Source organism: Malaclemys terrapin, chromosome 1 (genome assembly GCF_027887155.1).
Source record: "Malaclemys terrapin pileata isolate rMalTer1 chromosome 1, rMalTer1.hap1, whole genome shotgun sequence".
Classification (NCBI taxonomy): domain Eukaryota; kingdom Metazoa; phylum Chordata; order Testudines; family Emydidae; genus Malaclemys; species Malaclemys terrapin.
The window spans coordinates 268,171,266-268,243,354 of record NC_071505.1 but is presented as its reverse complement, the minus strand read 5'-3'; the positions used below and the strand labels follow the sequence as shown (position 1 = coordinate 268,243,354).

At 42.2% G+C, this 72,089-nt stretch overlaps 1 long non-coding RNA gene across 1 annotated transcript; it reads left to right on the top strand.

The window, feature by feature from the left end:
- The first annotated feature begins 33,323 nt into the window (after nt 1-33,323).
- Nucleotides 33,324-67,945, top strand: LOC128828366 (uncharacterized). Its single transcript, XR_008443183.1, has 4 exons — nt 33,324-33,705; nt 54,748-54,804; nt 55,659-55,737; nt 63,774-67,945. It is a non-coding gene; the product is annotated as an uncharacterized LOC128828366 (long non-coding RNA).
- The last annotated feature ends 4,144 nt before the right edge of the window (nt 67,946-72,089 follow it).

Here is a 72,089-nt window from a genome sequence, read left to right as displayed (position 1 = left end):
CCCTGATGGGAGCTTCTTACCCATTGCACCCCATGTAAACGGGCTGTTGCAGTCACATGCTGGCTCTGGGGGTGTTCGCAGGGATCCCAGTCTAGCTCTTTCTCCCTCCTCAAACACATTACAGCTCCACCAGGTCCCAGGCATTCACAGTGTTGCTGCTGCTGCTGCTGCTTTAGTGGCAGCATGATCCTGGTACTTTGGAACATTTGTGTGTTCGGTTATTATTGTGGCATGATACCAACAATTTTCCTGAAGAACACAAACAAAAGAAGAGAAATGGGGATTTTCCAAAGTTTCAGCAAAACCTATACAGAACTTCAAGGAACAATAAAAAAAGGCACATCTCTAGCTCAACTTTCCCTTTGCCAAGTTTCAAAGACCTGCTGCAAAGCATGGAAATATTAGAGCTACTCATGTAAAGGCTATGAGAATCCTTTGTAATGAAACATATTAGGCTACTTAAATATAGGGGGTAACTATTATCTCCCTATAATACAACTATGAACAGAATGTACAGCCCTGTTAGGTGGATCTATTTCTGTACCTCATTCATAACCAGTAAATTGTGTTATTTGATTTTAGATATTCAAATTATTTTAACTGGAGATAGTTTATTTCCTTATTGTATGAGTATAACTCCAATAATTATGTTTCGTCTGAGCATTGCTATTTTGGCTATTAATTGATTACAAATTCAAAATCCACTTTCCACAAACATCCTGCAAAATGCCCTAAAATGTGCTGTTTCTGCAAAGAGTCCTATCAAACTCATTGGCTAGAATATTATGGAAAGCAAATACAAACAAAGCAATTTATTACAAATTTGAATGAATATTCACAGAATTTTTTCACTCTTTCTTTTTACACTCAGCTCCTGCAATTTCGTTGAGTGCAAAACATGAAAATTTAAAATTCTTTGGCTCTATACAAAGGATAAAACACAGTTTGGATTCCTCAAGTCTCTTTCAGAGAAGCATTCCAAGACAAAAGTCCTTCCTTCTATTTGGGGTATTACATTATGAGTAGTTATCTCTTATCCACAGCTAAGTAAGCAGGAAGGGTGGGTATTTCAGTACCCAACTACATAGATGTGTTCTTAGTAAGATAATTTTGGAATACAGAAACAAAGTGTTCAGCTGTGGCTACTTGAATCATCAATAGAGATGTTTCACAGTCCCTTATTTGAAATTGAAAAGTGTAACTAGAGCTGGATTGAACAAATACATTTATAATGTCTTTGTTCATTTCATTTCTATGGAGACTTTTTCCACACAAGTCTTATAAATTCAGCAGTGTTCAAAGTGACCTAATATGTACTAAGTGGGTGGACTTTTTGTCCATGAACTACCAAACTGTGACTTTAAGTAATAACAATGAGTGTTTGTTTTTGTAATGTGTTACTGTCCGTGAAATGCAACTCACAATAAGAGCTCAAGTAAATTTGTACATACAATAGGGAAATGACTGTTGTGCACAACAAATATAAGAACATAAGAATGGCCATACTGGGTCAGATTAAAGGTCCATCTAGCCCAGTATCTTGTCTTCTGAATGTGGCCAATACCAGGTGCCCCAGAGAGAATGAACAGAACAGGTAATCATCAAAAGCAACAGAGGGTCCGGTGGCACCTTTAAGACTAACAGAAGTATTGGAGCATAAGTTTTCGTGGGTGAATGCCCACTTCATCAAGGCGTCTGATGAAGTGAACATTCACCCACGAAAGCTTATGCTCCAATACTTCTGTTAGTCTTAAAGGTGCCACAGGACCCTCTGTTGCTTTTTACAGATTCAGACTAACACGGCTACCCCTCTGATAGGTAATCATCAAGTGATCCATTCCCTGTTGCCCATTCCCAGCTTCTGGCAAACAGAGGCTAGGGACACCATCCCTGCCCATCCTGGCTAATAGCTGTTGATGGACCTATCCTCCATGAATTTATCTAGTTCTTTTTTGAATCTTGTTATAGTCTTGGCCTTCACAACATCCCCTGGGAAAAGAGTTCCACAGACTGACTGTACGTTGTGTGAAAAAATACTTCCTTTTGTTTTTTCTAAATCTGCTACCTATTAATTTCATTTGGTGAACCCTCGTTCTTGTGTTATGAGAAGGAGTAAATAACACTTCCTTATTTACTTTCTCCACACCAGTCATGATTTTATAAACCTCTATCGTATCCCCCCTTAGTCATCTCTTTTCCAAGGTGAAAAGTCGCAGTCTTATTAATCTCTCCTCATACGGTAGCCATTCCTTACCCCCTCATCATTTTCTGAACCTTTTCTAATTCCAATATATCTTTTTTGAGATGGGGCAACCACATATGCATGCAGCATTCAAGATGTGGACATACCATGGATTTATATAGAGGCAATATGATATTTTCTGTCTTATTATCTATCCCTTTCTTAATGATTCCCAACATTCTGTTTGCTTTTTTGACTGCCGTTGCACATTTAGTGGATGTTTTCAGAGAACAATCCACAATGATTCCAAGTTCTCTTTCTTGAGTGGTAACAGCTAATTTAGACCCCATCATTTTATATGTATAGTTGGGATTATGTTTTCCAATGTGCATTACTTTCCATTTATCAACATTGAATTTCATCTGCCATTTTGTTGCCCAGTCACCCAGTTTTGAGAGATCCTTTTGTAGCTCTTCGCAGTCTGCCTGGGACTTAACTATCTTGAGTAGTTTTGTATCATTTGCAAATTTTGCCACCTCAATGTTTACCCTTTTTCCAGATCATTTATGAATATATTGAATAGGACTGGGCCCAGTACAGACCCCAAGGGGACACCACTATTTATGTCTCTCCATTCTGAAAACTGACCATTTATTGCTACCCTTTGTTTCCTATCTTTTAACCAGTTACCAAGCCATAAGAGGATTCCCTGTTATCCACAGGAATAAGTAATACAAACATTAGTCCTGGAACAAGTAATTCGTTTCTTGAAAAAGCAATTTAAGACAAAATTTCAATTTCCCTGCTTGCTTTATCAGAGAACATAAAATAATATCCCTGATTTCTCCACACCAGCTTAGTGTGTTATGGAATACATTTTCACAGTAGATGACCGCTGGATCATGTCTATATTTAAAGCACACACTCTTCTAGAAGCATATTTGTCAAAATAAAAGTGTCAAGAGAATCCTGTATTTTCATTTACATTCACAAACGTTACTAAACAATCGGGGGAATGACGTACAAGCCGGTCAAATTTTCTAAAATCTTTTCCTTCAATTTCTGAAGCATGTACGCCTGGCCAGAGTTACTTAAAATACATATCAAATGAGATTCTGAAAGTGGCAAATTGGTTTCATTTACTATTTTTACATAATAGCAAAGAAATTTCGGTCTACTTTCCTATGACTAACACTGTCTCAAAAGTCTTGCCCAACAGCTTACTACTTTCCTTCTGGATTCTGTTTTTCATCTCACCTCATTTGCTTTTTGGCCTGGTCTACATTAGGACATTTGACCATAGTTGTCAGCAGTCATGTTTACTGACTGGATGATGAAGATGGTTTAGCAGTCAGTGAAGACCAGATCAAACTGTGTCCGGTGTCATATCAGCTAACTGTGATTAAGTTTATATATTTTTACAGTCATTACTATAGATATTTATTACATTTCTATACAAGCCTATAGCTTTATTTCCTGTTATTGAAATCCCACTGTGGTCACTGAGGTTGAGGAAATAAAGCATGGTGTGAAACATGTGTATACCTTGCGTTTACTAGCTTAAGAGAAGTAGAACTGATAGTCATGTTTCCCCTAAGTGGCTGACTTTGCTCCTACTTTTCCCATGGTGCTGCTCGGTTTCAGTGCACTAGGCCCTGTATTCTGAGACATGCACATTCTTTCCAGCTATCCACCGTACTCTGTTTCTCTGGTGTCTCTTTTCAGCCTTCCCTTCTGCTAGATACTCATTGCTGAAGTGTGGAAATCTCTATCATGGGCTCCTCCTTGAGGCTGCTGTTCTGCTCTGAGTTTTGTGTCATCCTTGCCAGTTGTGGTGTGGTGTTGTGTTTTATATCACGGCCTACACTAATTACTTACCATTATTTCCTCTGCACACAGGGGAATGAGCAAACCTGATGTGCATGAGAGACTTTGTGGAACCTGTAAAGCATGACTGTGGGAACGCTGTATACTCCACCCTTTTAAAGAGACAGAATAGTAACATATTGTTACAATTTGTGATATCACAATGTATAATCACACTTATATTCATTAAGGAAGCATTTTCCTGGGGCCTAGACAAAGAGAGCAAACTACATCACTATTTCTTTTTGTGAAACTGATCAACATAAAGCCAGATCTGCCAAGATCACAGAAAACTGCCTTTGAATAGTTTTCCTGTATAATTTCTCTTAAAAATTATATAAACAGTGGAAATAAGAAGATTTTCGATCAAAAGCATAAATAATTATTCACATTTTCAAAAAGCAACATGTGGTACAGCAAAACATACAAATCTCATCTGTTCTCCTCCTCCCACACTATCTACATTAGCAGCAACAACAGCTATTTGTTTTTTCTTGTAGCAGCCCAAGTGAAACAGGACTGTAAAAAGAAATCTCAGCACATTTTAGATCGTGTGCTTGATAAAGCTGTTTTCTTAGACAGACAAAGTGTGAAATTCTTTTCATGGTTCTTAGTCTAAGTAATTTGAGTAGGTCACCATTCAGCATGTTGCCCAGAGCGGAACACTTACTGTAGCGCTACACAGAAAATGTTTCCTCCTGTCCAACATTTTTCCCCTGATGAAGCAAGAAGATTAATAGGATTAAGTGTCTCTCCATTTGGATCAGTTTCTTTGGCTGCATTATGCTGCTTTTTTGTAGCTTGTCAAAATTGTGCTGTTTTTAAATGGTTCTTCTTTTATTATTTCACCTTTGATCAGCTTTCGACCTTCTCATCCTGCAGTGTATGGCCTTGTTTTAAAAGTACCTAAAGGAATTCTACAAATGTTTAAATCTCAGGCTGTCTACTACCTTAGGGCAAAGGATTAAATACATACCCAACCTTTTTCTGCAATACAAGACTGTTTCTTAACACAGTTTCTCAACAAAGGCACCATTTTGTTATGTTCTATATTTTCTGCCAAATAATGTTTACTTCCTTTTTAGTCTATGTTTTTTTGTGTGAAGATGTCTTTATTCTTCTGGGGCGATAAAATATAGTGGTTAAAGCATAAAACTAGTGTAACATTCACTTGCAGTACAGAAGAGGATTCTCCATTCAGGCTGATAGACACAGACAAAGTTTTGGCTGGCTCTCTAGCTCACAACCTGTAGTGCCTACTGTCACCCCAGGGGGGTCTCCCTAAGCCCTAGTCTGAATTAAGCAGTTACAGACTGCTGATTACAACAGAATCAGGAGACCTGGGTTCCATTCTTGACCCTATCATAGACCGACTGTGTAACCTTGGGCAAATTGTTTGACCAGACTCTCTACCTCCATTTCCTCATCTTCTTTTCCTTATTCCCTCCTGCCAACACCACCGTCAAATTGTGACTTATGTGTTAGTTGTATAAATTAAAGCAGTATTCCTCTTTGTGTTGATTCCCTGCTATTCCATCTGTATGGCAACACTGTTGCTAATATGAGTCTTGTCTTCATTGTACCTATGGCTTGAGCTTTTCTGGAAATCCACCGCCTCCTGTCACACTAGTTGGAGTACGATGACCAGGAGGATTCGAGAGCCCTACAGCTTTGCTAGGCAGAGAAATTTTCACAGCAAATTTCACTATTTTGAAATTTGACTTTGTTCCATTTTGGAAAACCAAAAATTTCATAATTCTCTGAGAAAATGAGAGAGAGAACAAAGCAGCACAGTCCACCTGACCGGTTGTCCTGGAGCCATGAACCATGGAACCTTCCTGGGGTCTCTGCCTCACAGGCAGTCCACCTAGTAAGCTGTGCCAAAGCTACAGGCCCAACTTCTGACCAAAAAAAACCCTGTTGAATTGGAATTTTTCCAACCAGCTCCACCCAGCAGTACTGATGATAGCTCCTGAGCTGTCTCTTCAATGTATGCATATGCATATGCAGTGTATAGTTGCAGTACAACAGTAATTAAAGCTGGTCAAAACTGGTCTTTTTTCCCTCCAAAAGACTTTGATTTTGTTTTCATATTTTGTTTTGAAATTTTTCATTTGTGAGAAATATCTCACTTTCTTTTCTTTTTAAAAATGTCTCTTTTTCCCACAAGGAAGAGGGAAAGGGCATACAAAAGTGAACAATGGGCAAAAATCCACGCTCCTTCTTACTTTAAAATTTTTCCACTAATAGGAAAGTCAAACTGTTACGTCCTCACTTAAAGCGAGAGAATGACAAGAAAAATGAGAAAAGTGTTAATTTTAAAAGTGAAATTGTTACCTCCTCTCATGTTGGGTTTGTTTCCTTTTCTTTTGGTTTGATTTTTTAACACTTTTTATACTACACACACACACACACACACATTTCTAATGGAAAAGATAGGAAGGGAAGTAAAACACTAACAGGAGATGGGGAGTTTTCCTCAGTTTCAAAAATTATTTCAACAATGCAAAAAAAATTCAGGGAGCAATGTTCTCAATTTTTTCCCAAAAAAACCCTCAAAAACTATTTTCCATGATAAATTTAATTTTCAACAAAACTTTATTTTTCATTTAAAAAAAAAAGGCATCTGTCTCTCATAACGTTTTGAAGGGTTCCATGAGGGGAGGGGAGGCTTTGGAGTTTTTTAAAAGCTTATTAGGAGTGAAACCTTTATATTTACAGCTTTGGAGTGTGGGGTAATGGGGGTCTACTTGATTGGATTAAGTTCCAGTTTATGAACATGGTGTGCTCGATCTTTCAGATATTCTGACACACAGCCCTGGAACTTTCATCAGCCAAATAGCTTTCAGGTGTTCTCAGGTATGCTGCTCTGATTATAACTGGGGAGGGAGGGGCTGCTTCTGGCTTATTCCAGAGATGTAGCTTTGATGCTTGACAAGCTGGTGCCTGGAGCCGGCCCTGAATGGGCCCTTGCATTCAAGCCACAGAAATAAGCTCCGGCATCAGCCTCAACTCTTGATCTCTTCCTTGGTTGTGCCACACATAGCACTACAGTCTAAGCTAGTAATCTAATCAACTGGGCTTTTGCTGTGAATGGACTCTCGCTGACAATGGATGTTGATGAAAACTCCAGCATATTGCCGGATATAACTTCCTGAATTACCAGTTACCCTACTTTCCTCACTGCCCTACCAGATCTCTAATTCCTCATCTCTTTGCGTTTCTGTTAACACAGTACAATCTAGCAGCAACCATTTATTTACCTTTAATATTATTGTTATTATGGGCCACTTTGAGCCACCTTTATTGCTCACCGGAGTCCCAATTAATTAAATTACTAGACCAAACATTTACTACTCTACAGGAATAAAGATGGCAGAATATTATTGTATATACAGGGTAGCAAACCATTGTACATATCTCTTTTACCAGTGAGGCACTGCAAAAAGCCACGGCCCATCCCACCTCTTCAAAGAGACAAAGAAAGGTACTTAGTTTTTCAGAAGATACCTTTGGCCCTGCATGAGGAACTGTTTCTGCTACATGGCAACGTGTGCTGCTCAGGAATGATCAGATCTTTGCCAAGTACCTGCTTGTTTGAAAAATTCCTTTAGCGTGCACAATTATTCAGCCCAAAGGATAACGTACAGTGTTTACGTTCACATTTGATTCTCCTAAACACTTTTTTGCCAGTACATTTAGTGTTCATAAAAGAGAATAAAATCACTAGCTTGTGGCAAAACCAGAAAAAACAGGTGCAGTGCAAGTTCTCCTGTGCAGCTCTGTCAATACAGTTTAATCTTGACCTGCAAGAGCTCTAGACCTCCTTGGAGCAGAGGCTTCCAGTAATGCACTGCTTTTTGTGATGTTTACAAATAAGGCATTGGACAAGACCACCAATCTTATTTAAGACCTCAGCCAGGACTTCACCTCAGACTCTTCAGAATAATTCACTCAGTTTAGGAGTGGTGTGACTGTGTGATGACATGAATTTTTTTTTCTTAGAGACACCACAGTGGCAAAAAGCTTTCCTGACAGACTATTTGGAAATTCTGCCCTAGCAATGCATTTCAAAGAAGATATGCAAAATGCATGGCTCCTACCTCCACTTTAACGTTGTGACATTCTTTGGTATTCAGATTTATGGGAACTGTCAGAATTTCCATAAGATTAATTAACCAAGAGTCTTAGGGGTTCTCCCTCTGCTTTCCCTTCAATGGATGTAGGAGTCAAATAAGACTAATGAAAAAGACAATGTTAACTTAAGCAGCTTTACATTATAAAAGTAATTTGATAGTAATGGAAGATTTCAATCATTTCTTCTGTTCCAGAAAAACAGGCAAATTCAGTTGAATTGATTAGAATTTGATCTCTTGTTGGGATTATAAATACACTAAAATAGCCTATAAAACAAAATAATAAATTCTGTATTTGTAGTCATGAAAAGGGAATCTACTAAGAAAAGTATTAATCAAGTGGACACAATTCTAGGGGAGAGAGAAAAGAAAAGAAAAATTTGTTCAGTCCAAAATAAGCATTCCCTGTAATAAAAAATAAAATAGCATATTTTATAGATGAAAATATGGATCTGATACATTTCTGGCAAAATACTGAATGTCCATAAAATATGGGAGGTAGTGTACATTTGTGGTTTAAATAAGGATTAATAAAACGTGCAAAGTCAGTATTTTTATAGTGCAATTTGAAATTTCAGCAATCGAAGTACGTTGCTTACAGTAGGCTCAATTTAGGAAAAAGTTTCCCATTTCATAGAGGGAGAAAGCAGGGGTGTTTTCCTTTTTTTTTAATCATTATTATCAAGAGTGACATGAAAAATAAAGAAGTACAATAAGAACCCACATGGTGCACATATGACGTACTGGTGGGAGAAAGAAAGTGCAAAAAAGTTTTAAACACACAAAACGATAAATCAAAGCAATGTAATTTTATGCAAGTCAGGAATTTATCACGTGTAGCCACCAAGAATACACACAAGAAGCTAATGTATATTTTAAGTTTCCAGGTTAGCAGCATTTTTGAAGGCTAATTAATCACTCTGTCCCTGGGGATGAATTAGGTGTTTAATAATCTCAGCAATCTCTAACTATACAGTGTATGTGGGGCACAAAGATACTGATAATGTCAAACGAGTCAGGACTCTCTCCAGGTTTCAAGTTTAAATCAACGATTCTAGGCAATCATCTATAGAAAAAAAGGACTGAATTGTTACCGAGCATTACATTGTAGTATCTGGCCAATGTTGTAGCAATATCAAATGTCTTTCAAGAAGTATTTGTCTGGAATAGTTTTTCCTCTCTAATTAAGGAGAAAATTTTTTTTTAAACGACAGTAGAGCAAAAATGCTTTTCCAGTACCTTACCAACTTCTGAAATCTTCCATTTCCATTGATAACTATTTGACTTTCATTATGCACCATTGAAACAAAAATAATTATGGATCACTGTGAAGATGTGGAATTTAGTAAGCACTCATGTTTCTCCTTCTGTGTTTGTAGCATAAATCCAGCTTTATCATATGCTACTGAACCAGACAACTCACACATTTTTTAAGAAGTTACAATCCTACAATCCTAATGTTTTTTGAGATATAGGTAACAAATAATCAAGTACTTTCAAACATTCACAGGGAACTCAAATGCCTATGATGAAAATGTTATATTTGTTGGGGTTTTGTGGGGGGGGGGGTTGGTATTTTTTTAAAAACAGCATCTTAAAATTAGGCTCATTGAAACAGTTACTCCTACTACATTTTGTCACAGTTAAACAAAAGAAGACCACCAGAGCAGATTTTTTTTTTAAATGACAAAGTCTCGAAGCGGAAGATGACAATTCTGTCTCCATCTAGGCTGACAATGATGGTACTGCACAGCTAATTTCCAGATGCTCCCCAAGCCTGATGGTCCAGCCCAAGGAGCTTTACTTATGTACATGCACCACAAGGGTGAGTTGTATTAATTTAGATGGAATATAGGGGTCCAAAGACGTTAGCATAACCAGTAGCTGTCCAATATTAAACAGCATTAAACAAGGCTCAGAACTTCATATACAGAGACCTCAGCCTACTTAGTACCATTGCAGACACCATTAAAAATCCTTTTAACCTTTTATTAAAGATAAAGAAAAAAACCCCACAACATTTACAGCATTTGAAATGTAAACTATTAAATAAGGCTTTCATTTTAACACCATCCTGTGTGCCCTTTCTCTTAGCTGGTGACAGCTTTTATAGAAGGAAAAAACCCATGTTTGACTCTTCGATGGTATCAAGATGGTAATAACTGTCCTTTTGGGAAAAAAGAAGTTACTTGAGATAGGCTGGAGCTGTTGTTACTGTTGTTGTTAAAGTCCGATCCCATTTCATCCCATGTGGTGTTTGGGATTCAGCTGGCATGGGTAGAGTGGCGAAGTCATCTGGGTCCCCCTCTCTGGCCCGGTCTGGTCAGGCATCTCTCAGGATCAGGATGATGAAGTCCTGGGGTGCCAGGAGATGGTGTGGGGTGGCAGCCATGATGGTAAAACTCACACCAGTAGCCAACTTTTCTCCCAAAGTCTCTTTCTTTAAGAATAGCAAAGGGAGTGGTGGGCAGAATAGCCCAGCCCCTCATCATTTTATCCACCAATTAGGCCTAGTTTCCAACACCCCAATTTTGGTTCACTGATTTATTTTTCCATACTTTTCTTGTTTGCCAAGTGTGATCTTAAACAGTCCTTGAGTTATATTAGCAGGCTTTTGGGTTTGGATTAATTCAGATTGTCTCCTTTTTGTACCCTTTCCCATCAGCAGTTTGTTGTTGTCGGTTATTGTGACATCTTATGAATTTGCACTCACATTTTACTGTTGATCTCACAGTTAGTGTAAATCTGTAGGTCCAAATTATTACAACAGTTGGATGGAAAGATTTGAAGCAGTAAATCCCACAGCCCTGCCCTCTCCCAGCCACTTTACTCTGCCTCTGCAAAAGGGCCACTCACAGTTGTGGAGGACGGGATTGGATTTCCCCATTATGAATAAATGCTTTTTTTTTAAATGTAACAAGGTAGGTGCCATGTGATACAGAATAATCACATTAGCACTGTTATTGCTTATTAGAGCTAGGTGTAAACTGAAAAACAAGCTTCCAGAAATTACTTGTTTCCAGTTTTTATACAAATTCAGCTAGCTGGAGTTTGTACCCTTTTCATTCACTTTCCCAACATAAGGCTGTGGCCAGCTGTCACAGTCCAATGATTCACATTTGCAACAGAAATCTTCTCAACTACATACATAGTAATAGTCCTAGATTTCTTGCAATCATACCAGTGACCGTACCATCCACAATGGAGGTTATTCCCAAGATTTTCATCTATTGCTTTTGGAATGACATTTTTTAAAATGAAAACTTGAAGTTTTTGAATTTAAGATATCAATTTATAGACAATATCACAAAGTCAATGTTGTAAACCAAGGATAAGGGTTAATACAAAGCTGATGCGGACTTATTAACCTTGAAGATCCAGAAATTTTACTCAGAATGAGCATAATAAAATTGGCAGGAAGTTTTCTGAGTCCTCTAAATAGCAATGTCTTCATTATAACATGCTTATTCCTAAACTATTGGTATTTTGAAAAAATACCAGCAAAATCTATCGTATTTAGGTGGACAGCTGGTTTTGCTCATAAGTGATCCTGCATCTGATTTCTTTCCTACCTAAAAGTTGTACTTAGGGTCTCATTTATAAAAAATATTGTGCAATCAGTTTTGCATGAAACGTATGCACATAGCTATTCACTTAGGATGTGATTCAAAAAAAGTACTAAAACAGGTGCTTAACTTTTCATAGATTCATAAATTCCAGGTCCAGAAAGGACCATTGTGATCATCTAGTATGATTTCCTCCATAACACAGGCCATAGAACTTCCCTAAAATAATCCTTAGACCATATATCATTCAACCTTTATTTAAAAGTAGTCAGAAATGGAGAATCCACCACAGTCCTTGTAAAAGTTGTTCCAGTGTTTAATTACCTTAACCGTTAAAAATTTATGCCTTTTTTTCCAGTCTGAATTTGTCTAACTTCAACTTTCAGCCATTGGATCATGTTATATCTTTCTCTGCTATATTGAAGGGCCCATATTAAATATTTTCTCCCCATGTAGGTAGTTACAGACTATCATCAGGTCACCTCTTAACCTTCTCTTTATTAAGCTAAATACACTTCTACCTCGATATAACACTGTCCTCGGGAGCCAAAAATTCTTACCACGTTATAGGTGAAACCGCGTTATATCGAACTTGCTTTGATCCGCCAGAGTGCACCCCTCTGCCGCCCCGGAGCACTGCTTTACCGTGTTATATCCGAATTCGTATTATATAGGGACATGTTATATCGGGGTAGAGGTGTATGTTGACCTCCTTGAGTCTATCGCTATAAAGCATGTTTTCTAATCCTTTAACCATTCTCATGGAACTTCACTGAACCTTCTCCAATTTATCAACATCCTTCTTGAATTGTGGACACCAGAAGTGGACACCATATTCCAGCAGTCGTTGCACCATTGCCAAATACAGAGGTAAAATAAACTCCCTACTCCTATTCTAGATTCTCCTGTTAGCCACGAGATTGCAATGGGAGCTAACAGTCAGCTGATTATCCAGAATGACTCCCAAATCTGTTTTAGAGTCACTGCTTCCCAGGATAGAATCCCCATCCTGTAAGTATGGCCTACATTCTTTGTTCCTAGATGTATATATTTACGTTTAGCCACATTAAGACACATATTGTTTGCTTGCACCTGGCTTACCAAGTGATCCAGATCTCTCTATCAGTGACCTAAATGATTCATTATGTAGCATGCCTTCATTTTTGTTTCATCTGCAAACTTTAGCATTGATGATTTAGTGGTTTCTTCCAGATCATTAAATAGATAGAGCCAAGAATCAATCTCTGTTGGACACCAGAAATACAGTTGTTTTAAATAAGCATTTAAACATGCAATTAAGCACGCTTAAGTTCCACATGCTTAAATGCTTAAGTAATTTCCTGAATTGGGATTATACTTTGTGAATTAATTTACCGCCGTTTTATACATAAATTTGATAACTATGTATGCCAGTCACCAATCAAATTTTAACCAGTCAGTTGAGTGCAAAATTTTCATCTTTGCCAACCTAAGCATTCAAAAATCATAAGTTAACCCCCCCAAACTCATGAGATAGGTGCAATAATCATGAGATTTTAGAAAATAATACAAATTCAGGGCCATTAAATTTATCTTCTAGGTTTTGGGCATTTAGAAACCATATTGTCAAGCTTTCCTCCACAATCACGAAAGCTAGAAATTTGTAATTAAAAAAAATATGCTGAGATTCTCAAGTAATCACAGGACTCCAGATACTGGGACTTTAAGGACACTACCAAATATCATCAATATCATGATAAAACCACAACAGAGCTACTGTTTAAAGCACTGGTTGTATGTTAGTTATTGATTAATTAGATAAGCCAATTAACACTCTATAGTTTGGCAAGGTTCTGTCCCAGGACCAGACTTAGAAGTATTAGTTATTGTAAGGACCCTGGTGTGCACAAGAAAGCCACTCATCCTTAGGGGAAGGTGGTTTGTCCTTGTAATATCTTTATTAACACAATTAGCAAAGTTACAAATACTCCAACACAGCAAAGAAGGTAGAGATAGTATTAAAATGAGCATCTGAGCATCCATATATTCCCACCCCCCAATTCCCTTGTAGAAAAACCTGAAGTGTTACTTATCGTCCTTACCATCATCATCACTACCAGTGGTCATCATCCTAGTGTCTCCCAAGGTATGCAGGATGGGATAAAGCTTTTACAATGCGACAAAGAGTCATGTGGTGCCACAGGACTCTTTGTCGCTTTTTACAGATCCAGACTAACATGGCTACCCCTCTGATAGCTTTTACAATGTGTTACAATGATGCCCACTGTGCCTAATGCATATTCAGTAAGGGTGTCCCTTTTCGTTATCTGTATTTCCAGACCCTACTAATGTTGGGGTGGTCCTTATCCCATAGGTTACTAGGCCTTTTACCTCAAACTTATTGGTTTGTATGTCAATTAGTTACCATGGCATTCTCGTGGTCGGACATCTGCTGATAGTCCTAATTTATAGTAACTAAAACTGATATCAACTGGCATCTTGAGGTTACCTGTTAGCAGTTTAGTTTATTATAGCATTCTAGTTTGTGATATCTTCTAACCTAGGGTTACTCCTGGTTAGATGCTTATGCTAAGCCTTTTTGGGCCTTATGCCTTGATTGGTTTAACTAAGCTATTGTCTTACAGGCCTTGAGGCTTGTAGGCTCATTGCATTACTGCTTTAACTTATACCTATGCCTTACCATCCTATAACTGTAGGCTATGTCTGAGCCATATCCGGTTATCCTTATTCAAACAATCCACTCTGTGCTTATTCAGGAAAATCTTGTATTCACACCAGTGGGAGTTGTGCCACAGTGGTAACAGCGGGATATTTTGTCCTGTCTGAAATGATAATATATTGTCACTCTTGTATCAGAGTTAAATATAATGGTACTGCTGCTGGCACAGTCAGCTGCTCAACATTTGTGCAGTAAATGGCCTGTTGCATTTTAACTGTAATTAAATTTCCTGCCTGCTGAAAGCCAGACATTTTTATCTCTAAACAGTATGTGCAGTGTAATAGAAAAGGGCAACATGTTCTTGTTATCAAATTGAAAGTCAGTTGGCCATCAACAAGCTAAATATTAGGAAGCTACCGATCTTCTTATTTGTCATGAAATCCACAATTCTGAACGTTTTAACAAAAAAAAGGAAAATGTCTAATGGCAACTTAAAAGCTAAAATTTCTGTTATTGTGGTAGGAGTCCTAATTTTGCATTCTTAAACAATTTCATTTGTGAGAATCCATGTCTGAATATCTTTTAAGTAAGAACTTAAGAAATGAATGATAAAGGGAAAAGCAAATGAATTTCCAGAGAAGCACAATAATATTCTCATTTTAGTCATTTATTCAGATATGTCATAGAACAGGGTCTAAACCCCAAGTTCAGAAAATATACCACTAAAACTCAAGAATAAAATAGTGCAAGGTGCCTATCAAGGCACTTGAGTTAACAATAGCTTAAAATGAGAGTCGAAGTATTCAGATGGGTAAGGCATGTGCTTGGCAATTATTTGAAAATCTTTTTAATTCTGGTAACTCTGACCCTAGCTTAGGCTATGGCTACACTGGCGTTTTACAGCGCTGCAACTTTCTCGCTCAGGGGTGTGAAAAAACACCCCTGAGCACAGCAAGTTACAGCGCTGTAAAGCGCCAGTGTAAACAGCGCTCCCAGCTCTGTAAGCTAATCCCCTCGTGGAGGTGGAGTACCTGCAGTGCTGGGAGACCTCTCTCCCAGCGCTGGTGCATGACCACACTCGCACTTCAAAGCATTGCTGTGGCAGCACTTTGAAGTTTCGAGTGTAGCCACAGCCTTAATGTCCAAGGTGCTGATCCTGAAAACACTTAAGCACATGAGCAGTGCCTTGAATCAATAAGTCTACTCACATATTTAAAATGTAATGTGGGAATGTTTACATGGTAAGAGCCTTAAAAGTATGTAAATCACTTTTGCCTGACACTTCATAGTTGAAAAAAGCTGATGCCTATTTTATAAGGATTTCTCATCTTTTTGCTTCTGAGAAGATATGTTACAATACTATTGAATACAAAATGGTACTTTCAATGGACCTCAGGATCCGCCATCATTTGTATGGTTGTATCTACCCAAAATAAAAGCCTAATAAGTATTTATGAAGTAAACTTTCCTGTCCCCAAAGAGCACAAGTAAAATTAAACAATCCTCACAAGAAAAGCAATGCCATCACAGGTATCTTAGTAGTACAGTTTAGGCTCTGTGAGTCTTTTCAAGTGTGCAATGAACAGATGGAGATTGTTACAGGCTTTTCAAACCAGTGTTTGTTGCAAACTTCCAGGCAATCTGTCATGATTTTTGTATTCCCAGTGACTTTTTAAGTACTTGAAAGGAGACCAAAAATCATAAATGGTGCTTACCAACCCATGTCTACCTAATTCACAAACAAACTTTCATTTTCAGTATCAAAAAGATGTTTAAAAAGGTGAAAAAAAAATAAGATCCTCTCAAATGCATTAATTCCTCTTTGAAGACTGAGTTCTATGGATTGTGTTGTTGTGAGAAGGCACTGTTATTGATATAAAAAGTGGCTTTACTTGTAGACGCAAGCCATATTGTTCTTCCAATTAATGATGAGACTTGTTGAATGGAGCTGTAGAATAATATGCAAAACTACAAACCCAGTTCTCTGCTGTTTAGTCAATGAGAATATTTTTTGCACCAGCATTAGTTCCAAATTGTCCAAGCCAGGGAGCAAAAACTGTTGTGATCTTATTACCTATATACGCATTTTGCCTCTACTAATCTTGCATACAGGGTTAGATTGTAGTTTCCCATCTACATTTCAATGCAGTGTTTTTGTTCTTCTCTTTGGTCATAGCAACAAGCAAGCAAACAAGAAATTAAATATCTTCCTCCTGGACATTTCAAAATTAGCATATTGTGTGAAATTCTTCCAGCCCTAAAAAATTTGTTTAAAAAAACCCATCTTCCATAAATAATCTCTGCTGGCTATTTTGTAATATGGAAAGTTGTCACCAAATAAAGAATCCCTGAAGAAATGACATAGTTGCAGAACTCTATTATTGTGGGTCACATCCTGCTTGCCTAACTCACATGAGTGAAAGAATTCAGGTGAGTAAAGCCAGTAGGATGCAGCCAATATCAGGTTTGCCTTCAGATTTTCGTATGAAACAAAAATCCATTGATGTTAATGTTCCGGAGCCTTTCTCATAGTTCTCAAATGCTTATGGAAACATTTTCCTTAAAAAAAAACACTACTCTTGCCTGCATCCTTTCCACAGATCTACATAGCTGAAATAAAAGGAAACAAACACATTTTAGGTGGGATTTTGCTTTATGGTTTCATATCCCCAGTGCCATTATTATTATTAATCATAAATGTGACTTTTTCCTTTAGTGGTAGAATGGCAATAGGATGAATATTTTTGTTTACTTGAACAAATAAAGAGACAAAAAGATACCTGCCTAGATAATTAAGATACCTAAAAAGAGTTATTTTACTCTTTATTACACAAGAACTAGGGGTCACCAAATGTAATTAATAGGCAGCAGGTTTAAAACAAACAAAAGGAAGTATTTTTTCACATAATGCAGTCAGTCTGTGGAACTCTTTGCCAGAGGATGTTGTAAAGGCCAAGACTATAATAGGGTTCAAAAAAGAACTAGATAAATTCATGGAGGATAGGTCCATCAATGGCTATTAGCCAGGATAGGCAGGGATGGTGTCCCTAGACTCTGTTTGCCAGAAGCTGGGAATGGGCAAGAGGGAATGGATCACTTGATGATTACCTGTTCTGTTCATTCCCTGTGGGGCACCTGGCATTGGTCACTGTCAGAAGACAGGCTACTGGACTAGATGGACCTTTGGTCTGACCAGTGTAGCCATTCTTATGTTCTTAATCAACAAATCATCATTATAAAAACAACAGAAACCAGCAATAGCACAGCAAAAAACAATCTCCCTGTAACAGCAGAACAACCTGTCAGCTAAAACATGCCCATTTCAAATCCCACAAAAGCACTCTCTGGCTGCTGTGTATCATATACAAGAACATTTATGTACTTAAGTATATAGAATCCTTTGCTATAAATTATGGGACAAGTCACAACACAAGAAAAACATGTTATTTTCCAATTCATTCATTACCGCACAGAATTAATTGGTCACATGCAAAGTGATGTTTAACTCTGTTACTTCCTCCAATTTAATCTTGTACCCAGAGAGAATTCAATTAGAATGTAGAATATATTGTGAAACCACGAAAGAAAGGGAGCTATAGTTCACACTCTGAACAGGTGACGAAAGTCTAACTTTCTCATCAATTATTTCTAATGCCCAAGGGGCCCACGGGGCTTTGTTGCTAGTGAGAGAATGTCATCTGGGCAAATCTTTCCCTCTGCCCTGGGGTAAATTCCCTATAATAGCCAAGTAACTAAAAACATAAGGAAACATTGTGTGTGGTCTTGACAGCCTTTCAATTCACTAGTCCCAAAAGGCTAAGTGATTGACTACCTAAAGTCTTTGAAATTTCCCAGGTAGTTCAATGTGACTGATGCAGCACAGCCTTGGAAACCTCATTGATTCATTCTGGAAGTCACTAATAGATATTCAAAGCGCCTTTGCACTAAGATAGCATGATGCTGTTTGAGCAGCAATGAAAACTGCTCAGCACGGCAGGCAGACTGAATTTGCTTTTCTGCAGGATCTATAAAATAACTAATAAAGCCTTAAGTTATATGGAAACTTGTTAGCATTTATATTTTAATACACAGATTGTAAAGATCTAGCTGTGATACTCTACCTAGGATATAAAGGACAGGCAAAACCTTGGCAGTCTACTAGTATTTTAGTTGGCATTAAACTTCAGTTAAGCTACATTGTTACAAGAAGCACGTGGACCTATTCAGAAATCATTTTTAAAAATCAACCCTCTGATGATTTTGAAGCTATGTTACGCCACAGGGGGCTTGGGAGTCCTTTTGCTTCACAGTGTGCATCATGATACATTTGAAATGGACACTTGCTTTCTGAATGGTAAATAGATAAGTAAACTAAAGGATGTGGAGTGACTAAAATCCTTTAGGGATAATATGAACTCTCAGTTACCCAAAATTTTCTCCTGCATCCTAGAAATTATGGTCCAGGACACTACTCCTTAGTTAGTCAAACCAAATTTCTTCCTACAATCTTCAGCTGACAAGATGAGACTATTTTATCATAGTAATGGCTAAAATGGTACCTCTTGAACAATGCCACCTGATTGCTAACACTGAAAAAGACTGTCAAGGCTGACCAGTGCCTGCTCACAAAAACAGAAGCAGATGAGGCACAGAATACAGTGCCCGCAGGCACTTGGCAGAGCAGGACACTATGATGTCTATTCAGACATTCAGTAAGGCAGTATTTGTAGGATGTGTAAGTATAGTGTGCACACATCATCACATTCACCCCCATGAATCATCCCAGAAGAGGTAGCTCTAATTTCACTTCAGATGTCCCTTAAACATACATTTTTCTTTCAGTTCATCCATATGATTAGTTTATCATCAAGCTCCCAGTAATTCTGAATTGTTCTGTCAGTCATGGGAGAATTGTGTTCCCATTATGCAACCCAACTAACCAGGTTGCATGCCAGAGAGTCCTGAGGGACTGGATAGGAGAGACCTGTCTCTCAAGTCCCTGGAGAAACAACAGAGAGAAATACTCTAAGCCTGAAGCCTATTGGTAAAGGATACTTAAGAAAGGTGCATCTGGAACTGGCCCATGAACTGGCTTGTCTATAACGTTATCCAAGAAAGGGACATTAGATACGGAGTAATATCACTGCTATTAAGTGATTGTTTTTTTGGACAAAAGTTAAACAATGGCATATTTTTATGTTGATGGAAGTCTACCCCAACACACACACACATACACAGGCTTCCATTAGCCAAGAGTATTGGACTAATTTGCAAATGGTGGAATAAATTTCCTGGTGCTTTCAAAATCCTTACCAACAAAACATGTCTGCACCATCCAATGTGAAAGGTGCCTGCTGGTGGAATCTCTCAGGCAGCAGGTGGGAGAGCTACAGGAGGAGGTGGCTAGGTTGAGGAGCATCCGTATCCACGAGCAATTCCTCGACAGTGTCCATGTGGAGACAGCTGAGGTAGCTGTCCCAGTACACAGGACTGCTGATACACCACTGGTGGAGGAGGAGATGGCTCAGGGTGGACGCTGGCAGCTGGTTACTTCTGGCAGCAGGCAGTGCTCCACCCTTGCTCCGAACCCTCCTGCCGTGGTTATAGGTAACCGTTATGCTCTTCTTGATACAGGAAAGAAGGAATCAACCCTACAGTAAAGGAGGAGAAGCCTCGTACCCCTAAGGCTGGAGAGTCTGCTGCCACCACTGCGAATAGGAAACGTAGGGTAGTGGTGGTCGGAGACTCTCTGCTGAGGGGGACGGAGGCGCCCATCTGTCGCCCTGACATTTCATCTCGGGAGGTATGCTGCCTGCCGGGGGCCTGTATCCGAGACGTTACGGAGGCATTGTCGAGGATTATCCGGCCCTCTGACTACTACCCCATGCTACTCATCCATGTGGGCACAAATGATACTGCGCGGTGTGACACTGAGCGGATCAAGAGTGACTACAGGGCTCTGGGAGCACGGGTGAAGGAGTTTGGAGCACAGGTGGTATTCTCTTCAATTCTTCCTGTTAAAGGTAGGGGCCCGGGCAGAGACAGATGCATCATGGAGGTGAATGCCTGGCTGCGAAGATGGTGTCGCCAGGAGGGCTTTGGCTTCCTAGACCACGGGATGCTATTCGAGGAAGGACTGCTAGGCAGAGATGGCGTTCACCTTTCGAGGAGAGGGAAGACCCTATTCGGACACAGACTGGCTAACCTAGTGAGGAGGGCTTTAAACTAGGTTCGACGGGGACAGGTGAGCAAAGCCCACAGGTAAGTGGGGAACATGGAGACCGGGGAAATGAGTCGGAAACAAGAGGGAGTGTGGGCTATATTGGCAGAGAGAAAGGAGAGTCAGGAAAAAACTGGGAGGAAAGATCAAACCAGTATCTTAGATGCCTATATACAAATGCGAGAAGTATGGGGAATAAGCAGGAAGAACTGGAAGTGCTAATAAATAAATACAACTATGACATTGTTGGCATCACTGAAACTTGGTGGGATAATACACATGATTGGAATGTTGGTGTGGATGGGTACAGCTTGCTCAGGAAGGATAGACAGGGGAAAAAGGGAGGAGGTGTTGCCTTATATATTAAAAATGTACACACTTGGACTGAGGTAGAGATGGACATAGGAGACGGAAGTGTTGAGAGTCTCTGGGTTAGGCTTAAAGGGGCAAAAAACAAGGGAGATGTCATGCTAGGCGTCTACTACAGGCCACCTAACCAGGTGGAAGAGGTGGATGAGGCTTTTTTCAAGCAACTAACAAAATCATCCAAAGCCCAAGATTTGGTGGTGATGGGGGACTTCAACTATCCGGATATATGTTGGGAAAATAACACAGCGGGGAACAGACTATCCAACAAATTCTTGGACTGCATTGGAGACAACTTTTTATTTCAGAAGGTTGAAAAAGCTACTAGGGGGGAAGCTGTTCTAGACTTGATTTTAACAAATAGGGAGGAACTCGTTGAGAATGTGAAAGTAGAAGGCAGCCTGGGTGAAAGTGATCATGAAATCATAGACTTTGCAATTCTAAGGAAGGGTAGAAGGGAGAACAGCAAAATAGAGACAATGGATTTCAGGAAGGCAGATTTTGGGAAGCTCAGAGAGCTGATAGGTAAGGTCCCATGGGAATCAAGACTGAGGGGAAAAACAACTGAGGAGAGTTGGCAGTTTTTCAAAGGGACACTATTAAGGGCCCAAAAGCAAGCTATTCCGCTGGTTAGGAAAGATAGAAAATGTGGCAAAAGACCACCTTGGCTTAACCACGAGATCTTGCACGATCTAAAAAATAAAAAGGAGTCATATAAAAAATGGAAACTAGGACAGATTACAAAGGATGAATATAGGCAAACAACACAGGAATGCAGGGGCAAGATTAGAAAGGCAAAGGCACAAAATGAGCTCAAACTAGCTACGGGAATAAAAGGAAACAAGAAGACTTTTTATCAATACATTAGAAGCAAGAGGAAGACCAAAGACAGGGTAGGCCCACTGCTTAGTGAAGAGGGAGAAACAGTAACAGGAAACTTGGAAATGGCAGAGATGCTTAATGACTTATTTGTTTCGGTCTTCACCGAGAAGTCTGAAGGAATGCCTAACATAGTGAATGCTAATGGGAAGGGGGTAGGTTTAGCGGATAAAATAAAAAAAGAACAAGTTAAACATCACTTAGAAAAGTTAGATGCCTGCAAGTCACCCGGGCCTGATGAAATGCATCCTAGAATACTCAAGGAGCTAATAGAGGAGGTATCTGAGCCTCTAGCTATTATCTTTGGAAAGTCATGGGAGACGGGAGAGATTCCAGAAGACTGGAAAAGGGCAAATATAGTGCCCATCTATAAAAAGGGAAATAAAAACAACCCAGGTAACTACAGACCAGTTAGTTTAACTTCTGTGCCAGGGAAGATAATGGAGCAAGTAATTAAGGAAATCGTCTGCCAACACTTGGAAGGTGGTAAGGTGATAGGGAATAGCCAGCATGGATTTGTGAAGAACAAATCATGTCAAACCAATCTGATAGCTTTCTTTGATAGGATAACGAGCCTTGTGGATAAGGGTGAAGCGGTGGATGTGGTATACCTAGACTTTAGTAAGGCATTTGATACGGTCTCGCATGATATTCTTATCGATAAACTAGGCAAATACAAATTAGATGGGGCTACTATAAGGTGGGTGCATAACTGGCTGGATAATCGTACTCAGAGAGTTGTTATTAATGGTTCCCAATCCTGCTGGAAAGGCGTAACGAGTGGGGTACCGCAGGGGTCTGTTTTGGGACCGGCTCTGTTCAATATCTTCATCAACGACTTAGATATTGGCATAGAAAGTACGCTTATTAAGTTTGCGGATGATACCAAACTGGGAGGGATTGCAACTACTTTGGAGGACAGGGTCATAATTCAAAATGATCTGGACAAATTGGAGAAATGGTCTGAGTTAAACAGGATGAAGTTTAACAAAGACAAATGCAAAGTGCTCCACTTAGGAAGGAAAAATCAATTTCACACATACAGAATGGGAAAAGACTGTCTAGGAAGGAGTACGGCAGAAAGGGATCTAGGGGTTATAGTGGACCACAAGCTAAATATGAGTCAACAGTGTGATGCTGTTGCAAAAAAAGCAAACATGATTCTGGGATGCATTAACAGGTGTGTTGTGAGCAAGACACGAGAAGTCATTCTTCCGCTCTACTCTGCTCTGCTCAGGCCTCAGCTGGAGTATTGTGTCCAGTTCTGGGCGCCGCATTTTAAAAAAAGATGTGGAGAAACTGGAAAGGGTCCAAAGAAGAGCAACAAGAATGATTAAAGGTCTTGAGAACATGACCTATGAAGGAAGGCTGAAAGAATTGGGTTTGTTTAGTTTGGAAAAGAGAAGACTGAGAGGGGACATGATAGCAGTTTTCAGGTATATAAAAGGGTGTCATAAGGAGGAGGGAGAGAACTTGTTCACCTTAGCCTCTAAGGATAGAACCAGAAACAATGGGTTTAAACTGCAGCAAGGGAGGTCTAGATTGGACATTAGGAAAAAGTTCCTAACTGTCAGGGTGGTTAAACACTGGAACAAATTGCCTAGGGAGGTTGTGGAATCTCCGTCTCTGGAGATATTTAAGAGTAGGTTAGATAAATGTCTATTAGGGATGGTCTAGGCAGTATTTGGTCCTGCCATGCGGGCAGGGGACTGGACTCGATGACCTCTCGAGGTCCCTTCCAGTCCTAGAATCTATGAATCTTTGTTAGGGACACTGGTAAGATTGTCCACTACTAATTTGTCCCTGCTTTCACAAAGTCATGGTGACTGGCTTAGATTAAATAAATGTTGCCTGCACAGAAGTGGAAGATACTTGAGTCTGAAACCAAGGGAAGGCTATGTTAGCTAGTTAGACAGCTCGCTTTCCAGAACACTTCACCTGAGGGAGAGTCTCTAAGGAACAGGATTTCTTATTCTCCTTCGTGGCCATATCAGAGGATTGTATGATCTCCTTGTCCTACAGTTGGTTGGATTTGGGTCTGATTTTCTGCCACTTATGATTCAGCTTCCTACTTTTCCACTTCATCAATGAAACATGGTGATCTGTGAGGACAGACCAAGATCAAAGGGTGCTTAGGGGCCAGATCATGGTTGGTGATGGCTATCAGACGTTTATAATGACCTGTTAGGACTGTCAATATACTGGTCTGGCTGCTGAACACCATTCTCCACCAAAAACTTCTGGAAACCCTTTGGATCAATGAGACTTCAAAGTGGGACCAGCACAACTGGACCATCTATTGAGTTGGAAGGACCTAACCTCTGCCGGGAGGAGATACATGACAGATACATTATATTACTATGCACATCTATTACTGAAGTCTCCCAGGAAAATGAATCATAAGAAATGACAAGATATGGGGCCACAAAACGTATACGTTGATAATTCTTTGCCTGATCTATTACCAAATAACAATAGCGTGATATTGAATCCTTTTGTCGGCAGCAGATTTCTGCACTTTGCAGCAGCCTCTTTTTACACTTCAGGTATACATTCTCTTGCTTAGTCATATCTGTGATACAATATACTTCTTGTCTATATTCATTCAATGCACGGCAGGTTAAATCTGCTGAAACCTGTGCTGTTTTTAAGAATGCACTAATGCCCCATCTCTTTGACCCAGCTTTTAATTCACTTTATTGTTTTACTTGGAACAGTGTTTTAGTTTTCTGTACTACTATAAAGTGCTCTGAGGCATTTTAGTTAAGGCCAGTATTTAAAATAAAGTAATTGATTGAATGTTAATTCATCTAGATTAGCAGAGTCACAAATTATTCTTACAAGCTTTATTGACATGATGTTTTAAAGGCTAAGAAAATAAAAGCAACTTATTGGAGTGGGAGGAGAAATTCTTGTGTATTGGGTTTGGACTCAGGTTCTCATCTGACTTACAGGAACAACAAAAGAAAAGTCTAAAGAAACATAAGGAGCATTGGGAGAAACTTGGAGAAAGAAAAAATACTCTGAAAACTGGTAAAGATAAGAAACTCAGTTTGGATTATTTTATTATTATTATTATTTTTTACTTATGCTAAAGAATTCTGAGACAAGAAAGGGGCATTCTAGAGCATGTCAGATTCTGATTCAGGTGAACACAAATTGTTATAGTAGTAGATTAGATAGTTCAGTTGGAACATGAGGATTAAGACTCTTAGTTTGAATCAGGCCTCCTACTTTGGAAGCGTGTAGCACTGCATTTTAAGGATACTTTATGCTATGGAATCACTTGTTCATATTAGGTGTCTGTTGATCTCCATGCTGAAAGAATGGGTCAGTTTTCAGCTCCTGTTACCTGAGAACTGGCATAGGAAAATGAGTACTGATTAGCAAACTCAATGCAAAGACCTTGCAATGTTTGGAAATGACAGATTAACATGTGTAAGGGTATGTCTACATTGCAACATAAGCCCAGGCTCAGACTCAGGCTTAAGCTGAAGCCCTGCCCCTTCCAGCCACACACAAATTGCACTAACCCAGGTCCCAGGACCCTGCAGGACTGCAGGGTCTGAGCCCAGGCCAAGCCTTGACCCAAGGTTTGAGCCCTATTGCTTTGCAGTGTAGACACAGCCCCACTTGACTCAGGTCCTGGGAGTCCTCCAAAAATCTCACAATCCCATCCCACAATCCCATGGTCCAACTTTTTTTGTCCTGTCTATTTCAAGAATTTTCAGGCTACTCCATTGAAAACTGAAGCAACTGCCCTTGGTATATTGCTTCATGGTCATGGGAGCACAGCCAGATTTTGGTGAATCTCTGGTGCAAGGCCAGCAAAACTGTGGGCTTAAGTAAGAGTACCAGGAATGACCACACATACCAGCAAATGGCAAAGAAGCTGGCAGCTTTGCAAATTTACCAGACCAGTAACCAGTGACCAGTGCAGGGAGCAGATTAAGTGTCTTAAGAATGAGTACTGGAAAACCAGGAACCACAACTACACCTTGGTCAACTTCTCAAAATCATGCCCATTTTATGAAGAGTTTGACCGGGTGCTGGGTATTTCACCCAGCATGGAGCACACTGTGGTGCGTGATGACCTGGTCAGCTGGGATGGTGCCCTGCTGACCCCAGAATCCAGCAAAGGGACTGATGGGAGCTAGCAGCAGGGACAGAGTGGGGACAATGAAGTCCCTCTGTTGCTGAAACTGGTTCCAGAGCTGGCTTTGGAGCAGGAGCAGCAGCCAGCACATTCTGGGGACATATTCAGAGGAGCTGATCCTGCCCCAGACACACACAGGACAGAAGCCACTCTGAGCCCAGTAGTAAGTATCTGGCACCAACTTAATGTTTATTAATACAGTAATGGGAGGGATTTCTGCTCTATGAACCAATGCAAAATTCATGAGAAATGACAGCTAACAGTGTGTATCCTCTAATGGCAGATTGTATGCTAGCAGCATGGATCTCCCCACTACCACCACATGGAATTCAAAAAAGCAACCGGGACATGCAAATAGTAAAGAATACCTCTAAAGTGTATTTTCACTGGAAACATACAGATTTTTGCTAGGACCATTCCTATTTCCTAAAAATAATTGTTACCCAGGGTTCTTTCAACCCAAAGCTCTTGGTAACTTTTACTCTGTCCGAGGTGGTGTCAGGAAATATATCAGGGGACACACGGCCGTCCGACCGATAGATGGCTGGCACAAACAGGACAACACAAGAGTGCTTTCACTTCAAGCTAAACTTTACTTAGTCTCAAGCACTTACACATGTCCACAACAGGTTAGTAAAACACCCTCAACCCTCGATAATTACTGAAGCTGAGTGTGGCTCTCGAGTGGCACAGCAGAGGGGAACACAAGATACATCCAGAGGGAGAGACCAGTACTCAAACTTTCCCCCCTTATTTATACATTATTAATACAAATGACATGTCACTTAAAGAAACCTTGTTAAGCAAGCAGTTTCAATAGTCAAGCAAGAGGTTTTCTTCTGATTACTGATTAACCACATGTGGTTTTTTTCCAGAGTTTGCAGCCTATAATATGACAGAAACATTTATAACATAACTTCGTTTGTTTGCCAATACCTCTGTGTTAGTAGCATCCAGCACTCCAATTTCTAATCCAGTTCAATCCAAAGCAGTTCAATACATTTCTTGGGAGCCTTTTCTTTAGGCTACCCACTCCTCCTGGCTGCCAGGCAAATCCAATAACCTTCAGTAGTTCACACTGAGATAGTATTAAGGCAGCTATACCTTCACTGGGCCTTTACTGAACTGCCCCTTATAGTAATTAAGGAAGGTGTTGCAATGGCTTTTCTTTCCTTACATCCAATTTTATACAACACCCAGGTGCCTTCAGCTGGGCTTGCATGCTGGAAGTTGACTAAGAAGTAATAATTGGCAAGTCTTATTCTTTTAGTAACCAATGTTTTTACATACCCTTTTTCCCTTGCTAATTTCATTTTGTGCTTTAATCTTTTTTTATGTCCATCCTTTTATTCCCACCAACAGATAAACCTTGTGTCTCATGCATATTTTGCCTTTAAATGATTCTTTACCACCTAAGGATGTTTCCCTGTTAACAGACTGGCATTTCTTGACCGCCGCCCTTCTGCAGCATTGGTTTCTGTAAAAACAGTTAAAATGCTTATTCATCCTTTTCTGCCTAATGCAGAAGTATTTCCTGGTTTTTGTAACACAATACACAATAATGCTAGCAACAAGATAAACAACATAAAACAGAAAACACAAAACAGAATCTTTGTCCTGACAGTAGATCCAAGTGCCAGGAGTACTCCTTGGTTTTTTTTATGATATTCTGGGTTGCTCTTCAGCTGGCACCAGCTTTTCCTGATTTTCTGGAAGACAAAAAGAACATGTTTCTACCCCTTTTGGGGTGGCAGTTTATTGCTTAAAATATCCCTTCTTTTTGCAAATATCCTTGCTAATTGCAGGCAAAACAGAGGAATTACCCCCATACTTTCCTGTGTTTTTGTTCTATAGGCAGGCCAGGTTTCAATGGCTCCTACCTTTTAAGGGTTTAGGGGAAATTATCCCACTGTTCAGTTATTAAATTTATGAGGTGGTGTACCTCAGTTTTTCTTCTGATACAGCAGACCACATTTGTAATGTTTTTTCTGCTGTGCTAAGCTTTAAGTTTATTCACAGGTAATAGCTGAGAAGCATCATTACCATACCACCTTAAAGGTTTTTTCAAAAATCATACACACTATACATTGTTACAGGGGTACTTATTAACATTAAATTTATCCCAATGTTTAATATTAATATCAAATCTATTAAAAGTATCTTGTTATACCATGCCTTTTATTTAGACAATTTGTTTTTCAGGCCAGTGTGTTCAATGTTCTCTTGAAATTTTTGCATAGGTTTTTTAATTTAATTATATCCTGGGGGTTTGGTGAATTAAAAGGTAGGGGTGTCATGCATATAAGCAGACCACTTTTGTACCTGTCTTCAGATTTCAGCACTGCATACACACACATACAAATATATTTTTTCCTACTTAGGGTTAACTGTCTCTCTCTTATTTTTAGGTTTGACTTTTTCCACCTTCCTCTGGCGGGTCATAATTTGAGCCTTTTGGTGTCAGGTAGTTTGTTTGCTGACCAGGTATGTTCATTATTTGCAACTCCTTTGTGCTGCCATTTATGGCAGTTCTCTCCTTCCTCTATCAGTTAGGTAATCTGCATTAACACAGACGCTTTATGGCTTGCTTTTGGATCCAAAGCCATCAGCAGCTCAGAGACCCTGTCTTAAATGGGACACAACCAACTTCCACCCAGAGTTTTGGTTTCTTTTCACTTTCAACTCCTGAAAACACAACCTATTGTGGCTCCCTTTAAAGCCCTAACAGGATTTTAATTAAGTAGCATGTTTTGTTTGCATTTCTTTTACCCCTTCTACAATATACACTGCAGGTGTCCTGGAAAAATGCACATTCCTTTCATAGTTTAACTTCTATAACATTATATTAGCCATATCCATTTTTACATAAGGTGTAACTTGTTTCTTTTGTGCTCAGAGAGTTTTCATGTACCTTTATCAAAGTGACAGTGTGATTACTCAAACCACCTTAAGGCTCTGTGTTTCTAATGTTGCTGCTGCCTTTTTTTTTTTTTTTTGGCACCTCACCCCTGCTGTTGCTCCAGAGGGGCACTGTCTTTTTTAATTTCTTATTTTTTTACTACAGCTCTTATCTGCTATTTTGTTACCAAAAAAAAAAAAAAAAGAGAGAGAGAGAGAGATCCAGAATTTCTCCCCATTCTCCTGGGTTTGACTGCCCTGCTGCAGCCACTGGTCTTTAAAAAGATATTGAACTTTATAAAGCATTGAGGTCCCTTAAGGGTTAAATGCTAAATACCAAAGCCAAACAACACTAGTTACCTGTGTCTGGCAAAAAAGTGTCTGTCAGTTTTGCAACTCTGAATGAAAGATTCAAATGGATTTTTAGTGGTATTATTTAAAACCAAAACAAAACAAAAAACAATTTATCTTAAACCTACAAAACAGAGTTTTACAAGCCAGGAGTGTTGATTTAAGTCCTAAACACTCCACATATGTACACAATATATTTACACACACACAGAGAGAGAGAGAGAGAGATACATCCCTTAACATCCCTTACAATGCTTTAATTTTTACACAGCTGTACATAGATTACATTGGTATACATTTGGGGTCAGTTTGTTCAGTCAAATGATTTAAATCAGATTGTCTTTTTGCCTGGTTTATTATAACATTCCTTTGGGCAAAGGCCCATTTTTCCTTCAGAATGGCTGCAAAGAAACTAAGAATTTTTTTTCTATAACACTTTTCTTGTTAACATTTTTACAAGGTTCAGCTGCTTAATTCCCTCCAGCCTCTGCAGAGTTAACTTCTCACTCTCTTTCCTTAAATCACTTGCTTATCTCCCAAAATGACACCTTCATCAGCTCAGAGTTTACCATTCCAAGTAGTGTCCCAGGGATTTGAATTCCCCATGCCTGTACTTACTCCTTTCCTTACTCCTGCCACCATGCCTCTCAAGGCTCCCAACCTGTTTTCCAGTCTCTTTATCTGTTGCCTGACTGCTTGTCTGGGCCTGATCCTGCTTTCCTCAGTGAACCGCCCCTTCCCATGGGCACAGGCTTTGCCCCACTAACCATTTAGCAAGGAGGTTGGGCTCCTCAACTAGCCCTCCCCACCCCTCCTGGTCCCTTTTCTTTGTTCCCTTTCTCTCTTGTTGCTCTGGGGTGGTCATTCTGCCAGATAGGAAGCAACCCTTTCTGACAGAAGGCACAGGTACTTTGCTATTGTTTACTGTATTAGACTCCATTAGTTTAGTCCAAAAGAGCTTAAGCTGCCCGCATTCTCTCCACCAAATTTGTTACCTGCACAAAATTCTCTATTACTCACACATTCAAGGGCACCCACCTTTACCCCAGTTCCTACAGCTCAAGGCATATCCCTTTTAATTTAGGCACCCCCACCCTTTCCCAGTTCCTAGGGCTCCAGGCAAAAAGCACCTAACTTTACCCCTCCATGGGCTCTGGGCTCTACTCCTCCATGGGCTCCGAGCAAACACCCTTTCCCTGTGGACTCTGGGTTTAATCTTTTGCGGGTTTATGGGGTCTTTTACGAGTGAAAGAGACTTACAAAGTAATGTACTACAGAACCTCTATTTATTAACAATCACCAAAAACAGAATGCACACACTACACACAGTGCTCACCACTGCCAATAAGACAGATGAACTTTTCTTGATGGCCAGTCAGAATCAGGTCTGTCTGGGGGAATCCAGTTTCTGAACGGTGTCATTGGCAGAGTGTTAAGGTCTGGCAGCTCTGATCTTTGGGGCTGTGTCCTGGAGTTGGTTCCCTGTCTCTGGACATAATTTCTCCACTCGAACAGGCAATCAGCCTGAGTTCTGAGTCCCGGGAACAGAATGTATCCATAAATTAATTCGCGAACTGCAACATGGGAACTTGTAGGGAGCGACCCCACCCTGCCGTCTTTTACCTCCTATTGCAATGGACAAACTACAAATTGTTTGCACCATCCATCTCCTTCCTCTCTACCAAACCTCACTGGAGCCTCCACATTCTGTTACCCAGGGTTCTTTCAACTCAAAGAACTTTTACTTTGTCCGAGGTGGTGTCAGGAAATAAATCAGGGGAGACACGGCTGTCTGACCGATAGATGGCTGGCACAAACAGGACAACACAAGAGTGCTTTCACTTCAAGCTAAACATTACTTAGTCTCAAGCACTTACACATGTCTGCAACAGGTTAGTAAAACAGCCCTAACCCTTGATAATTATGGAAGCTGAGTGTGGCTGTGGGGAACACAAGATACATCCAGAGAGAGAGACCAGTGCTCAAACTTTTCCCCCTTATTTATACATTATTAATACAAATGACATGTCACTTAAAGAAACCTTGTTAAGCAAGCAGTTTCAACAGTCAAGCAAGAGGTTTCCTTCTGATTATTGATTAACCAGGTGTTGATTTTTTTTTCCAGAGTTTGAGCCTTGAGGTCCCTAAAATGCATGTATCAGCAACTTCAATACAATTCTTATCATGAAGGACACGGTGTCAATCTGCCCTTTCTGTGGCACCCAAACCCCCCACCCCTCCTGCCTTGGTTAAGCTAAGCCTGCTGGATGGCCACTTTACGGCCTGCTGACTTGGCTACTTTTAGCAATAAGCAATAGTGGTTTCAGGCTCTTTACTGTAAGATTGCCACTCTTGGCTGCCGGTGGGTACAGAGCACCCACTAATTTTTCCCCATGGATGCTCCAGCCCGAGAGCACCCACGGAGTCAGTGCCTATGCTTCTGTGGCATAAACTGCAGATTTCTTGGAATGACACCTCCCCTTGTCAGTCAATTACCACAAGAACTGTTATGTCATCCAAAATGTGGAAGGCCTGAAATCACAGAAAAAGCTTTTGTACCACGGCCACTCATAGCCTACTCCTCCTCCTCCAGCCTTCCTCTCCACCCCCAAAAAAACCCACGTAGTTTTATAGTTTTCTAAAATAAAGAAAGCAGTTTGGATTTTTAACTTACCATTGTGCCTGCAATTCTTCCACTGTGATTAACCAAGCTGTATCCAGGAGGCTTCTATGGTCTGACGCATCCTTCTCACAATATATTGAAGTTCAGTTGGTAAATGTATCATTTTATGTCCTTAAAATCCCATGAGGAATTTTTCTGTGCTCCTGCAGTGAGTTCTTTGAGACAATAAGCCCATGTTTTATCCTGATCCAGGCCCCTGGATGTCTACTGGCTGCAGAGCCTCCACAGCTCACCCACATCGCAGCAGCAGCCTGAGCTAATGTCCCTTCACAGACTGTTCCAAGAGGAAGTGTTTCCATGATAAACTTATGGTTGTGGACGGGGCCAACAAGCAAGTCCAGTACCAAAGACAGAGGGACTTGTGACTTCAGGAAAGGTATGCTGAGAGGCAAAAGGCAAGGCTCAGGCTGGCAGCACAGCTTGAGGACAGGGTTTCAGCATGGGAGCAGGCACTTGCTTTGCAGTTCCTGGAAGAGGAACAGTGGCTAAGGGAGGAAGACAGAGCTCAGCAGAAAGAACTGTTTGAGTGATTCATGTCACTAATGATCTCAAGAGTAGCATCTTCTGCTGCTTCATCTACATCACAGCCTGAGTCCCCTTCATGATCCTTGCAGCAGTCCAGAAGCAGCTTGAAAGACTCCATGGCTGGGTGACCCATGCAATTGGGCCCCATGAGTGGCTAGGCAGGACAATCTTGCCCCATGCAGCCCTCCATATTAACCCTCTCCTCTTTGGATCCCTCCACCTCCTTCCCCTAGAGTCACATGCCCAGCAAATGAGGAAAGAAGAACAATGGAATAGTAATTACATTTCAACAGAGAGTTGTTACCATTGTGAAGAAAAAAACAGGCCCATGCAAATCTTTGGTTGTTTTGCATGTGGAGGGGGCAGATTAAGGACTCCTTCAGCTTTAGGTAGACACAAAGCCTCCTGCGGTGCAGAGGGAGTGTGATGCTAGAGATTCAAACATGAGCAGACTATGGGTGATTGCTATTTTCTATTGCACGATCTGAAAATATTGCCACATTTTATTCTCGGGCTTTTATTGATTTATTTCTTGTTTGTTCATCCTTTACATACACAAGTCAAGTGCAACTTTAAAGAAATCAATGAGGATTTCTGTTGAAGAGAGCTGTGTGCTGATTATTTATCTTATGGCCTGTTATCTCCCGCTTTGTTTGTATTTTCCTTCTTTTTTCCCATGCCAGAGTGCTGAGTGATAACAGCTTTCTGCTGATGCCATTGCTTTTTACTAAGAGTAATTGGATTGTGATTGGCCCTGCTGCGGCTGTGGGGTGAGGAAGAAGCTTCCCCTTGCTCATGTGTTGTGCAGGGTCCACTCATAATAGCTGTCCCTGAATTCCATGTGCTCTGGGAACACTGGATCTACTCCCTCCTGCTCCTCTCCCACCAAAGAATACAACAGAAGGAGGATGGGAATGGGTAGGTTCATACTCCTAGCCCCCAGGCCCAGCAGAGCTCACATGTAATGAGCAAAGCTGGGTCAGACTGTGGGTACATCCATACTACCCGCCGGATCGGATCGAGCTGCCATATTTCACCACCCGGATCGGCGGGTAGCGATTGATCTATTGGGGATCGATTTATTGCGTCTCATCTAGATGCGATAAATCAATCCCCGAAGGTGCTCCCCGTCGACTCTGGAACTCCACCAGGGTGAGAGGCAGAAGCGGAGTCGACAAGGGAGCTGCGGCCGTCGATCCCGTGCCGTGAGGACGGGAGGTAAGTCAATCTAAGATACGTCGACTTCAGCTATGCTATTCTCGTAGCTAAAGTTGCGTATCTTAGATCAATTCCCTTTCCCACCCCCACCCCCACCTCCCGTAGACTAGGCCTGTGACACAAACTCTGAACTGCTCCTTGTGAGATGGTTTAGCTTGGTCACCCACTACATAGGACTGCTATGGTTTTGGCCCTAAGACTTACACTAATGTTAGAAAGCGAGGGGCTTATTGGGTATATGTGGTTCCTGGAGTTCAGATAGCAGATTACTAATCTACCATACATGAAACTACAAATGTTACAAATTTTCCTATCCTAACCTTTAGTCCATTTTTTACTATGGGTAATATTATCAAAGCACTTACGTGGCCTCGGAACCCATTCTTTTTCTACAGGACATAGGCTCTTAAGTGACCAAGCTGTTTTAGAAAAAAAAAAGTAGGACTGAACTAGATCAGTCCTTGAACTGCAGAGACCTAAAGAAAGCCAAGGGTGATTCAGTAAGTGGTACTCTTCCCTCTGAGTTAGTAATGAACCAATGCCCAAACTAAGTGGCTACAAGAGGACACTGTGAGCAGATGACAGCGCTATTCTTTTGGATGAGACATATAATTAAGGTTCTGACTACTAGCAGACTTTAAAGATCCCATGGCACATGTTTTGCAACAGTAGAGGTATTCTCCCCAATGTTGTTCTAGCCAAATTCCAATAGGGGTAATTAATTGTGGTAGATTCTGACTCAGAAAATCCCCCCCTGTGACTTTCTAATTGGCTAGGTCTTCACTTCCTGCCCCAAACTGTTATATAAGGTTGCTGCGGTCTGTTAAAAAAGCTGCCATATTTCACCACTGAAGTGGCTGCATTTCAGTGAGGCAGTGACCCTTGTGTGTGTAGGTTTTGGGGAAAATATTTTGAAAATTTCAAGTATAATTATTTACTATTTTTTTCCTTTGTTAAATTTGTAAAATGCTTTGGAAAAACTGAGGCTGGAAGGTGTTATATAAATATAATATCTTATTTTGCACTAGGTCTTATGTAAAATATTATACGGATTCATATCATTCACAGCCTATACATTTACTACATATTTTCCAGGAATCTGTCTCTACTTCAGTTGTTCCAAAGTCACGATCAGGAGCTCAAAGAAACATTTTTAGCACTTCTATCACTTTTGTTCTATCTCGTGAACTAAAAATACATATTCCTGGAGTGGTGCTAAGAGACCAGTACTACCAATCTTTTCTAAAAGAGAGATTTCAAACTATCAAGTATCTGCAAACATGCAGTGTCTCAAATGTCACCCTGAGAGTCTTTTACAAAATGCCTGCTACTGAATGCCCCCAAAGCTTTGAAATCGATAGCAGCAATTATACACATGTCTAAAAGAGCCTCCCCTCTTTGGTAACTGATATCCTCTACACCACAAGTGGGTACTTCACAGCAAAGCAAAATCTGCCTTCATCACAAACAGTAGTTAGTTTCTTTCTGTGAACACATAACTGAATGTCATGTCATTATCAGCACTGTGTTTTGGGAGGACTTTATGTTTGTGGGCATTTATCTACTTTCTTTCAGTTGGCTAATTACAGCTACACACTCTCCAGCTGGAAATGTTTAACCCAATCCATGCCCAAATTTTCTGCGGCTGCCCCGACAAGGCTTTTAGGGATTTTAGCTGGGCATGGGGGCAGGGGAGGGAAGAATAACTCCAAAATGGGTAGTGAACTGTTTTGAGTCCCACTTATTCTTGTTATTGCAAAGCAAACTGCGGCAGAAACAAAATAGCAGATCTCTCTTTTCTTTTAGACAACATGAGGCCCAATGCTACTCACATGGAAGCCAGTAGCAGTTTTGCAATAGACTTTGGTGGGAGCAGGTTGAGACCTTACTTTGTAACTGACAACTTTTCTACAAATAAATTGTAATTGTAAACTCTCCTCTTTTGCTCTTTTGTCACTGACATGGGGAAAGACTAAAGTCCAAATCTCGCAAATACTTATGTACAGGCTTAGTTTTACACATGTGAGTAGACCTATACATTTCAATGGGGACTGAGTGTCTGTACCCCAGCAGGGGGGTATTCTTGAAAGAGAGGAGAAGAATATAAACAGGGGACAATGACACCATTACTTCACCTGCCTCTCCTCCCCCATCTCTATACAAGGAAGCAAGATCATCAGGAAGGCAAAGAAACTCTACTGAGACTATGGCAGGGGCTGGTCCTAACTAGCAGGCATTCCAGTTAGCAAGAACCGCCGTGAAGTTTTGGGTGAGAGAAATCCTTTCACTTTTAGAATTATTAGCATGGTAAAGTTTAAGAATTAGGGTGCAATTTTGTATTTTATTTCCTTTAGTAACCTGCTCTGATCTTCTATGCCAACATCACTTAATCACTTACAATCTATCTTTCTATAGTTAATAAATCTGTTTTGTATTTAATCTAAACCTGTGTGTTTTTGACTGAAGGGTTTGGGGAATCTACTCAGGTTACAATGGCTGGTGCATGGTCAATTTCTTTGTTAAACTGGCAGACCTTATGAGCTTGTACAGCTCAGTAAGTAACTGAATGGAACAAGACAGCACATTTCTGGGGTGCAAGGCTGGGACTAGGGATATATTAATGTTGTCCTATATGTAATTCAAGAGTGGCTGGGCATAGCACTTTGGTATATGTCTGGGGGTGGCTTGCATGCTAGAGGCTGGGGTGCGTGATAGGATGTCAGCTCACACAGCAAAGCAGGGCATAGTGCACATCAGACTGGAGAATTAAAGGGGGCACAACGATCCCACAGTTCAGATTGTACCCTGGGTGATGTCACAATGGGTTACAAGACTTTTGTGGATGAATGCATTGATCTAGCTCAGGGATCGGCAACCTTTGGCACATGGCCCGCTAGGGTAAGCTCCCTGGCAGGCCAGGCCAGTTTGTATACCTGCTGTGTCCGCAGGTTTGGCCAATCGCGCCTCCCACTGACCGCAGTTCGCCGCTCCAAGCCAATGGGGGCTGCAGGAAGCGGCGTGGGCCGAGGGATGTGCTGGCTGCCACTTCCCAGAGCCCCCATTGGCCTGGATTGGCGAACTGCGGCCAGTGGGAGCCGCGATTGGCCAAACCTGCAAACGCGGCAGGTAAACAAACTGGCCCAGCCCGCCAGGGGGCTTACCCTGGTGGGCCGCGTGCCAAAGGTTGCTGATCCCTGATCTAGCTGCATAGGGGGTTGTGGGAAGAACAAAGAGGAAAACAATGGCCCCAGAACACACTTGAAAGCCAATGAGGAAAGCTATTGTTTCAAAGATCTTACATGCCATCTCCAACACATTGCAAGCCTTGTTCTGCCAAGGCTAGAAATTAGATAAAAGGGCTATAAACAGTTAAAAAGTAACAATCTCTGGGAAACGGGGTGACCAAAAAGATTAAGCAGTTTTAAAGGAACCTCTCCCAGACAAAGGGGAAATGGATTGTGAGTTAAGGGAACTTAGACCTACCAGAGTCCGAGGGTGCTGGACAAAAGTCAGGACTGTTGTGGTAATCATGGCTGATACACAGAGGGAGTGCAACCCAAGGCTTGATCTGAGAGTTGGAGAATCATGTGATTCCCTCCTGAAAGAGGTGAGGGCTTGAGGCCTGAGACCTTAGAAGGCATACACTCAAAGAGACCAAGAGGACTCAGAGGCACAGTTAGGCCAGTAAACATGGCATATGCATAAGAATTTGTAGGATCAGAGTTTACATACTAACTTTTACAGGAAAATCATTGCAAATTAGCTTCTCTATCCAGAAAAAAACCCAGCAAAGTTACTGCATTAAAAAAAAAAATCTCAGTTTTCTATCAAACCAGCATGTTGACATCAATGAGAAAATAGCATACATCAAGACGCGGTAGGTGAATAAGTCAGCTTTGAAGATTTCACCATATACAGAAATCTTTTCTTTTTTAAAAGATAGAATAAGTAGACAAAATTACCATCCTGCTGACTGAAAGCAATCGAGGTGTACTACATTAGTCACTGTGTGGAGAGGAATAACTGTCCATGTTATGCACAAGACAGAAGCAAAATTATTTGAGGCTAATCTGAAATTCAGAGCTGCTTCTTCTTGGTGACACCCTCCATATAACGAACAAGAAAAGGAGAGCAGTCCTGCTAATTAGAAATGGCTTCTCCTTTTTAAACGGTTGGTGACATCCTTGCTCTCTTTCATCTTCAGACTTTGATCCTAGCAAATATAACAATCAGTGTCCTATCCTGAGAGGCAATGTACTAAGCTCTGTATTTACTTTTTCTCCCTCCTGTTAGACCAATTGTGCTGCCTGTACCAACATCAAACACAACATACACCATCTTTCTACATGGAGGTGATTGTAAATACCCAACTATATTTTAGAATAAGCACGGTGCTGTGCAGTTGTGTTTTCACTTTACACAAACTGTTTTTTGAGTAGAAACACATTGTAACTGGAAGTTCACTCAGGTTCTCAGGAGTATTATACTTAGTTACCGGAAGACACCTGGGCTGTGCTTCCTTCTTATAATTATAGGGATCAAATAATTCACCATAGATGAATTTCAGTTCTTGTTTTCAGTTCTTATCATTTTTGGACATAATAATTAAATCTGATCTATGACTCATTCATTAAAGCCATTGTGTAAATAATAAATATAACATGTTGTCAATGTTTGATAATGTTGATAAAAAAATTCCTATTCAGAAAAATTAAAAACAGGACATGCTTCTCTATTAAATGGATATTAACCTTGCATCTGCAACTGAATACTTTGTAATAAATTACTGTACAACTGAAATTCAGACAACGTATATACTTCATAGTTAAAAAGATGCAGTGTTTGTCTAGGGTGACCAGGTGTTCAGTTTTTGACTGGAACACCCAGTCAAAAAATGATCCTGGAGGCTCGCTGACCGGGCCGTTGACTGTCTGGTCGGTGGCGCTGCGCAGCGGGGCTGGCAGGCTCCCTGCTAGCCTCCATGGCATGCGGCTCCCGGGAAACAATGGCATGTCCCCGCTCTGGCTCCTACGTGTAGGGGCAGCCAGAGGGCTCTACACACTGCCCCTGCCCCAAGCACCACCCCTGCAGCTCCCATTGGCTGGGAACTGCGGCCCATGGGAGCTGCGGAAGTGGCACCTGCAGATGGGGCAGCACGCAGAGCCACCTGGCCGCATCTCCGTGTAGGAGCCAGAGGGGGCACATGCTGCTGCTTCTGGGAGCTGATTAAGGTAAGTGCCGCCCAGAGCCAGCACCCAGACCCCTTCCTGGGCCCCAATTCCCTGCCCCAGTCCTGATCCTTGTCCCGCCCTCCAAACCCCTCGGTCCCAGCCCGGAGCACCCTCCTATACCCCAAAGCCCTCATCCCCACCCAGAGTCTGCACCCCCAGCCAGAGCCCTCACAGCCACCCCCGCAGCCCAACCCCTTGATCCAGCCCAGAACCCCCTCTTGTAACCCAAACCCCTTAGCCCTAGCTCCACTCCAGAGCATGCACTCCCAGCCAGAGCCCTCACCCCCTCCCACACCCCAGCCCCCTGAGCCAACCTGGTGAAAATGAGCGAGTGAGTGAGGGTTGGGAGAGCGAGTGACAGAGGGAGGGGATGGAGTGATCAGGGGGTGGGGCCTCAGAGAAGGGGAGGGGCATGGGTGGGGCCTTGGAGGATGGGCGGGGTGGGGCAAGGGTGTTTGGGTTTGTGCGAGTAGAAAGTTAGCAACCCTAGCCCCAGTCCGATGAAAGTCAGTGAGAGTGGGGCAGAGCAAGCGTCGGAAGGAGGGGAGATGGAATGAGCAGGGCAGAGCCTCAGAGAAGGAGCAGGGGTGAGGCCTTGGGGAAGGGATGTTTGGTTTTGTGTGATTAGAAAGTTGGCAACCCTATGTTTGCCAGAAAATATAGAAGCAATCAAAGAGCAGAGAACAGGAAAGTGAATGCTTCACTAAAAAATAATTAAGGATAGAGTGACATCCCCGATACCATATTAATTATAATTCAAGAATGCTTTTAAGTTAACATCCTTGTAGCTTTTACATACATCATTCTCTTGCATAATAAAATATTTTCAAAAATTAAAGCATAGACCTGTGCTTTGGGATATCAGAGGATGGAGAAAGCTATGAGACACATTTGCACTATGTTTCCTGACTATGAGAAAAACTTCAGGATGCTTATCGCTTGGCTATGGCTGCTGCCCAGAATAACTCAGATAGTAACACGCACTAGTATGATGCAGGAGCTCCATCCAGGGGACAGAGTTCTGCTATGAAATGTGGGTGTTGCCGGAGAACATAAGATTGCTGACAGATGGAAGGCAATACCTTACCTGGTAGTGGAAAAACTGGGAGATCTGCCGATCTACAAGATTAAACCTGAGACAGGGCCAGGGCAAATAAAGATGGTACATAGAAACCTCCTACTATCTGTGGGGGAATTGGTAGGCACCCCTTATGGGATGCACCATGACATGGGATATGGGCAGAAAATGGGTGCTAGACCAAATCCACTACCCAACACATGCAGTGGGTCCTGTGGGGGCTAATCCACCCTTATCTAGCACATCTGAGAGAGAGTCTGAAGAGGAGGACGCTACCATGGAGTATCCTAGAATGGAGACCAGATTCCGGCCTCCATCAGCTGAACCCAGTGAGAGCTCCACTTCTTCAGCTCTAAACCCCAGGGCAGAAGCATTTAGGCCTGTTGCTGGCAACCCCCCATCAATGATGAAACCAGTCTAAGACAATGAGCTTGCCTCACTAACATTCCCAGACTTCCTGGAAGAAAAACAGGCCTGCGATGACATGCCTAGGTGGCTGAACAGAGAGGACATACAAGTGGTAGGTACCTCTGGTGACCTGGATATTCCAGTACCTGGGCAAGAGATGCAGGGGCCTGTGCCAGTAGAGGGAGTACCCTCAAGGGAACCCTCATCATCCCTCTCCCCAGAAGTCCCCACTGCCTCTGCCATGCCCACTCTCAATAGGCGTGACAGGGTTATAAGGCCAGTAAACGGGATAACTTACGATGCACCTGCAATGGTTAGTGAGGAAGTAATATATTAGCTCACAGGGTTGTGGCAGCCATAGTGGGTTTCCTCAGACCCTTTGAGGAGAACTCATGCAGTTGATATAATCTGGAGCATGATTTGCCAGGATGACAAATTCTCGGCAGGGAGGTGGGGGGAGGATGTAAGCAGGGTCTGAATGAATGCTTCCCTGACGGCTATCTCGGAGGGGGAGAGACTCTGGGTGTGGTTACGTAAATACAGTTTGCTCCTGCTTTGCTTAGATTTGCTTAGATATTCAGCAGATGGAGCGGTGTTTTGCTCATTGTAATCAACTTGGCTGGTGTTGGGTCACAGATCACATTAGTACTGAATGCAGGGGTAGTGAAATGCTCTTATCAATGTTGTGATTATTGTGGAAATGCAGGGAAGCAGGACTGTGCTTAACCTGTTCCAAATGGGGAGGGGGTCACCCTTAGCGGAGAGGACCTCATTGAGCCAGGGGCGCGACTGCCAAAGCCCTGTGAAAGTAAGAGGGTTGGGAATATGAGTCTTGGTCAGGAGGCTGCACACACTCTCCCCCTGCCCTCTCTAAACTAGCTTAACCTGTTCTTCCCCACTGTCCAAAGAATTGAGCTAAATAGGCTTCATTAAGAGCCTCTTTTGTTATTTTAATTGCTTAATCAGAGCTGAAACTAGTTGTGGTAGGACTGTGTTTCTGTCCTGCCTGCTAAAAGCTAAAATCACTGAGAGCTGAAATAACTTGAGATGGGGCAGTGTTTCTGCCCACTGTGCAAAAGAGCTGAAAATCGCTGAGAGATTGATGTGCAGAGGTCACGGCAGAGAGGCAGAAAGTGACTGACAGTCAGCTGGCGAATGAGTAACGAGCTGGGCAGCAGTGAAGAGGCGTGATGAGCAGCCAGCAGGGTGGTGGCAGGAGGCACAACAAACAGCCAGCAGAGCGGCGGTGATAAGGTGCAAGGAGCAGCCAGCTGGATGGCTGGTGGAGGAGCGCGATGAGAATGGTGAGCAGGTGGCCGGTGAGAGGCCAGTGGAGCAAGTAAGATGCCTCTTTACCCACACCCAGGGTGGGAGGTGAACTCTGCAGATGCACCTCTGAACTCTGAGACTGCACTGACCAAGGACAGTAACTGTGAGTGGGGTGCAGAGAAGGGTCGGGCATGTGAAAGGGACTTTTGGGTTCCTGGATTTAAGGACCTGAGGGGAAAAGGGCACTGTCCAACCTACTTGGGGTGGGTCTTTTACTCATGGTTTCTGTTTATGAACCCTGTTCACGGTGTTTTCCCAAATTAACTCCGAGTTATTCCCTCCTTTTATTAAAAGTGTCTTTTCTACACTTGGATTCTGTGCTTGCAAGAGGGGAAGTATTGCCTCTCAAAGGCGCCCAGGAGTGGTGTGTAATTTTCCCAGGTTACTGGGTGGGCACTCAAGCCGGTTCTGTGTTGTATCGATGGAAAGGAACCACTAGATATTGAACCCAGCCCTGGTTGCTGCTGGCTCCACCTGGCAGAAGGGTTACAAATACAACCAAAGCTTCCTTACATATATAGCACTGCTTATTGTTGGGTTTTTACACAGTATACAAGTGATTTTTTTAAAACGGAGAAAAGAGCGAAGGAATAAGTTGCTTTAACAATGAACCAGGATCAGTTGGGAGGAATCGGAAACTGCAGAAGGGCTTGGGAAGGCTGCCACCTAGGTCCCCAGGACCCAGACATATCCACGGAGGGCTGATAGGTCCTCTGGCGTAGGTCACTGTTTGATTGAAAGGATAAAATGTAAAGCTGTGCTTGACACTGGATCCCAAGTGACTATTATATTCCTCTTCTTCTACCAGAAGGTTTTAGGCACTTGTCAATACAGCTTCTGAATGGAGTAGGCCCATGTGGCCTTAGAGAGGATGAATACCCAAAGATATGTCATAGTATACCTGGAATTTCCTGAGGAAGTGAAGTGGATACTGCAGCACTAATATACCCTGACCCTGATGTGTCTCTAGACTTTTCAGGGTACTCTCCAATTACTGAGGGGGAGCAATACCTGAACACCCTGAGAAACCATGCATTTTGTGCTGCAGCCAAGAGAGCATAGAGAACTGCAAGGAAGATAGTCGAGTTACCAATGGGAACACTAATGTATGCAGACAAGGCACCCTAAGTGGTACTGGCAAGGAGTGAGAAAAAAATTGCTTGATGTAAGTATCTGCCTGAAAGACAGTAAGAAGACACTTGAAATTATATAGCAGTCATTTGAAGGAAATCTCCTGGAGGAGTGCTGATCCCAAGCAGAGTCATAAACTTACCTGCAAAAGCCAAGGGAAAAGTGGCTATGATAATTGCTAATGAAACTAACCTTGATATTGTTGTGAAACAAGGACAGAAGATAGCAGATCTATTTGAGCCAGAAACCATCACGAAATCCACTGCAAAGACCAAGCTTCACCAATAAACCCTGCAAGGTTTGACATGAGGATTCAGACACTGATGACATTTTCTGTTGAATTAGGCACTTGGCCTTTAGTGTTTGCACAAAATATTCAAGTAAATTCTTCAAGCAAAAGAAAAGAGCCCTGAACTTTCCAAGCTTCATCAGAGAGTGCTGCCCTAGTGAGACCAATGCTTATTAAAAAAGGTCATTCTATAAACAATGTAATATTTCAAGATTTTAAATATTTTTCTAGCTCTGTATGTTCATCATGTAGGCTAATGGATTTTTATCCACTTGCCAGTTCTGATTAAAAAACCTGCCAACAACAATGAAACTGTGACAAATCCATAAGCTGGTGGAATTTTGATCTCCGAGGTTCTTCCTGCTTTTCTCCACACCTATGTATCTCCTTCTCTTCTTTTTAGCCTCTGCCCTGTGAAAAGCTCACTGTTAAGTGATGAGACTGAAATCAGAGGTGCTCTCACTTCTCTCTGCCCCATTGATTTTAGTGGCATTGCTCTGGATTTTCACCAGTGTGGCTGCGAGTAAAATCTGACCCAGTCTCTCCCTCTTCTACAAAATTATTACTCAGGGCAGGTCTTCACTACGGGGAGCGGGGGGGAGAAGGGGGTCGATTTAAGATACGCAAATTCAGCTACGCGAATAGCGTAGCTGAATTCGACATATCGCAGCCGACTTACCCCGTTGTAGGGATGGCGGCAAAATTGACCTCTGCAGCTTCCCGTCGACGGCGCTTACTCCCACCTCTGCTGGTGGAGTAAGCGCGTCGATTTGGGGATCGATTGTCGCGTCCCGTTGGGACGCGATAAATCGATCCCTGAGAGGTCGATTTCTATCCGCCAATTCCGGCGGGTAGTGTAGACCTAGCCTCAGTTTGCGGTAAATGGGAAGTAATTATAAAACATCAGGACCAATGTGTGATATTACAGTGTGTAAACAAAACGTTCTAATAACAATGATTTACTATAAGTAGTGAGATTACCTCTGCTTCATGTAAACCTTGTGTTAATGGAGGTATAAAATTAAAAAAACCTTAGTCAGCTTCAGTAGAGAAGGATTATCAAGTCACAGACCCCACTATAGTCTTGCTGCATGTGTGTACTGAAAATATAGAGTACAGGCCACATGCATGTTCCAGGAAACCTGCAGAACTGCTGCATAATTTATTTTGTGGAGGGGGTTTCAGACTAGGCTGTAGTTTAATCTATTACAGCATGTTTCAATCAAGTAGTAGCTTTTCTGTATCCTGTTTATTGTATGCCTGCCAATTATGTTTATTACAGACAGGTGGAGTAAAAGCAGTCACACAGTAAATTAAAATGAGAACCATCCAAATTAGCAAATACAGGGCAAAATCCTGAAGCCATGGAAATCAAAGGGAGCTTTGCTATAGATGTCACGGGTTCAGGATCACGCCCATAGATGGTTTTAAATTAACTGTATAAGAGTAATAATAATAGACAGCACCTGTAACAAGTAAATCTCAAAGCGCTTTACAAAGGAGGTCAGTATAAAAATCAACAATAAAATTGGCTAAAATTCCATTGTAGTTAAGGGGAGTTTTGCCTGTGACTTCAATGAGGCCAGGATTTTATCTATTATCTTTACTTGGTCCACAAATAATTTTCCAATACTCTCTGAAACACAACATACACTGATAACACATGGAATATAAGATGTAGTGTTCATTTATGAGTCCGAGTAGATGCACTTGACCAGGGGTGGCCAAACCATAGCTCACAAGTAGCATGCGGCTCTTTTCCAGTTAAAGTGTGGCTCGTGGACCTTCCCCCATGTTCTGCCTACCAGACTCGGGGGAGGGGGGGAGGGGCGAGGGGAGCTCAGGGCTTCTGCCAGAGATGATTGGTTCTTGCTGAGAGTGGGGGTGGGGCACAATTTAAAGCCCCCCCACCCCCAAGAGCTTGAGTCACACCCTCCTAGGCATGCTCCCCCTCTTACCTTCAGCAGCCGTCACTGAAGCACCCAGGTGTTAGCTCCACAGGGAGAGACAGCAGCAAAAGAGAGGCTCCCTCTGCAGTGCCCAGCTGTTTGCCACTGATTCTCCACACAGCCACAGCTCCCAATTTGTCAGCTCCAGCAGCTGCCGTGCAGGGAGAGGGCCCAGCAGCACCATGTGACGTAGCAGGGTCAGCAAACACTGGCAAAAATCTGGGGGGGGGCATGTGACCCCACGTTCTCCCCCTCCCCGCCACATCACCTCTGGCTTCTGCCCAACAGAGAGGTGGAGAGGGGCTCAGGGCTTCAGCCCCATGGGACACGCCTGCCAAAGCTCAAGACTTCAGCAGGAGCAGGGCTGAAACCCTGCACCCCAGCAGGCACACCCTGGCTCTCAAACTTCTGAAGATTGTTGTATGTGGCTCAAGGGTCAGTAAATTTGGCCACCCCTGCTCTAGATGATTTTCCACAGCCCTACCAATTTCTGCTATGGCACCCTCAGATCTCACCACTAAGCAAGCTCACCCTAGGCCAGTGCTTGAAGGGGGCCCTCTAAAGACTGCTTATTATAGATGCAGTAGGAAGTAGTGCCTGTGATACACTATATGGAACTCTTCCCCTTGACTAAATATGGAATCAGTTCCCTACAAGGGTGGTGGTGGGAGTATTGTGCTGCTACTGCTGTCTTCCATGTGGAATATGAAACTAAGATGGCTCCTGACACTTATTAAAATTTCTATGGCACTTTTTGTAAGACTAAGGTTGTTAACTCCAGTGTTAACTCTCGTGTCCTGGCAAAATTCCAAATCCAATATATATAATATATGCTTATCTAAATTCTTCCTTCAATTTCAGTTGGCTATAATAACCTCCTTCACTTCCTGTTTTAAATTGTGGAATATGGTTGTTTTGCACTGATACACAGCTGCTGAGCTCCACTTCAGAGGTGACTGCACATCACTGTTGATGAAATTATCTTTATATATTCCTTGCCTACCTCACAGGGCCTAGTGTGAGGCTTAATTAATGTTTGTAAAGAGGTTGAGAACTTAGGAAGGAAAATACAGAAGTGTGGGGGAAAATATTCAAATGCTCCTAAGTCGCATTGAAAGTTAATGGGATAAAGACTGTTAAATCACTTAGGTGCTTTTGATATTTTATCTGCAATCTATTAATTATTATTATTATTATTATCATCAAGCTACATGTCAATAAGGGTTGTGTGTTGAAAAGGCAGAATCAAGTTGCACATCATTTGTACATGTTAAACTATACAATCTTGTTTCTCTTCAATCTTTTTGTGGTGGTGCTTTGGCAAACACTTGTGTAAAATTCCTAAACTCATTGATAATCTGTTTTAAACTAGTGTAATTTCATTGACTTCAGTGGTGCTATTTTTAATAGACTATGGTATGAACAAGATCAGAATCAGGCTCCAAAAATAATCCTATGTTATTTTTCTATAATGCTGTAAACCTTAACAAAGTTTAGCTAAGTGTATACGAAAATTACTAAAAGTAATTATGGAAGCTATTTGATCTCATCTTACATAGACACATCAAAGGATGACAGGTCAAACTGCAGAGTATGATGATTTCTGGTAACAATTATTTCAGTTAAAGAAAATAAAACTTAAAATACAACTATTTTTGATTCTCTTTCAATTTATTTCTGTTTTAACTGGCAGTAAATTGTCCAAAGAAAATAGAACTAAAAATAGTAGTTATACAACTTCCTTTTTAAATGGCAACAAGGGCACACTGTTGACATATATACAGATTCTCGTCCACTGTAATCCCCAAGTCCTTTTCTGCTCAAATGCCGCTTAGCCAGTCGGTCCCTAGCCTGCAGCAGTGCATGGGATTCTTCTGTCCTGAGTGCAGAACTCTGCACTTGTCCTTCTTGAACTTCATCAGATTTCTTTTGTCCCAATCCTCCAATTTGTCTAGGTCACTCTGGACCCTATCCCTACCCTCCAGCATTTCTACCTCTCCCCGCAGCTTAGTGTCATCTGTGAACTTGCTGAGGGTGCAAACCATCCCATCATCCAGATCATTAATGAAGATGTTGAACAAAACTGACCCCCGGCTGCCAACTAGACATCAAGCCGTTGATCACTACCCGTTGAGCCTGACAATCTATCCAGCTTTCTATCCACTTTGTAGTCCAGTCATCCAATCCATACTGTTCTAACTTGCTGGCAAGAATACTGTGGGAGACTGTAACAAAAGTTTGCTAAAGTCAAGATATATCACGTCCACTGCTTTCCCCATATCCACAGAGCCAGTTATCTCATCATAGAAGGCAAGCTTCTCTTATTCCATGTCCTCCCACCTTCTGTTACTGCCTGCTGCATCCCTTCTTCATTTTCCAACACACCAGACCTGTTTCTGAATATTATTTCTCCATCATTAGCCGGTCTCTTCCTTTGCCCGGTTCTTATAGTCACATGCTTCCATTACCCTCTCAGTTCTCCAGTCCAGCTTACATCTGCAAGTCTTGAGGTTTCCTTTCAGCCTACTCTTGCTTTCCCTCCATCATCTGCTTGAATCCCTTTCAAAACTCAACCATCGTTTCTATCTGCATCTCCAAATCTCAGAGCTGATGGAAGAGAAGATCCATCAAGCAGTACTTCATATAAACAAAGCTCTTTTCAGGTACCCACTCCAGGATACTGTACATCCTGCTGCTTCCTCATCCAGTCATCTTCATTTTCTCTTCCATTCTTTGGGTCACTACCACTGCTGCCTCTGTATCTGTCATAGCCTTCCCGACTAAGTTCCTGTCGGGGGAGGAAGGAACCACACACATACACAAACACAAAACAAAAACAGACCACCACATACCTCCTGCCCCAAATTCCTCTTACAAACTCACACTCAAACTCCCTTGTTTTCAGCTCTGTTTGCTGGCCCGTGCCACTGGCTGGCTGCTTAGCTGCCTTTATAGGTCTCCTAATTAGGGAAGCCCCACCCCCAATCAGGGCTCTTTTGTGATCACAGGTTCTGCTTCTCTCACAGAACCCTGATCCCTACCAGCCTCTGCAAACTGGGGGGAAAAGAAAAAAAATAGCAAGCAATCAAAACCAACAAAAAAACTCTCAAGAACTCACTCATTGCCCCTAAGGAATAGAGGCTTGCCTCCTTTCTCCTCTAACACGCAACATCTCCACTCAGACTCTCCTGTTTTCATCTCTGTTTGCTGGCTCCTATGCTGCTGCTCCTGGATAAGGACAACAGGGGAGGCTAGGAATTGTCATTGACCTGCCAGTCAGAAAAGGAGGGCTTGAGTGGGAGAGAAGGAAAGAGAATGGAACTACCTCAGGAGGTGGAGAAGGAGCTGAGCATAGCAATAGAGCTGTCATTCAAAGGGGAAGATACAGGAAGAGGAGGAAACGGACCTGTAGAGCTGACTAGTCACCTGAAAGGCAGGGAATGGGACCTTTGTTTCTGTCAGCAACACAAGTAATACCTTGGGAGAAGTATATTGCTGAATATGCCTGAGTCTGTGGTTATTGTCTGTTGGCGCTCTGATCAGAGGTCTGTGGTGACTGGGGAGAGGGAAGATTGCATCTGGTCTATTCAGTTACAGTCAAACCATTAAAAAATAAACAATTTAATTTTCCAACCAAACCAGAATAGGTGGTAAAGTACCTTTTAAAGCTTTGTAATCTTAGCAGCACCTAACCTGTTTTGATTAGGCACAGTTTTAAGAGGCGAAATAAATTTGCAAGCTATGGGTCACAGTCAGGTAGTTCAAAGGCAGCGAATTATATCTCAGAAATGCATATAATAATATTATCACATAATTTATAAAGACCACAGTGTAACTTCTAAATAAGTGAAAATTAATTTGTCAGTATTCTCATAGTTGGATTAGTGAGACTGTACAGTCTTTATCTCTAGCCCAATATTTAGTTTTGATTTCAATTCATATAATGCTGTATGTTGCCATTAGTTTCATATTAGTCACAAAGTGCTAGTGTAAGACAGAGATGCCAAATTAGGTCAATAAACTGACTACCAATTAGCATAAAAAAGATAGTCATTAAATATACATGGAATATAATACCATTGAAAACAGACAGGGTTTTTTGTTTGCTTTGTTTCCCCTCTGTCATTTTAAATGGGTTCTTTTAATATGGCCAAAACAGATTCTTTCTTTTTACTTTTAACAACATTTGGTTATTAAGACTATATCTATAAAAAATTGAGAGATTATTTTTCAGGAATTCTGTCTGGTCTAATCCTGTTCATTACCTCAATTACCATACAAGTATCCATTACCTATAATTTCAAGGGGAGAATTAAAATGTCCATTATTGTGTTGTCTCCATAATTTTACAAACACTTACGCATGTGAGTAACTACTACATAAACCTTTGCAAATCAGAGGCCTGCATCATATCTCTTATGTGAGGCGATAACCTATATCGTTTTGGCTCTGGGGTTCAATACCAATTTTTGAGAAGCTCTATATAAAAGTCATATAGCATTTAAGAATTAATATCTTTCTACAGAATTACATAAGAACAAAAGAATGGCCATACTGATCAGACCAATGGACTACCTAGCCCAGTATCCTGTCTTCCAACAGTGGCTGATGCCACTCAGAGGGAATGAACAAAACAGGACAATTACTGAGTGATCCATCCCCTCTTGTCCAGACCCAGCATCTAGCTGTCACGGGCTTAAGAACACACAAACCATGGGGTTGCATCCCTGATCTCTTGGCTAACAGTTATTGATGGACCTATCCTCCATGAATTTATCTAATTACTTTTTTAACTCTATTATACTTTTGGCCTTCACAACATCCTCTGGCAACAAGCTCCACGAGTTGACTCTGCGTTGTATTAAGAAGCACTTCCTTTTGTTTGTTTTAAACTTGCTGCCTATTAATTTCATCAAGTAGCCCCTGGTTCTTGTGTTATGTGAAGGGATAAATAACACTTGCTTATTCACTTTCTCCACACCAGTCATGATTTTATAGACCTCTATCATATCGTCCACACTTAGTAGTCTCTTTTCCAAGTTGAACAGTCCTAGGATTTTTAATCTCTCCTCATATGGAAGCTGTTCCATACCCCTAATCATTTTTGTTGCCCTTCTCTGTACCTTTTCCAATTCGAATATATCTTTTTTTAGATGGGATGACCAGAACTGCATGCAGGTGTGGGCGTACCATGGATTTACATAGTGGCATTATGATATTTACTGTCTTATTAACTATCTCTTTCATAATGATTCCTGACAGTCTGTTGGCTTTTTTGATTTGTGCTCAACACTGAGTAGATGTTTTCAGAGAACTATCCACATGATTAGACCATCTTTTCCTTGAGTGGTAATTTTTAAACCAACCTATCAGAATTCTATAAGCAGGCTTATCATTCTCTATTAAAATCTATAGCATAGCTTAAACGTTCTATAAAAATAAGATTGTCTATTACAGACCATAGGTTTTAATGGACTAATGTCGAAAGAACCCCATTTCATTTTTATGAACCCTGCCAGTTTAAGTCCTGTTAAATTCTATTGGGCTTTTACATACAGGGAAGAAAAATTGAAGCTCTGAAAACTTCTAGTCCATTAAAGACCTGCCCACAACTCCCTCTAAAGTCAGTGGGAACTACAAGTGTGAAACACCTTAGAAAATCAGGCTCTTATGTATACAGTGTAACCTTCTGCCAGGTGCTGACAGCAGCAAAAAGGGCTGGGTTCAATTTTCTTGGGGTTTCCTTAAAGTCAACACCAGCTCAAGTCCCCATGCAGAAATCTTTTTCTGGAATATCACTAAAAAAGCCATACATATGTAGAATTGAATGCACTTGCCATTAAGTACCGTAAGTAACAGGGCCAGGCCAGCTCCAGTTTTTTTGCCGCCCCAAGCGGCAAAGCAAAAAAAAAAAAAAAAAGCCGCGTTTGGAGGCATTTCAGTGGCAGCTCTACCGCGCCACTTCATTCTTCGGCGGCAATTTGGCGGCAGGTCCTTCCCTCCAAGAGGGACTGAGGGACCCGCCGCCGAATTGCCGTCGAAGACCCGGACATGCCGCCCCTTTCCATTGGCCGCCCCAAGCACCTGCTTCCTTCGCTGGGGCCTGGAGCCGGCCCTGGTAAATAAATAGCACCTACCCAACAAAAGAAACTGGCCATGAACTGACTAGACTCATTAGTGAGCAACTTCCTTCTAGGGAGACTTCCTCTAAGTGTTTGGTTTTTTTTGTCCAATCTGTAGACAATGGGATTTCCAGTTGCTGGGCAGAGGGCACTTTTAGCATGGAACCCTCTCTGTATTTGAGCACTTGGCATAAAGTTGTGCAACTGGGCATTTGACATAAAGTTGTTCAGCTAGTAGGCTAAATGTCCTTGTCTCATGTGTTTACCTAAGACCCAGCAAGATACAAATAGTTCTGATTAGATGGCAAAAATTAAATACCAAAATCCAGAACAGTTCTAGTTGCTGGGTGTGACGAACTGGGACTGTTCTTGCTGGGGTGTGGGAATGCTGACAGGGGAGTGTGACTAGGATGGTCTGCATCGGGGGAGGGGAGTCGGCCCGAGGGAACATACCTGAGCTTGTAACATGAGAACCCAGGAGGGGGCTGGAGGTCAGGTGACTCCGGGGTCCGGGAAACGGGACAAAGGCTGTGGGAGGGGTGGCTGAAAGCAGAGTCTGGGAAGCTGGGCTGGAGAGATGGCTGGGAGGCAGAGATTGCTCTGACCTCCCAAGGGGGGCTGGGATGCCCTGGGACCCCAAGATGGACCTAACTGAGGGGGTCCCTGTTGTCTGTGCCTGCAAGACCTGTCTTGGATTGTATTCCTGTCATCCAAATAAACCTTCTGCTTTACTGGCTGGCTGAGAGTCATGGTGAATCGCAGGAGGCCGGGGGTGCAGGGCCCTGAGTCCCCCAATACTCCGTGACACTGGGCATTAGCTGTGTAGGTGTCATAGGTAGCTGCATATATAAAGGAATTGGCAACAAACAGACATTTATTTCTAAGTCACAAGATAGTAATGTATAAGAATTTTCTCTTTCATGATTTCCCAGAGTACTTCTCGTTCCTTCCCTCTCCCACCATATATAAATCTGTATTGGTTGCCTCAGTCCAGCTCTTAGTGGACAAATGTCCACAGTCTCACTAGAAATGCTGAAGAATGAAGGGGCATGGAGACTGAATTAGTCTGGTCAAAGTCAAAGCATATTGATGAGGCAGCTAGGGGAAGCTTGCACTGCTGTGGCCTGTATTGCTCCAGCTTTTTAGCTAAAAAGAGTCTTAAATCAGGAGTAAAACCACTGAGGTCAATGGAGATGCTTTGGTGTAAACCTGGTGTGAGATCAGAATCAGGTCCTCAATATCCAGAGTGTACATCTGTCACCATTCACAAGCATTTCAAGGCCTAATTGTATCACCTTAACTCATGATGTGTACTTATTACATAACTAGTCCAATTGACTCTAATGGAGCTACCTGAGGAGTACAGAACTACTGAAAGTAAACTAGGTTTCTGCATGGTAAAGGACCAGCATTTGATATCATTACTCATATAGTTAGCTCCTTACTACACAAGTAGCCCCATAGACGCCAACATTCATTGTGAGTAAGAATATAAGAACAGCCATACTGAGTCAGACCAATGGTCCAGCTAGCCAAGTATCCTGTCTGCCAAGAGTGGCAAAGCTATGGGGTTTCAGAGGGAATGAACAAAACAGGAAATCATCAAATGATCCATCACCTGTCATCTATTCCCGGTTACTGGCAGTCAGAGGCAGTGCATGAGGTATCATCCCTGACCATCTTGGGCAATAGCCATTGATGGTCCTATCCTTCATGAACTTATCTAATTCTTTTTTGAACCCCATTATAGTTTTGGCCTTCACAACATCCCTGGCAACAAGTTCCACAGGTTGACTGCGTTATGTGAAGAAGTGCTTCCTTTGGATTTTTTAAACCTGTTGCCTATTAATTTCATTGGGTGACCCCTGGTTCTTGTTATATGTGAAGGAATAAGCAACACTTCCTTATTCGTTTTCTCCACAAGAGCAGTCTCTCGCGCTTGAGGGCAGAGGGAAGCCACTCTGCCTTATTACAGGCAGATGGGAAAAATAGTCTATTGGGGGAAGCTCTCGTTCTGGGCGGGGCAGAGCCCAAACAGTCTGTTAGTTCACAGCCTCCTGGCGAGCACAGGTGGCAAGTACCCATCTATAGGGGGTGCTCTAGCCCTCTGGGCAGGGCAGAGCACAAACTGCCTGTAGCCCCAGCTTTCTGGATGGGGCAGACAGTAAGTAACAGTCTATAAGGTGCAGGTCTCTTGGCCCAGACAGAGTTTCTAGGGGAGGTTGGGGGACCTATCGGGGCCCTATCAGTGCTGGGCAGTCCTGCCACTGGGTCAGGGGGGGAAGCCACTGAGCCAGGCTGCCTCACTTTCCAGCAGCACAGCCGGCTCAAGGTCTGGTTCCCCTGGGCTACTTCCTACCCCACTTAGTTGCTGGGACTCTGTCAAGCGGAGCTCAGTCTTGTCGCTTTGCAGTCAGGCAGAAGTCACTGCAGTCCCTCCTCAGGATCTTCTGTCTCCTCCAACCACAGGGCACTGGTCCACTATTCCCTACTCTGTGGCCACACGAAAAGGTCTTTTTCAACTTTAAAGCACATTAAGACATTCACACGCAAGAAGCCTGGAGGCAAACACCTGACCAACTTGGCTTTACTGACCATCAAAAAGGGACCACTTCGGAATCTGGACAGCTTACCAGATTTCTCTGACTTAGTCATTGAGGAGATTCTTTAAAAAAAGATAGAAGGATGGATTTTTTATTTCAGTAGAAACATTAGATAATCACATATTTATACATTCTCAGCTTTCACTGTATTTGACAACCAGGATTTGTCAAAATGAAAGTATTTGGTTTATGAATCACTATGGATAGGTTAGAAAACAAAATCATATCTGTCATCTAAAAAGTTATTGCATGCCTTACTGAAAATGTCACCGAGTGCCATTGTTCTTTAGATAGAGATCAGTGGCATCTAGGACTTTTTACAGAGTTCTCACCATCAGAAAGGTGCTCCCAGAAGAAACTAGATAGGCTTTCCCTTTTGCCCTCCATCTCAGGTCTGTCTAGACTCCTTTATGCAACTGTACATGACTGTACAGGCAGGGTAACACCAGGCACATTCAATGTCAATGTCTTATCCTTCTATTTCCCAACAAGATTGATAGCATTTTATTACCCCCAAACTCAAAATTTAACTGTACTTTAACCAAAATGCCCCAGGCTGTCACATAACTAAAATGCAAATGAGGTCTGGCCCATTCAGTCAATTCCCTTTGCCCTCCAACAGATGCTGGCAGAGAGCTCTCTTCCCAGTAAGGTCCCTGCCCATCTACAGTTCTTAAGCAACTCTGGGCTACTCTTCTGTCATTTAACCAAGAGGTAATAATAGAGAGCTCATTACTCTCTAAGGCTTCTTAGGGCTTGCATTGTATAAGATGAATAGTGCCTGGTTTATGCTGTGGGCAATACAGGACCACATAGGACCTATGGAAGCATTGCATCTCCATTGTGTAACAGAGATCGAATGTATAGTACTACATAGAAAATTAATATGATTCTCTTTTTAGGGTTGCCAACCCTCCAGGATTGGCTTGGAGTCTCCCGGAATCGGCATCAGTCTCCCGGTGAATATTGAAGGCAATCTGGGAGATTTTAATAGGATATTTTAAGAAAATGACATCACATCATGTTGGGGGGGGCGGGAAATCTCCCAGAATAGCTTCAGTCAGAGTTGGCAACCCAACTTTCTATAGATTCTTAAAACTTTCCATAGAATTCTATAACAGGGATATATTTTCTATTAAATTCTAGAGGATGAACCTCAAATGCTGCAGAAAAAAATTATATCTAATTAAATTCCATAGGACCTTTCAAACAAGGAGCTCCTTGGAATGTAGGCGAGGGTGTCCATTGTTTCACGCAGTGCAGCATGTGATCCCTTCTCTGATCAGGCAACTTTATTGGCTAGTACAGGGGAGAAGGGACATGATTAGGCACTTGCACTACCTCCTCCCCACCACGTTTGGGATGGTTCACATTGCAGGAGTTTAGCAGGGAGGAATCCCTGCACTGAAAAAAGTTCAGAAACTACAATTGTGGCTACAGTTCAGATGCACAAGTGGGATGACACTCTTTGGACCCTCCTGTCCTTTGCACACTTTTGGAAAGGCCAGCAACAGTCGGGCCCTAAATTTCCTGTAATACACCCTCTGACATTTTGAGGATCATTCAGACCAGTAAGGGGTTAGGTTATCAACAGCCTTGTAACTTGGGGTGCCTTAATGCTGTGCTGCTACAGATCAGAGCTGTGACACCGGTAGCCAGCTTACAAGCATAAAGGTCTCACCCTGGCAGCCATCCTTACCCCTTGCAGGGTGATCCCAACAGCCCTTCTGGTCCTGAGTTTCTGCAAATCCACCACTGAGTTCTTAACTACCAGACACATGGACTTTTCCTTTCTGGTTCATCATCTCCAAAGGAATGAAACCTGCCGCCAGTTATCAGTCCACTTGGGACCACCCACTGCACCCAGACTGCACAACAGAGACCTCCTTAAGGTAAAAATAAACAAAAAGATTTAACAGAAAAATCACAGATTCAAAGATGAAATAGTAAGAAAAAGTGAATACATTCAAGTTACACAGAAAATAAACAAAGACACAACCTTAGGCTTTGCAATTCTGTGTGAACTAAATTCCCTTTTCTAATACAAGTTACCTATTGCCTTTGAACAGTTTCCCAGCATGCCCTCTGTCGTACAGGGGAGCCAGTGTTTTGCAGACAGCACCCTACTTAGATGCTGGCCTTTGGTTCCTGAATAGCCTTTACTTCAACCTCTTCCCTTTTACCAGGATTTGCAGTATTTTTGTCTTTGTCAGACTATAGTAATTCATGGTTACACAGGTCTTGTCTACAATACCGGGATAAGTCAACCTAAGTTACACTACTCCGGCTACATGAATAACATAGCTGGAGTCGACGTAGCTTAGGTCGACTTACTGCAGTGTCTACATCATGCTGCGTCAACAGGAGAGCGTCTCTCATCGACTTACATTAATCTTCTCATTCCGATGGAGTACTGGAGTCAACCCAAGAGCCCTCTGCGGTCTTCACTAGACCTGCTAAATCGACAACCACTGCATCAATCACAGCAGCCTCGGTCCCTGGTAAATGTAGACATGGCCACAGAGTGGGGAAAAGTCCCTCCTTCTTAGTTTTCCAAGACTGGGGTTTTCTTTTCAGTTTCAATGCCTTTCCATTAACTTTAATGGTCCACCATTTTCTTTCCCTGTACAAGGCTAGGTGATTGGAGTTAGTTTCACATAAAAAACTAGCCTGGGAGGTGCCTCTCCCTGCCTGATTGCATCCCCACACTACTGTAAGGTGATGCTGTGGTTGCACCCTGATGACAATTACCATGTTCTACAAAGCTGTACATGCATCCATTCATAACCATAACTTGTATACATATCTCCTAATGACCATCAACTTCAGAACATTACACACTTCCATAAAAGATCTTAATTGGCATAGATTTACACACAATAACATTGTATACAACCAGTTGATTCTATTCTTATTCTTTGGGGGAGAGTCTGAACCTCATTTTCCCCTTGGGGTGTCTGAACCCTGATTGTTACACCCCATTTAGTTTTATTATCTCCTCACTGACTAAACATGATTTTTCAAAACCACTTGAAATATAAGGTGCTAAATTATGGCTCACAACCCACAGAAGTACATGAGGAAAAAGCTATGAAAAATCTTTATGAGAAAAGCCTTCTGGCCCAATCCTGGTTGCAGAATTACCTAGCAAAGAAAATGTTCTGCAGGCTCTGCCTGAATGATAAGGAATAGTGTCAGAAAGGAGCATGCTCAAAATCAAAGGCAGGTGGAAGGGCCCGGGCTTCCCAGCCTAGCTCCAGGTTCCTTCTTGGCCGGGGGGCAGGGCCTCAGGGGAAGAGGCAGGGCAAGGGTGGGGCCACAGAGGGGGCAGGTCCTCATGCCCGCCCCCCACACTTTCAGGAAGAATCCATTGCCCCTGATTCAGGCACACGAAGGAGGGTTGCGGGACTCCTAAACAAAGGAGAAGGGTGGGGCCTGCGGAGTAAAAGAGCCTGTTTTGAAAAAAAGACTAAATAAATGAGATTCCACAAAAGGGGAATCTTGTTTTAAGTATTTCAGCCTGAGAGTAAGTTATTACAAGGAACTAAGAGGGAACTGAGGGCAGGGTCCCCTAGGGTTACCATATCTCATAAATAAAAAAAGAGGACCCTCCACGGGCCATGGCCCCGCCCCTTCCCCCACCCCTAGCCCCGCCCCAACTCCGCCCCTTCCCCCACCCTAACTCCGCCCCCTCCTCCCTCCCACTCCCAGCCAGGGGGAAAGGGCTGCCCCAGTGCTACCAGCATCACGGTTTCCCGGGCAGCCCCCAGACCCTGCGCCCCCAGCCGGCGCTTCCCCAGCGCAGCTGGTGCCCGGGAGGGGAAGCGCCCAGCCGGGGGCGCAGGGTCTGGAGGCTTCCCAGCAAACCGTGAAGCCGGTAGCGCTCGGGCTTTGGGCAGCCCCCATGCCTCCGGACCCTGCGCCCCCAGCCGGGCACTTCCCCTCCCGGGCTCCGGCGGCGCAGGGTCTGGAGGCACGGGGCTGCCCGAAGCGCTCGGGCAGCCTGGCTCTTAAATAGAGCCGCGGGGGCTGGAGCTTCCAGCCGCCGGGGCTGTGTGTAACTGACACAGTATCAGTTACACAGAGCCCCAGCCACTGGAGGCTCTGTTTAAGAGCCGGGCTGCCCGAGCGCTACCGGCTTCGGGCAGCCCCGTGCCTCCAGACCCTGCGCCCCCAGCCGGGCACTTCCCCTCCCGGGCTCCGGCGGCGCAGGGTCTCCAGGCACGGGGCTGCCCGAAGCCGGTAGCGTTCAGGCAGCCGGGCTCTTAAACAGAGCCGCCATTTTCCCGGACATGTTCCGCTTTTTGGCAATTCCCCCCGGACAGGGGTTTGACTGCCGAAAAGCCGGACATGTCCGGGAAAAAGAGGACGTATGGTAACCCTAGGGTCCCCGCAGGTCTATCTCAGGCCATGAGAGGGCACTCTGGGATGGCACCTATCCACAATACCTATTTATGAAAATTATTTCCCCCCCCAATCACTGCTGCCCCTTTCCTGATGTAAGTCAGAATTGTCTTGTAATAAATTTTGCCATTGACATTATGATGAAGTTGTCAGATGAGGCTGCACTCTGTTCAAGGAGCCCGGGATTTCACATTATAAAAACACTGCATCTGTCAGACAAATGTAAACATCTGAGCTATTTCATTACTGAAAATATACCCAGGTTAAAATTACTTTCCCATTCACATGTACAAAAAAAAGATTATATTTTTTAAAACTATTTCTAAAAAAAATCTAAATGTGATCAAATAAATGAAATGTCACACCAGCTGACAACCATTCTGAAACAGCCAAGGTTTAAAAACCCTGAGCATTGTGGCGTTTATAATGAAAATACCCAATCAACAACTGCCTTGCAGGTAATGTGTGCCTCTTCCTACAGTGTTGATACATGTTATCTCTGCAGCTGCTGTGAAATAATAATGCAGCCAAGATTTGAAAGAAACAGGACAAAAATTCTGTAATAATAGTATTTTGCTTTTATGGCCTACCAGTAAAAATAATCACCTGCTCGGCTTGGTATCCAGAGCAGTAGAGCCTCTGTATTGCTTTGCACTGTAAAGTCTAATTGACTGTTGTCCAAACAGTGGATATAAAGTGACATCCTACAGACTTGTCTTTTGTCTATTCACTACAGTTAGCAGGAAGAGCTGTGGTGCTTTACTGTTCTTGCTTATTGTTTGTGATTTACTCAGCAGCCATTCAGAAAATGGCAGGACTGAAAGTGTTTGGGAAGAGTTTGACAGCCCTGGCCCTGTGGTTAGTCAGCAGAATATTCTGGTTGGTTATCAACTATCCTCAGTGGAACAATATTTTGGTTTTACTCAGGTTTTTATTGGCTTATCCTCCCTGTGCTCTGGAAAATAGGTTCATCTTAGTGTTTTGAATTAAATGTTTATGGATTCTTATCTTCTGTAATTCACACGCTGCATAAAAGAGCTGAATGCTAACTAGAAGCATGAGCTCAGAATTTTAAAAAGCTATTTTTAAAATAATCAATTGAGTCATCTTAGGAACAGAGCAACAGCATAAATACCCTCTTTCTCCCCGCCCCAAAAAAGGGAATAGTGGATATATAGAGCTGTATAAAACCATCATGCTTTAGTACTGCTCCTAGCAAACTTGATTGCTTTTTGCATAGATTTACAAAATTAGCTGCTGAAAGGAATGCAGTAAAATGTTACCTATTTGCATTTTAGCAAATATTTGATACCCTTAGCCAGATTGTTGCAAGCTCTGTCTGTATATGCAATAAACTTTACACCCACCCCACCACCACCACTTTTGTACACCGCCATGTATGGATCAGCCACAATCACAACCTTTGCTCTCCCAGAATGCAAGGACTGCTCTGGACTAGTGCTACCAGCAGCACCAGTCTCCTGGACAGTACAGAGAAGAACTTGCAAAGGTTGGCAGAGATACCAGCTCTTCATGGCACTCTCACAACAACATGCCCTGTATCCTGCACACTACAGACGGCGGCTTGAAGCCACAGTCTGGTCCTGTGTTTTGTTAGTAGCAGTAGTAACTATCGGTATTCCAAAAGTGCCTATAGGCCCACCCAGTATCAGGAACCCATAGTGCTATGCACTCTACTGCAAGAGTTAGTCCCTGATCTGGAGAATTCACAATCTAAATAGACAAGTCACACATAGGATGGGAGGAAGGGATAGAATATATAACCAGAGTGACTGGAATGATGATTTCCAAATGGCCTGCTAGTTGCCACAAATTTTTAAAATATTTTTGCAGGTTTGAATTTTAAATTTTTTTTATACAAAATGTATTATAAAATGCACTGTGAGTGAAGCGGGAAGGCAGGAATGCTTTAGCTGAAAGGAAAAAAAGAAGACAGTGAGGTGAGGTCTACACTATAAACTTACATTGGTAAAACTATGTCACTAAGGGGTGTGAAAAATCCACACCTCTGACACAATTATACTGACCTAAACCCCGGTGTAAACAGCACTATGTCGGAGTGGCCCGTGCCACTTCCCGCAGCTCCCATTGGCAGGGAATGGAGAACCACAGCCACTGGGAGCTGTAGACAGCCATGCAAATGTAAACAAACTGTCTGGCAGCCCGCAAGCGGATTATCCTGACAGGCTGCATGCAGCCTGCAGGCCACAGGTTCCCCACCACTGGTGTACTAGCATCTTCACTGAAATGCTACAGCAGCACCGATGCAGTGTAGACCTGCCCTCAGAAATAGGATGTGAGGGAAGAAAATAGATAGGAAAGTTGGAGAGAGCACAGAAGGCAGTTAAAATGAGGCTAATGTGAAGAGACTGAGGGAGAGGGCAGGAAGGAACTGGAGCCAGCAGTCAATCAACAAAGAGGAAATTGTGTTCAGAGAAACAACTGTAGAAAGGATAATCTCATTACATCATCAGTGTCCAACAGTGCTTGCTGCAGCAGCTTGTATAGCTGCTCCTGCCAGCTGAAGTCTTTTCCCAAGCTAGATGTTTCCTGGAATTCCTTCCTTACGCAGTCCCAGTGCTGGTGCAGGATGGGCTGCCTGGGGACTACTGGGGATGATTGGGACATAACAGAAGGGGCAGGGAGGTGGCAGCCCTGGCTGAGTATTACTCCACCTGACCCTTATCCCTGGCACTGTTCTGCCTGTTGAATCTGAAATTGTCTCAAGAAATATTAATTTAAAAATTAATTCAAATTGGTTTGGACAGGAACACTAACATGTGGATTCAAAACTGGCTAACAGACCATAAAAAAAAGGTTAATGATGAAGGGAAATATATCCACAACTGGGGTGAGGTGGTGCTGCCTGGAGAGATTAGAAATATGGACAGTCTAATATGTTGGTAGAAATCATTTGAAATACAAATACTCAATGGGAGGGAGAACATCAGTATTCAGGAAGAAGTAACATTGAAAGAGAGCTACCGGTGACAGACAACAAACTAGACATGAGTCTACCATGTGACATTGCTGCATATAAGGCCAAAGTATTTGATTTGCATACTAGTACTGGGTGGGAAATAAATTTAGGAGACCTAAAAAAAATGTCCATCTCAAAGTAGGACAAAGTCAAAATCTCAAATTTTCATGAACAAAAAAAATTGGCTCAGGTCAGGTGAAGCAAAATATTTTGTTTAGATAATTTTTTGTTTTAATTTTATTACTAGAATTAGCTTACATTTCGAAACAAGAAGTTGTTTAGAACTGGAAAAAATATTTTTTTTCATTTAGACATTTAATTTAGACACAACATTTTGACAATTTCAAAGCTTTTTTCCCCAGAAGTTTTCGAAGTAAAAAAATTAATCCAAACCAACTCTTTACTATCAAAAGTTTTGGTTTTGACAAAGACCCATTCTCCAATGAAAAACATGTCATCAACAAAATTCCCAACAAGCTAAGTCGCATGTGCGAAGGCCTCATAAAACAAGGAGATTACAACCCACTATGCATGTGATTTGACTGTATGTGGATAATTGTATTTAGTTTTAGGCACCTCAGTAAAAACAAGTACTAACAAGAGAAAGAGTTCTGGGAAGAGGGACAGAAATGATCATGACCTGACAAGAAGGATTTGTGAGAAAAGATGAAAAAAGATAAATATACATAGCTTCATTAAGTTACAGCTAAGGAGGGAAGGAAACATTACAGTCTTCATCAAAGGTTTAAATATCATAGAATAATAGAATATCAGGGTTGGAAGGGACCTCAGGTCCAACCCCCTGCTCAAAGCAGGACCAATCCCCAACTAAATCCTCCCAGCCAGGGTTTTGTCAAGCCTGACCTTAAAAACCTCTAAGAAAAGAGATTCCACCACCTCCCTAGGTAACCCATTCCAGTGCTTCACCACCCTCCTAGTGAAAAAGTTTTTCCTAATACCCAACCTAAACCTCCCACTGCAACTTCAGACCATTACTCCTTGTTCTGTCATCTGGTACCACTGAGAATAGTCTAGATCCATCCTCTTTGGAACCCCCTTTCAGGTAGTTGAAAGCAGCTATCACATCCCCCCTCATTCTTCTCTTCTGCAGACTAAACAATCCCAGTTCCCGCAGCCTCTCCTCTTAAGTAATGTGCTCCAGACCCCTAATCATTTTTGTTGCTCTCTGCTGGACTCTTTCCAATTTTTCCACATCCTTCTTGTAGTGTGGGGCCCAACACTGGACACAGTACTCCAGGTGAGGCCTCACCAATATCAAATAAAGGGGAATGATCACGTCCCTCGATCTGCTGGCAATGTCCCTACGTATACTGCCCAAAATGCCATTAGCCTTCTTGGCAATAAGGGCACACTGTTGACTTATATCCAGCTTCTCGTCCACTGTAACCCCTAGGTCCTTTTCTGCAGAACTGCTGCCTAGCCATTCGGTCCCTAGTCTGTAGCAGTGCATGGGAGTCTTCTGTCCTAAGTGCAGGACTCTGCACTTGTCCTTGCTGAACCTCATCAGATTTCTTTTGTCCCAATCCTCTAATTTGTCTAGGTTCTCTCTGTATCCTATCCCTACCTTCCAGCGTATCTACCACTCCTCCCAATTTAGTGTCATCTGCAAACTTGCTGAGGGTGCAGTCCATGCCATCCTCCAAATCATTAATGAAGTTATTGAACAAAACCGGCCCCAGGACCAACCCTTGGGGCATTCCGCTTGATACCGGCTGCCAACTAGACATGGAGCCATTAATCACTACCCATTGAGCCCGATGATCTAGCCAGCTTTCTATCCACCTTATAGTCCATTCATCCAAGCCATACTTCTTTTACTTGCTGGCAAGTTACCAAGGTGGAGAGTAATTGCTTAATATAGAACATGAGTGCATAACTAAGAGTAATGGAATTAATTTTAAGGGAAATTAAGCTACTAATCACTATGAGTATCTTGGAAGAATCAGGTCCATCAGGAATAGAAGAAGTGAGCTTCTGTTTGTGTTATAGCAAACAATACAAAATGAAAAATAGTTAAAAAGTTATGAATTATTTTGAACAACACATAAATCTAAGGCAATAGTGATCTGGCAAGCAGAAAAAGGGGCTAAGTGCATCAAATAAATCATTTCTTGCAAATTATTCTCTCCGCTCTAATTACAAGCTACTTACAGTTATATCTGCAGTTAGATGCTATTCTACTTGGTTCATTGCTACATATTAGGGGCAAAACAATTTAAATGTGTTATGTATCTGTTGAAATTAGGTCATAGTCACTCACATAACATATGTGATAACTTAAAATGGAAGGAATGGATTCCAAGCTGCAACAAGTTCAGATACCTCTGAACTTTCATCCTGTAGGTATTTTACTGCTTCCTACTAATGTGTCAGGTAGTTTAAACTATTTTCCTTTTATATACCTCCTACTGTGTTTTTATCACAGGTGAACATACCTCATTACCCTTTATTGTGCTATTTAATGGTCACTTGTTAACTTTTCCCTTTTTTATGTTCTTTTAGGTATAGGTGCTCACCTATGGAAAGCTAATAGTCCCAAATGAACAAAGATTCATGAATAAAACACAGTACATGGACTTTTGGAAAAGTCAAGTACCAAGTTACTGCCAAGCACCATTAGCTCCAGTAACTATCACTCACCTGACAGGAAAACTAAAGTCGGCTAAAAACTAAACCGGCTGCCTATACTGAAATGAGTTAGGGCCTTTAGGGGCTGCAGTTCACCACTGTGGCGAGAGGCTGGGCGAAGGACTGCTGGTTCCCCCGGAAGTGGGGAGACAATGGAGCTGGGGCACAGCCGGAGGGCCATGCCCTGAAGAGGACGCCACGGTCCGGAAGTGACACGTGTCCCCACAGACAGCAGAGATGATGGAGAAGCAGCGACGGAGAGTGAGACACCCCAAGAGAAGGATGCCTTGCTGATGGACAGACTAATTCCTGGAGCAAACAGCAGGAGGCGCTATGGTGGTGAGCACAACCTGTTACAATGACAAACAGCTGTACACTAAAGGTCAGATTGTGGCCTGAGCTGCGTGGCCATGAAGCTATGGGAACAATAATCTGCCCCTGGCCTTTACCAATAAGTTTTGTGTCAACTGGAATATGATGAGGGAGAAAGGATGGAGGAAAGCCAAGAGTTCCCCCATCCTTACCCATATGCTTAAAGGATGGTGAAGTAGAAGGTGCACCACACCCCTTTACTCACTAGGACCCAAGCTCTTATTCCTCCTTATGTCCCTTCATGGACATGCAACTTAGGCCACAATCTGGCCTTCAGTGTATAATTGTTTGTTACAAACGTGTAAAAAGAAATATACAAAGTTCTTGTTCATTAGCAATTTCAATTATCAGCCAGATTGCTAATAACCGTTGGCACAAAGGAGTAAGGGGGAATAAGGCACCTCCCTACTCTCCTGTGTGAGCTACCTGTACCACAGATTGCATGATAGGAACAGAAGCAAAGCTTCTCCCTCCTCACTCTGTGAAGGTAGGAGGACAGGGACTGTGTGAAGCTGTCTCCCAACCAACACAACAGCCAATGCATCTGTGCCAGTACACTGAGTGACATATGCTACACCAGGTATGCACCCAGAACCATTTACTTCCTCCCCGGACCATTAAGGAAGCCAGGAGGCAAAAATATGGCTCTTTGAATCCCAATTTGCTTCCCTGGGCTGGTCTTAGAGCAGTGCAACAAAGCACAGCTCCTTGCCAGGGTAGAATGTAAAGTGACAATGTCCCCCTATGTTTGTAATTAATGTTTTGTACAGAAATTATATATAGGATAGTCATCTAAAAATGCTTGGCCAGATGTACCTACACCTCTACCCTGATATAACGCTGTCCTCGGGAGCCAAACAATCTTACCGCGTTATAGGTGAAACGCGTTATATCGAACTTGCTTTGATCTGCCGGAGTGTGCAGCCCCGCCCCCCGGAGTGCTGCTTTACTGCGTTATATCCGAATTCGCATTATATCGGGGTAGAGGTGTATTTGCAGTTATTTCTACTCTTGGGTTTAAAATTTAAATTGGCTTTTTATATTAGAATTAAATTTCCATAACTAAAATGGCTTCAGATACAAGATTCATTGTTTTCACAATTGTTATTAATAATGATCAGCAAAAAAAAGTAAATGACAGAATGTTACACAGACAAAGGGTTAGATGAAGGTCCCACTTAACATGAGAAATCCCTTTCAGAGCTAAGCCCCAGAGCTCAGAAGCAGAAACAATGGTTGAAATCCTGGCCCCCTGGAAGTCAATAGCAAAGCTCCCATAGACGTCATTAGAGCAAGCATTTCACCCAATATTTATGAAGAGCTAGCTTTTGCCACCCTGGCTCAAAAGGTCTAATACCTTACACCACAAGTAGACCTTTAAGCATTAATGAGACTACTTGTGCCTGAGGTCAGTGTGAGTAAGGGTTTCGCAATCTGGCCCAATAGGATAGCAGCATCAGGCAAGAATCCCAACACAATTATTTTGTCATGAATTTTATGAATGAAATACAGATTGGTGTATTTTTCAGTTATATTTCTCTCTCTCTCTTCTCCTGCCCCTCATAAAATCCTTCCCTGATGAGTCACTCAAAAATGGTTTAAGCGGCAGATTGATCTCAATCTACTCAATTCAATTCAAAATGAAAGCTTGTATTCATTTTTTTTTTCTTTTTACTTACCAAACAAAATACAGTTTACCTTAGATAAAGCCACCATCACAAAGTCATTGTACTGTATAACTAAGGATATAGCAGCATCTGTAGACTACAGATTTTCTACAAGAAAGTCATGACGATCCATGTTCTTTTCACATAAGTTAGTTACTTTCTATTTTAGAAGAATAAAAATAATCGTTTAAACTTTATTATCATTTTAAACGGTTATAAAATAAGGTCATAGCCTTCCATGAAATCATCTCCTACTCACTTCAGTACAGGATGATAATGCTCCTAGTAGGCAAATTATTCAAAGCAGGCTAGCAAAGATAGGGTGTTCAATAATCAATCCAACAGGATGCATAGCATTAATCTAACATTGCAGAGTTTGACCTCTCCCAGGTATAAATTTAAGGATCAAATTTGACCATCAAACAGTGTTACCTACCTACATGGTGGCTTATTCTGTTCCTAATTTCAGAGTTTATATAGCCAGATACTAAACACAGAATGACTGTCAAAATGACCCAGTCACTATGGGGGATGGGTACACAAGAATAAAATAAGATCCACAGAAGCAATTTGCCCTCAATTCAAACTAAACTCAGAGTACATTTTCTGAGATTCAAAAACTTTAGTTAACTCTTTTGTTTTTAATTATGTTCACATGCTTCCGCACTTCTGTTCCTGGAGCTAGAAGTGCCAAAATGTCATTTCTTTTTCTGTGATACCTACAAAATACTTGACAACAGTTAAGCTCTTGGTGTGCAGAGACCACAGCCTATCATGCTGACCAGTATTATCTCATTGTTTACTTGTATTCCCCTATCAGTGTATACCCACCTGTTGACTCTTGTCTGGTACCAGGGTTAGGGCAAGGACTGTCCTTTGGTTTTGTGTTTGTACAACCAGTAGTACAATGGGGTGCTGGTCTAGAACTGGGGCTCCTAGACACCATGATAAATAAATAATAAAAACGAGAGACTTCAGATAGTTTAGATAAACTTCAATTAAGTATGCATGTTTTGGGGTGCTTATCGATGCTGAATGTCCAAAGTTTTTGAGTTTGCCTATTACTGCTCACACAATTCCTTGGCATTTGATGGCATCAGTTACCTGAAAAATAGAATTTTCTTGTGGGATAAAGGATCGCTCACCTTTAATATTGTTTACTCATGTTTTGTATTTAAAATATCAGAGTTTGATTAAAATATGTTTTCTTCACGAGACATCTCACACGAACACATTTCCCTTACATTGCCTAGAGCAGAAGTGCACAAACTGGAGGGCACACTCCCCGTCCCTCTCTGCGGGGGGGTGCAAAGAAACTGGGATCCCATGGGTCCTGCAGGACCTGCTGCCATAATAGCAGTAGCAGGATAAAAACCCAAGTGGGTATTGCAGGGCGGAGCAGGAATGGGATTGAAAAAATACTCCTCCCACACTGCAAATATGAACGCCCTGGCCAGTAGCTGCCACGCTCCAGCTGCCCAACTCTGAAGGCAGCAGCAGCAGAGCAGAGTAAGGTTGGCAATGCCCCGGCCAGCAGCTGCTGCTCTCTGGCTGCCCAGCTCACAAGTAAGAGATTACTTCAGATTACAAGGAACAGGGAGAGGGGGAAGCTTGACAAATTCTGTAAATGGCAAGAGGGGCACAACTGGAGAAAAGTTTGTGCATCACTGGCCTAGAGAATGAAAACCTCTGAAATGGCTCATTTTATAGTTCATTTGTATCAAGTTTGCTTCAGCTGAAAAGAGCCTTTATTTATTGGTGGTAGAAATCAGCTGGCATGTTTAACTCAACTGCCTAGCTCTTCTTCAGCTCTGTGTAATTTCACAAGCTTGTATCTGTAACCAATAGAAGTTGGTCCAATAAAAGATATTACCTCAACCACCTTTTCTCTCTAATATCCTGGGACCAACACAACTAAATCACCACTGCATATTTGATCTTGAGCGAGTCATTAACTCTCTCTGTACCTCAGCTCCTCACAAATAAAATGGTTATATCATTTCCCTACCTCGCGGGGGTGTTGCTAGTATCATTTATTGTGTTTGTGAGATGCTCGGGTACTATGGTGACTGAGGGCTCTGTGAAAACCTAGATAGAAAATGCTACCCTTCACTGACGTTCCTTCATGTTAAACAGCAAGAAGAGGGAAAACATGGAGTAAGGACACTAAGATTTAGGTCCCAATCCTGTGTGTTACTCAGTGCCTCCTGTAAGGTATTTAGGGTCCAATTAATTTAGGGAGCTCCACAGGAGGGATACAGTGTCTTCCAAGATCAGATACCCAGTTTATCTGTCACCTACGTAAAATATTTTTAGAGTCCATCAAAATATGAAATTAAGAAACAGGAAAATAAGAAATGAAACTGAGGGACTGCATCATTCTTTTCAAAGTGTACCTACTCCTTTAAGATTTTTAAAACTCTTAAGTGTTATGCAAGAGAGAGTTTTCTCTACAGTAGTCTACTAAATGCCTAAGTACTTTATGATTATAGGAGACCAAGCAAATGGAACTGAGCAAAACAGGGTTTTAAAAGAGATCTAGTTGAGGGATATTCAGAGTTATAGTTATCTTCAGAGATATACCAAATTGTTTTAGAATGTAAGATTCTTGAACAGCTTGGCGCTGTAGTACAGAACTTATTTGCAGTTGTCTGTGGTTCCATTAAATATAAAGTGTTGCCTGCATATCAGGATAATTTAAAATGATGCTTCCCCAAACTGATATTTGCTTTAGGGTTTCTGCCAGCAACAGTGGTCACAAAATATTCATAAAGTCATTGTTCAAAACAGCATAAGGTTTATTGTAAAACAGCAGCAATGAGACAGCCACATTGAGGAACCTATTTTTATCTGGGTTGTAGTCTGACAGTTGTTTGCAGGCTCAATTTGCACCTCAGTTTTTGTTCCTATAAAATGAATTGCAGATGTAAATCTGAATAATTGCATTCCCATCTCTCCAACCTGCACCTGCAGTCAAGAAGACAGAAGCACAGCTACTTGCAGTGGAATGATGGTAACAATCCATGGTTGCAACATGCACTTGTAAACAGAGATGCTTTCCTTCTGAAAATTTATTACTACATATCAGACCAAGGATCATTTCAGTTAGTTTACATTTTATTCCACACACATCCACACCGGGACACCAATGCTAGAACTCTGAGGACATACCTTGAGATACATTAAAATGTCAGTTTTATGGGTGGCATAATGTAAATAAACATGATATATTCCAAGAATGCCTTGGCAATGATGAAATGATGTATTTGGTGTTAAAGATAGATTTCAATTAGTGCCAAGCAAAATGTAACCAAAGTTTAATTTGGTAGTATAATGCACAATGGTTTGATTCATAGGATAATTCCAGAAGGAAGCACTAAAATAATTGTCTGACTTCCCGCATAACACAAGCCATAGAATTTCACACAGTAATTACTACAGTACAGAGAATGATTGTTCCCTGTTGTATGAGGTGGGCACTAGTGAGCCCAATAACTTGTGACTGAGCCAAAGCATATCTTTCAGAGTATTGCCAACTGCAAGTGTTCAAAAAGCATGAGTCAAATAACTAAACATCATAGGTCACATTTTCAAGTTTTTCCCCACAACCATGAGGCTTAGAAACTTTTGTTGTTGTTAAATAAATGTTAAAAGAATCTCACATAATCACAGTAATCCAGGAGCTGGGGCTCTAAGAAAACCACCAAATATCACCACACACGATTATATCACAATCATTGGAAATACTGCTTTTTAAAAAAAAAAAAAAAAAGGACATCCGATCTTTAATCAAACAACTCCAGATGAGGATGACTTAATTCCTACTCTTGGTAATCTGGTCTAATGGTTAATTACCTTCACTGTTAAAATATTGTGTTTATTTCCAGTGTGAATTTTTTTTTAACTTAACTGCCAGCCAGAGGGGACCGAGGGATGGCGGGTGAACTCCCTCATTGGGGAGGCTAACCTGCTGGCCCTGCCCCTTCTGCCTGCAGCCGGAGGAGCCCCAAGTCGTGCCCCCGCCCCCACGCAGCCGAAGGAGCCCCAGCCCAAGCTGCCCAGGGCAACGCCCACCCCGGCTGGCCCAAGCTCCAGGCCACCAGCTGGAGCTGAGCTCCTGCCGGCTTCAGGGGAGAGGGGGAAGGAGGTGGGGCCTCGAGGCTTAGCCTGCCCTGGATTTTGATACCTGCCACCCATATTGTTATGCCTTTGTCTGCCACATGAAAGAACCCCATAAGGTAATGAGGATATGTAGTGTTACTTATTTATCAAAGGAAAAAAAAGGCTTATAACTGTCTGTTCGTGTGGTTTTTGTGACCTCCCCCTTTCCCTCCCTCCATCCCAAAAGCAGCTATTTTTTTTTTTTCAAACAAAATGAGAGGCAACAAATAATCTCTTCAAATCTTGGGGAAGTTTTGCACTTTTTTATTTAATCAAAAACTTTTGGTGCATAAAGAAGTGTTTCCTTATTTCCAGTGGCCAGCCATGTGTGCCTGAACCTGTTTTCATCCACATGCTACTACTCTTTTCATTATTTTGAAAGACAGACAGAAAGATATGCATTGTCTAGAGATAGTGTAGGTCTGAGGTGCCCAGTTAGTCAATGATGCACTCATGACACCATCTGTAGATAATACCATGCACACTGACTTTCCAATGTGCCAGGGGGTGCTTGACCCCTCGCTCTGCCCAACCCCTCACTCTGCCCTAGGCCCCACCCCTACTCCACCCTTTCCCGCAAGGCCAAATTCCCACCCCACCTCTTCCTGCCCCATTCCGCCCTCTCCCCCTCCCCGCCCGCAGCATCCTCACTCCTCCCCCCACCCTGAGCCTCCTTCACGCCACGAAACAACTGATCGCGACTGGCGGGAGGCATGGAGAGGGAGGGGGAGGCACTGATTGGCGGGGCCCGCCAGCAGGCAGAAGGCGCTGTGGGGAGGGAGAGGTACTGATAGGGGCCTGCTGGTGGTTTCTCAGCACCCGCTATTTTTTCCCTGTGGGTGCTCCAGCCCTGGAGTCAGCACCTGTGAGTAACCCTTTACTGCACTAAACAAACAGATATTTTAACATCTTTTCTAAGGCCTGGTCTACACTAGAAAACTAGGTCAGTATAACTACATCACTCAAGGGTGTGAAAAATTCACATCCCTGAGTGACACAGTTAAACTGACCTAACCCCCGTGCAGACAGAACTAGGTTGATGGGAGAATTCTCCCATTGACCTAGCTACTGTCTTTCTGGGAGGTGGAATATCTACGCCAATGCAAGAACTCCTTCTTGCGGCATAGATAGTGTCTTTACTGAAGTACTACAGCAACGCAGCTGTGCCACTGTAGAGGTTTATGTGTAGACATACTCTAAGGTCCCTAATGTCTGTTATTACTCTTATATCTATATTACTCCATAAGCATGATAGGCTTTGCAGCTGCAGAGGCTTCTCCTCTACACTGAGAGTGCTCTGTGTCAGATTTCAAGCCTCCCCATCCCTAGATTTGCAGTCTGAAACCCTGCCCCACCAAAAAGTGCAGAGAATTCATTCCTCTGAGGCAAGAAATATAAGTCAAACCCCGATATGCCTCCCCTATGATTCTAACTGAGGTACACTGACAGAACCATGGAAGAAGCTTCTACAGCTTCTGCCTGCACCATTCTTTGGTCTTGCCAGTGTTATAAATACATCACTGTTGTGCCAACAAAAATTCACTGTTTACAAAAATAAATTAAACAGTTGAAATAAAAAAAAAGCAACCACAAGAAGGTAACAGTGGGTGTCCAAAATGCAGCTCAGTGTGTTATACCAGAGTTCTACAATTTGTTTGGTGGCTGCCCTCATCAGCATCCTCTGGAAAATACAGGCCCCAGCATGTCTGGTCTCTCTTATATTAAGCTGAATCGGTTCAGTTAAGCATGAAAGCTGGGACTTTCACAGATCATATCTCTATAAAACTGCAGGCAGCTGCAATATGCTCAATTTTATGCAAATGAAGGGTGACACTCAGTCTTCTGGAAAGCTACCAACACATCCTCCAGTTGGGCAAAGTGTGGATGCTCCAGTTTCAGTGGATGTGTCCAGCTACGTCTAAAATTAAAACTTGCCGATCGTTTTGCAAGTCTCCATCATTCTAATGCAATTTATATTAAGAATATAGTG